Raw genomic sequence first — 72,089 nt, forward strand, 5'->3', positions numbered from 1 at the left:
GGACGATCTTCGGCGGCGTGCAGGAGAACGGTGTATGGCGGAGAAGGATGAACCACGAGCTCGCTGCACTTTACGGCGAACCCAACATCCAGAAAGTGGCCAAAGCCGGAAGGATACGATGGGCAGGGCATGTTGCAAGAATGCCGGACAACAACCCTGCAAAGTTGGTGTTTGCTAACCATCCGGTTGGTACAAGAAGGCGTGGAGCGCAGAGAGCACGATGGGCGGACCAGGTGGAGCGTGATCTGGCGAGTGTTGGGCGTGACCGACGTTGGAGAGCTGCAGCTGCAAATCGAGTATTATGGCGGCAAATTGTAGATTCAGTATTATCATGAATTTGATGTTAACTAAATAAATGAAAATGAATAGTCCTCAAAAGTAATTTATTATTATAAGACACATTAGTACATGTGGAATCCAAATTGACTAATACCTTGAAATAATTTTTGATGTTTTTTACTTACTATGATTTGAACTCGGGTTCTCCTCGTTGAATGCCGGCGCCTAACCACTATTCCATGTGTGTGTTGTTAGGCACTGTGGGATTTTACTCAATGTGCTAATATCATTTAGTAGAGCTCAATCAGGTTCGCGTGTGAACTTTTTCTGAACCTAAAGCCGCAGGTTCGAAAGAAGTTTACGTGGAACTTCTTGTAAACTTACACAGTTTGACATTTTCAGTTTGTTTTGGCTCGTGGTTCGTAATTGAAGCAAGTGCAAAGCAATAAATTAGGACCAGTGCCAATAATTAGAAAAAGTTTATAAGTTGCTTATCGATTACCTGGGGCGCGCTGGTGCGACTAGTGCGACGGGATTGAAAACATGGAAGACTTTTATCTGCAGCCGAAATTAACTCCGGCGGAATCCAGTTCCACCAGTTGCCCGCTGCGGGGCAGCATTTGAGCTACACAAAATGTATGTTTTGCGTTGTTTACAAGTAAGTACGATGAAATATTATAGTGAAACAAAGTGTACTTGTGAAATTAATACAAGCTGTGGCTGCTGCGTTCGATTTCCTAGTGATTTAATTGAATAAGAGCTTCTCCCCAGCTCCGCTGTCGACGAAGTTCAAGTGAAGTTTACTTTTGGTACGGTTAATATTTATCCGAACTTTGACTAGTAAAAGTTCAAAACAAGTTCAAAACAAGTTCGGAACGGAACATTTCAAGTTGTTGGAACATGTCCAAATAAACTATATTTGATCTTTAGAGGCACGCAAAAGTTCAATATGAGTTCGGTTAATATTTGATTGAACTCTGCTCTAAAGTTCAACTTTCTCTGTGGTTCTACGTAAGTTCTTTCTGAACCTGTATTCGACTTTAATGTCGTTTTCAAGAGAAGTCGAAAGCTTGTACATGTACTTCCAGGTTCATAAACAATACATGAGTAACTTTTTGGAGAATCAATTTCGACGAAGCCAGAATTCAACTAGATTTAAACTTCTGAGTTCGCGCTTCAAGTGAAATCCGAACTTTTGGTTGCTTGGGATTCCACGAGACTATTGTCCCGCATGATACCAAATATTCCGAATCATAAAGAGTGTTTTCTTCAGGTGCTGAAAAATTGTGGTGACCGGATACGCATTGGCATTTTCCCGGCATAAAACACCAGGAGACTCCCATCTAACTATTCACAACCGCCAAAAAAATGAAGGAGGCGCGTGGTAGTTAGTGAGTTGATGCCCATCATCACAGTCGTTGGAATTGCGTGCGCTTCAAATTCGATAATCTTCCAAAATGTGGAAAATCATCGTTTTACATGCTTTGCTTTCGACTATACCAGTAATTCATGGGGTTTTCCAGCTCAATTTTACATCTAGTTCGATCACATCTAAAAAAAACTTGGAACTTCATACAATTAAATAGCGTGACGACGTTATGTATAATACGTATATCAAGTGCGTTCTAATCATTGCGAAGTTACAGGCTCGTTTATGTGTACAGATTAAGTCTGATTTTTTTTAACTAAGTATAGAAATATGCAAATCTCAAGAAGCCGATCAAAATTGATTTCCCAAACATCATCGTGATATCTGATACTCCAATGAATGGGTTTGAAATATGTATTACGGCCCTGTCGAGTTATAATTAATGACCCTGCTGACTCGATGCCGCTTGAATCCAACGCATGAGTCATGATCCCGAGTGAAACCTAGGTGTCTGCCAAATGAGTGTCTTTGACTTGCACCTGCGCGCGCGTGTTAGGTATATCGCAGATGTCGCAGGAGACTTTCTGCCGACTGTCAATACTGCTCTGGGAAATAAGGTGTATCAGAGATGGAGTAAGATCAATAATAAATATATAAGAAAGTTCGCACATTAAAATATATACTGAAGTATTGTATTACTGTATTTTGGGATTCAAATTTGGCAGCAATAAAGTTAGAAACATCACGATATTCTACTGTTTCAACCTACCTTGGAGTACATTGCACACGATCGAAGCTAGGATTCCCCAGATGAATATTATCTCTTGTGTTCATCTATGTGGATGGCGATGTCGCTGCCCTGACGGCGTCGTCGAGTCCCCTCAATATCCAAGCGGATTCAGCCAGACAAACCAGCGTCAAAATAAAACTCGCAAACTAAGCAGTATGCTAATGAGCATCGTATACAGAGCGGAGAGTCCCATCAACCCACACGATACAGTCATATAGGAACATCGAGAAGCGAACGTCGAAGCAAACTCGCGGAGATCCATCGATTCTAAACGACCTTTAGAGAAAGAATACGACGACGAGCTGAAGGATATGCCTGTGGAGAGCCGTGATGTGGTGATGAGTAGTGCTATAAATTATTCAAACCAGGATGAAAGTTTGCAGCAGTGATCTTTCTACACGTCTGTTCTTGATGGACGACGGTTGAACAGGACATGACAGAAGAAGAATGAAAATGTGCTCACCCAAACATGCGTTCGCTAGCACGTGAAAGTAATCAATAAACTGAGCATTCTATTTAAAAAAGAGCATCAATAAATGTCATCAATAAATATGCAAATTTTATTGCATGCAGAACATCCTGTTGAGTCTTGTTTAGCGGCCGCATTGATGTGTTGGTTGAAGATCAAGATAAATTGATGCATCGTTGAGAGAAACAGTTCGTTAGGATTAGACGTTTGCCGAAGTAAGGTACGGGATCTGCGGGCATAACGCCCCCCGGGGGCAGAACGCCTTCACGTGATTTCATCATATTATGGAGGTTTTCGTTAGATGCAAGCAAACTAGAACTCAAACTGAGCAGGTTAAGCCCAAGAACGGCTGCTATTGTCGATTTTCCACATTTGGAAAGATTCCCTAATTTACAGCGCACAGAAATTAAGACATTGCGCGCTGATTATATGAAACTACCACGCGCCTCCTACTCCTTCATTTGCTGCTGGGAAGAGTTCGATGGAGCCCCTTGGTATTTCACAACAAGTCAAAGCGGGAAATGCCAGCGGGCGTTTTGCCTCACCCAAAAAGGCGTTTTGCCTCCAGCAGTTTTCCGGCACCTAAAAAGAAACACTTTTTTAATTGTTTATTTGAATGGGCAATTTTGTGGGCACGCGGGCCAAAAGTTGAAGTCTCTTAGATAAAGGAGTGAACTGCTCTCCAAGGCAGAATACGACCTTAAAATAAGCATCATTTGAGGTTTATGACCACATACGCTTAGCCGGGGCGTCATGCCCCTTTTTCCCCTACACCCAAACCAATACAATTTTGTCGTAGTGACGACGGATTTTCTGGTGGTTGCTCATCTTCATAAAAAACGGCGCAGCCAAGAAAGTGCAAGATTCTGTTACGCCCTGTTCAACAAACTGAGATCCCAAGGGGTCCTTCCAGACTGAGCTTCGGCATCAAAGAAACGAGGCATTTTCGTGCAGACTTATTCCGTCATCTTAACTCATTCATTTTTTCATTTATTTAGTATTACATCTAATTCAACATAAAACTGAATCAACAATATTTCTCCATAATACACGGTTCGTGGCTGCCGCTCTCCATCCTCGGTCGCGCCCGATGCTCACCAAGTCACACTCCACCTGGTCCGCCCATCGTGTTCTCTGCGCTCCATGCCTTCTTGTGCCAACCGGATCAGTTGCAAACACCAGCTTTGCAGGGTTGTTGTCCAGCATTCTTGCAACATGCCCTGCCCACCGTATCCTTCCGGCTTTGGCCACCTTCTGGATGCTGAGTTCGCCGTAAAGTGCAGCGAGCTCGTAGTTCATTCTTCTCCGCCACACACCGTTCTCCTGCACACCGCCGAAGATCGTCCTTAGCACGCGTCGCTCGAAAACTCCGAGTGCTTGCAGGTCCTCCTCGAGCATGGTCCATGTCTCGTGCCCGTAGAGGATCACCTGTCTTATTAGCGTTTTGTACATGGTGCATTTGGTGCGTGGGTGAATCTTTTTCGACCGCAGTTTCTTCTGGAGCCCGTAGTAGGCCCGACTTCCGCTGATGATGCGCCTCCGAATTTCACGGCTCACGTTGTTGTCAGCCGTCAGTAAGGATCCGAGGTAGACGAATTCCTCCACCACCTCGAAAGTATCCCCGTCTATCGTAACATTACTACCCAGACGGATCCGGTCGTGTTCGGTTCCGCCTACCAGCATGTACTTTGTTTGAGGCATTCACCACCAGTCCGACCTTTGCTGCTTCGCGTTTCAGGCGGGTGTACAGCTCTGCCACCGTTCCAAATGTTCTAGCGATATTGTCCATGTCGTCCGCAAAGCAAACAAATTGACCGGATTTTGTGAAAATCGTTCCCCGGCTGTTGAGCCCGGCTCGTCGCATCACACCTTCCAGAGCGATGTTGAAGAGTAGGCATGAGAGTCCATCACCTTATCGCAGTCCCCGGCGAGATTCGAATGAACTAGATAGTTCACCCGAAACCCTTACGCAGTTTTGCACACCGTCCATCGTTGCTTTTATCAGTCTAGTCAGCTTCCCAGGAAAGCCGTTTTCGTCCATGATTCTTCATAGCGCGGTCGATACTGTCGTATGCCGCTTTGAAGTCGATGAACAGGTGATGCGTTGGGACCTGATATTCACGGCATTTCTGGAGGATTTGCCGTACGGTAAAGATCTGGTCCGTTGTCGACCGGCCGTCGATGAAGCCGGCTTGATAGCTTCCCACGAACTCATTCGTTTTAGGTGACAGACGACGGAAGATGATATGGGATAGCACTTTGTAGGCAGCCTTTCTTGTGAATGGGGCAGATTACCCCTTCCTTCCACTCCTCCGGTAGCTGTTCGGTTTCCCAGATCCTGACTATCAGCCGATGTAGACAGTTGGCCAACTTTTCTGGGCCCATCTTGATGAGTTCAGCTGCGATACCATGCTTATCAGCTGCTTTGTTGGTTTTGAGCTGGTGAATGGCATCCTTAACTTCCCTCAGCGTGGGAGTTGGTTCATTTCCGTCCTCCGCTGCACTGGCGTCGTCGTTTCTTCCGTTGCCGTGGGCTCCCGTGCCTACGTTCTCCACGCCGTTCAGGTGCTGATCGAAGTGCTGCTTCCACCTTTCGATCACCTCACGTCCGTCCGTCAAAAGGCCTCCGTCTTTATCCCTGCATAATTCGGCTCGCGGCACGAAGCCGTTGCGGGATGCGTTGAGCTTCTGATAGAACTTCCGTGTTTCTTGGGAACGGCACAGCAGTTCCATTTCTTCACACTCCGCTTCTTCCAGGCGGCGCTTTTTCTCCCGAAAGAGGCGGGTCAGCTGTTTCCGCTTCTGTTTATAACGTTCCACGTTCTGTCGAGTCCCTTGCTGCAGCATTACGCAGCATTGACGTCGATAATGTCGGAGAAGTGTCGTCCGTCAATCTGAACGTGGTCGATTTGAGATTCCGTCTGCTGTGGTGATCTCCAGGTGTAACGATAAGGGAGGCTGTGTTGGAAAAAGGTGCTACGTATGGCCATATTTTTGGAGGCGGCGAAATCAATGAGTCGTAGGCCGTTTTCGTTCGTCTGCTGGTGGGCGCTGAGCTAACCAATCGTCGGTCTGAATTCCTCCTCCTGGCCTACCTGAGCGTTCAAATAACCTATGATGATCTTGACGTCGTGGCTTGGGCAGCGATCGTACTCGCGTTCGAGCTGCGCGTAAAATGCGTCCTTGTCATCATCAGTACTTCCGGAGTGTGGGCTGTGCACGTTTATTATGCTGAAGTTGAAGAATCGGCCTTTGATCCTCAACCTGCACATTCTTTCGTCGATCGGCCACCAACCGATCACGCGCCTCTGCATATCACCCATCACGATGAAAGCTGTTCCCAGCTCGCGTGTGTTGCCGCAGCTCTGGTAGATGGTATGATTACCTCTAAACGTTCGCACCATGGATCCTGTCCAACACACCTCCTGCAGCGCTACGATGCCGAACCCGCGGTCCTTCAGTAGATCGGCGAGTATGCGGGTGCTCCCAATGAAGTTGAGAGATCGGCAGTTCCACGTACCGAGTTTCCAATCGCAAGTCCTTTTTGTTCGCTTGGGTCGTTGCCGTTGGTCTCGGTTCGTATTATTCTGTTGCTGATTTTCCGTTACAATGTTTTTTTACGGTTGGCTCGTAGGGCCTGACACCAACCCCCTACTTTCCGGAGGACCATAGTGCACAGTTGAGCTTAGAGTCATTCCCTGGCACTGGGACGTAGATCAGCCGCCCCTAACATGGGGATCAGACGCTGTTGTGAGCCGCTCCTCCTGGAGAACAAACGCTCAGGTTTGCCGAAGCAAACCCCCCCCCCCCCTTCCCTGTCAGCCTACGACCAAAGTTCCCACCGGGGTTGGTTACCCGATCTTCCCTAAGGTTGCTCATAGTTTCCGGCCGGTACCGCGGTCATCTTAACTCAATTATGCCCGAATTCCAGTGCTTGAATTTGAGTGAATATGAATGGTACGATCAGTCATCAGCGCCAACCATCACTACGAACGAACACGCACAGGGAGCAAAGAGAAACCGAACCAACCGCGACCACTATTCCTCATCGGTCGGTTGGCTGGTGAAGCATACTGACTGGAAACCCAACTGTCCCATGATACTTAAAATGCGAATAAAATCGAAATTATGGTGTTTCGACGTGTTGGCCTGAGACCTGTGATATTTTGTACGCGAAAAATCTACTCATAAGTTATGGTCTCGTCCTGAAATATATTCAATAATTTATGATACTATTCTAAACATACAATGCTTACAAATACGATGCAATGCAATGAGAAATTACAAATAACTATTCATGTAACATTCAGGAAAAAAAACTACCTCTTCCTCTGAACAGTTAAGTAGATAATTAACGCTCATTTAGATTTAGATTTTGCACGGAAAACGATTGATTTTCATTGCTATTTACTTCAGGACTACAACGTAATTGTTTGACTTCAAACGTACTGAACATCAATGAGCTATTGCACAGCTCATTTGGAATCTCGATAACCTTAATTCTGAAATTGTGTATGTAGAATTATGAGTATTGAAATCTTATCTAGAGGTAACCTAGCAGTTTCTTATATTGCAGTTGAATTCAGTATTGCTCAAAATATTCAATTTCAATTAAATTAAATTAGTCCAAATATGGTGATGGTCGATTACATGCTTTCACTTTTTCTTGATTGATTTATGTGAATTAATATGAGCAATCCCACTGTTTTATGTGTTTAGATCCGGTCGATCAGGTGAATTTAATGACCTTGTTGGCACAAATAAGAGAAAATTGTGTATAACTTACTATGTATAATATATCTAACTTTCTTACCTACAATGCAAATAAATATTAAAACTAGGCTTATTAATTAGTATATCCTCATGATGGCCTTCTAGACATTTCTTATGTCTACTTACAAGAAACCTCTGTTTCGCAGTACTTTGGACATCTGTACGTATCTCTAGGAACACAAATTTCACCATTGAAAACATAGTTGCTAGAGCAGGAGAGGGTCGTCCTCTTGCCTTCAATGCAAAAGAAGTAACTCTCGCAATCATTATCGTAGTCATTCTGAAACCCGTTTCTAGAGCAAACTGAACTGCAAGGGCGGGGCAGGCAGTTCAGCAGCGGATCTGCACCTGAGTTATCCCGTGGACAGGCATATGTCTCCTGAGGAACGCAACTTTGTCCGTTGAAGATTTTGCTTCCACGGCAGGTAAGTGTTTGCAGCTTTTCTCCACTTTGACAGTAGAAGTAATTTCGACAATTGGACTGGTGGTCTTGATAGTAACCGTCCGATTTACCTGCACAGACTTCATCGTCCTGGCAGGACGTATCCTCGAGCCGCCCGACACAATGGCCGTTGCTAAAAATTTGACCTGCGCTGCAGAGGTAGGAAGTTTTGATCCCTTCTGAACAGTAGAAATATGAGCGACAGCCGCCGGTTGGGTCCCGGTAGTAGCCGTTGGATTTACCTATGCAGGAGTTAAAGTTTGTACTTGGACATGAATAAACAGAGGAGCTCACACAGTTCTCTCCATCGAAAACTAGACCAGGACCGCATCGAAGTGTGGTTTTATTTCCATTGTAACAGTAAAAGTACTGAGAGCATTTTGATTGCTCAGAGGTGTCCTGGTAGTATCCAGCGGATCTCTGAACGCATTCATTGGAGTAAGCAGTTTCTCGGCAGAATTCACTGTTGAGCTGTTCCATGCACAAATTTTCTGACGGGTTGTAATGGAGGCCGGACGGGCATGAATGATTTTCCACAGTTCTATGATTCTCACATCGAACATAATAAGAGCAACCTTTTCTCGGATCGATATAAAATCCATCATGTTTCTTTTCACAAATATCTCCTGGAAAAGCAGCTCGTGGGCAATGATATAAAACGTCGGGAACACATTGCACACCATTGAAGACGGTAGCTCGCGGACATTCATAATTAGAAAGAAGTCTACCATCCATGCATTCGATATATCTTTTGCAATCCCTAGTTGTTGGATCTAAGTGGGGACCATCTGGAATATTTGAACACGTATCGTCTCCTTCATCCATAAAATTGCTCATGCACCCTGCCGACCCGATGCCTCCAGTATAAGTGCATCTTCTAGTCACCTCATTATACACGTATCCAAATGGGCACTCAAGAACCTCCACCACAATGTTCTCATGACATATCATAAACTTTTTACATTGGTCATCATCGATAATATGATTTCCATTCTGTCTGCCGTAGCATCGATCATCTCCACTGAAGGGGAACGCAATAGCCGAAATTTTGGGACTCTCACAAGAGACCTCGTGTTGAGGGGCACATTTGCTTCCGTCAAATAGATGACCCAAAGGACAGTTCTCGATTGCTATCAGCTTGCCGCCTCGGCATTCATACGACCTACGGCAAGCCTGGGTCGTATCAGCGTATATTCCATTAGTTTTCCCCGTACAAATGGGTTCGTAGCAGGTGCCTAGAATAAAATAAAACCTACTGATTAATAATTCCGATTTCACTTCTCAAATGGGTTAAATACCTTCATTACGAATGCATTTCTGTTGATAGAAATCAAAAACTGACTTCTCATTACACCTGTAGCGAATTAGATCACCCTGATAACAGCGATAGTATGACGTGCACTTACTGGCCGGGCTTGCATACAAGAATTCGTCGTGATGGGTGCACTTGATTTGCAGTGCTGATGTTCCTGAAAGCAAACGAAAAACGTGATCATGTGATTAACGTATGCTACAGCACAATTTACGATTACATAAATAGTTTTTTAATCGGGTTTACCGTATGTTTTCGATAGCAAAATTTGTGAAGGCCAATTGGTAAAACAGTATTTATTTTTCTAATTTAGTAACAAAACTGATTGCCAAATTACTATTTTTTTAATTATTAACATGAAAAAGTGAGATGCGAAATGAGGAAATATGCGGTGCAGTTGCGTTAAAACATCTTGAAGGACACTCATTCCACACAACTCACCGGATTGGATGGATCCACCATGCAAAATCTTGAAAACTACTCGGCCAGGCATTTGTAGCTTCCGTTCTGCAAAATAAGGCAAACGATATCGTTTTTGAAGTTTTCATCAACCAGATAACCCACATCGCCGTAAATCTATATAATATATCTCAGTGGCAAATTTAACGGGGGCAGGGCCTCGGGACCTACATTTCAGAAGCCCCCACAAAATTTCACTTCACGAAAAAAAAAATAAGACGCAAGATATAAAAAATGCAAGAACTTTTCTTGATTTGATTTTTAACATAAGAACTTCAAATTGCTGTTTACTGACAAGATGTTGTATATGATATGTTGTGATCATTTAAAAAAAATATTGCGGTTACTTGTCCAGCTATTCATAAAATTTTAAAATTTACCTTCAAATTTTTGCCTTTCTCGTACACTAAGTGTACTGGAAAGGCTATATGTTCACTCCAAAAACGACTTTTTGATAGAAGGCTCGGAGAGTCAAGTCACATATACCAATCAACTCAGCTCGACGAATTAAGGTGATGTCTGTGTGTGTATGTGTGTGTGTGTGTATGTGTGTGTATGTGTATGTGTGTGTACAAATAAACTCACATCACTTTTTGGCAGTAAACCTCAACCGATTTTAATGACCGACGATTCATTCGACGCGGAATCTGGTCCCATTGTTTCCTATTGAAAATGGTTCGGATCGGTCCAGCCGTTCCGGAGTTATGGCCATTTACGTGTTCCGGACCAGTACCCTTGGAAGGGGCCATACATAAAACACATCCATGCGACACATCAAACTGCGGCATTTTGGATAACCTGATGAACAGTCAGCAAGAAAACAGTCTCAGACAATATCTGAACCGGTAGTGTTCCGGAACCGGTTCCGGGAGTCTCACCAGAAGTGGCCAAATATAAAAGTGAACCAAATCCATGCATGCGACACATCAAATTGCGGCATTTTGGATAACCTGATGAACAATCAGCAAGAAAATAGTCTCAGACCATATCTGAACCGGTAATGTTCCGGAACCGGTTCCGGGAGTCCCGCCGGAAGTGGCCAAATATAAAAGTGAACCAAATCCATGCATGCGATACCTCAAATTGCGGCATTTTAGATAACCTGATGAACAGTCAGCAAGAAAACAGTCTCAGACCATCTGAACCGGTAGTGTTCCGGAACCGATTCCGGGAGTCCCGCAGGAAGTGGCCAAATATAAAAGTGAACCAAATCCATGCATGCGATATATCAAAGCGCGACTTTTTTGATAACCCAATGAAAGATTGGCATAAAAAAAGACTCAGACCATATCTGAACCGGCAGTGTATCGGAACCGGTTCCGGATGTCCCGCTGGAAGTGGTCATATATAAAAGTGATCCAAACCCATGCACGCGGCACATCAAACTACGGCATTTTCGATAACCTGATGAGCAGTTAGCAAGAAAACAGTCTCAGACCTTATATGAACCGGTAGTGTTTTAGAACCGGTTCCGGGTGTTCCGCCGGAAGTGACCGTATATAAAAGTTGACGAAACTCTTGCATGCGGTAAATCAAATCACGGCTTTTTCGACAACTTGATGACCGGTTATTGAGGAAGTAGGCTAAGAACACATTATGGACTGCCAGTAGTGCCGAAACTAGTTCCCTCCGAAAGCGGCTAAATATAAATTTGAACCAAACCCATGGCTTTTTTGATAACCTAATATACTTTAGCAAGCAAATAGGCTCAGACTATTTAAGAGACTATCGGTAGTGTTTCGCAACCGGTTCCGGGCCGGAAGTGACACCAAACCCATGCATGCGATACCTTAAATCACGGCTTTTTAGGTAACATGATGAACAGTTGCAAGAAAATAGACACAAGCCCTATCAGTGTGTTACGGAACTGATTACGGGTGTCCCGCCAGAAATGATCAAATGTAAAAGAGAACCAATACATGCGACATATCGATGACTTATTCAGTAACAAGATAAACGGTTAACCAACAAATAATCTCAGATCATATTTGGGAGAACCGTAGTGTTCCAGAACTGGTGACAAGACGAGTAACGCGTCGGAAGTGGCAAAATATAGAAAGGTACTAAACCATAGCGGCGTTTTTGATAATCTGATGAACGGTCAACAAGAAAATAGTCTCAGGCCACAGTAGTTCGGAATCGGTTGCGGGTGTGATTTGATAGAAGTGAACCAAAACCATGCATGCGATACATAAAATCGCGGCATTTTCAAAAATTTGCCGAACGGTTAGCAAGAAAATAGCCTCAAATCACATCATTTTCCGGCTTTTCAGGTCACGTGATGAACAGTTGACAAAAACATAGTCTAAGACCATATTTGAGACAACCGGAATCCTGGAACTGTCCCGCCGGAAGTAGTCAAACGTAAAATTTAACCAAACCCATGCAAGCTGCACATCAAATAGCGGAATTATAAAGGTTAACAAAATAAATGTCAAAGCGATAAATCAAATTGTGGCTTTTTTGATAGCATGTTAACGTTGGGTAAGATTATAAATTAAGAAATGATCAAAGTCTTCATATATGCGAGAGAACGAAATCGTGACCAAAGCGATCTCTTCAAATCACACCATTTCAGATTCCTGCGGTGTAAATGTATAGTAGGATGGATCAACGTTTTATATAAAAATATAATTTAATCGCATCAACCTTATACAGTTTTTCAATCTCCAATCTCCTTATGCTTCTAAAATTACTGCTCACAATTTGGGTGCGGCTGGTTGAGCCCTCACTCTTCTCATTGCGATTGAAATTTTAATGGAAAATCTACATTTTCTGCATTTTCCTCGTAGGAAGGTCAAATTTTACATGAATCGTGTTACCAATGATAATAAAATATAGCCTAAAGTGTGCTGAAATAAACATTGGCGAAGATCACAAAGTGATCTGTGATTGTGAATAAAGTTAACCTTCTTCAAGCATTAGCTGACGCTCACCCCGCTGCCGTAGTGGATGGAATGGGGTCACAATGACCCCAATACACGACTCTGTCCATAAACTACGTAGACTCTAAGGGGGGGACGGGGAGGTCTGGCCAAAGTCTACGCTCCATACAAATTTCGAAAATTTTGTATGAACAAAAGTCTACGAGGGGGGAGGGGGGGTCTGAGATGGCCAAAAAAAAGTCTACGTAGTTTATGGACAGCGCCCTAGGGTTAAGGTGGTCAAGCAGTCAACTGAGAGGTCTGATCTTTTTCTGCTCTGTTTTGTTGTTGAACATAACATCGGAATATGTATCATCAATAAGTTTCGAAAATCGATGATGGCTTTGTTAAAATTGTTGCTAGTGTAAAGTGTTTTCAGGATTCAGGAACATTTTGGCTAACGTCGAAGAAAAGTTTATGAGTACATATTCGACGAGAAAGGCACTATCACCACTAGGTGGATTAATCTGGTTTTTTTTTTGTGCAATTGCTTTAGCCAAAACACCAGAAATCCTGAAAAAAATCTTTGACTGCATACTAGAGGAACTCCAAATACTATAAGATGCAGAGTCAAAAAAAATCCCGCAGAATTTGATTTTTTCTGCCTAGAGTTTTTGAAAACATTTTGAAGAATTATCTATAAAATTCTTGGAAGAACTAACGGATTTTTTTCAAAAAATTGGAAGTATTTTTAGAATTCTGGAGTTTGATTTTACTTAGATAGCTTACGTCTTATTAAAATATCGGAGAACGCAGAAACTGTTGAAACATTTTTAGAGGAAATCTAGCATGACTTTAAGGCAGATTATTTTGAAGAGTTTTAGCTTTTTAATTAAGAAATTTACTTACTGAAATAAGGCTGAATCCAAAGGCATAGATTCATTGGCAAAATTTCAGAAGAAATTTGTGGAGAAATCGGTCAAAACCATTTGTCCGGATTTGCCGCTGAACATGTTCAAAAATTTAATAGGAAATTCTATTGGAAATTAAGTCGGAAATTCCTTCAGGAACTTATCGTGGATTCCCAACAAAATTTCTTCATCATTTTCTATTTCACTTTCCTTTTTGATTTACGAGTTTTGTGGACCTCCCCTAGCAGTCGCGATAGAACAAAAGCAACTTTTCCAAAGATTGCAGAAGGGATCCACTAGAAGTTCTCTTTTTGGATTTCCTAAAAAAAAACGGCCCTGATATATATGTGTGTGGGTCTCCAGTTAGCCTAGTGTTTGAGGCTTAGGATCGCCAATCCGGAGACGGCGGGTTCGATTCCCGTCCCGGTCGGGAAAATTTTCTCGACTCCCTGGGCATAGTGTATCATTGTACTTGCCTCACAATATACAATTTCATGCAATGGCAGGCAAAGAAAGCCCTTCAATTAATAACTGTGGAAGTGCTCAAAGAACACTAATTTGAAGTGAGCCAGGCCAAGTCCCAGTGAGGACGTAGAGCCAAAAAAAGAAGAAGAAGATATATGTGCGACTCCATCACACAACATCTATTAATTTCTCGTCTTCTTGACTGTTGATGGTTATGCGTTGAATGAGAATTTCAATAATGATTAAATCCCGGATTCAACACGTCTTTATCTTTCAGATGTCTACTCTACTCCCCCTACGATGAAACGATTCGATGATCGTAGCTCAGCAATGTAAGGTAAACGATAAACTGGCACGACAGGCATATTAATGTTGCATCTTCATTTCGATTAGATAGATAGGCTTTGTTTGCTAAGAATTCAGCTTTGGGATGCATTATTTATCAACATGACACCTAGGTATCATCTAGGTCGCCTTAAGGTAATTGCTTTCCAGAAAACCGTTCTAGTTCATAGCTCAGTATAATCCACGCTGGCTTTCTGTCTTGAAGCTAATTACTTGAATACAGCAATTTCATAGAAAAAACGATATAGTGCAACTCCGATTATCGTGAAACTTGGTAAGTTTGTAGTTCATCGTAAAAAAATTAGAACCGTATTTTTTATTTCGTCATTAGGGTGTCTAATTTTCAGATACCAGTTAACCGATTTTAAACTTCTTTGTTTTTGTTTGAAAGTTATTGAATTCCAGTTTTTAGAAAAAATACGTAGTATGGGCGAAATTGTGTTTTTGTGCGAAAAATAAGCAAATATATTAGTTTTTTCACGTTTTTTAGGTTTCGGGACCAAAGAGCTACCCTGGATTTATATTTTTATCAAAAAATTCAGGAAATATGGCGTACCATATCAAAAAATTAAAGATGTATGTTTTTTTTTGTTTTTGAGATATGATTTTTTGAATATCGAGAGTCATATATTTTAAAACTAGCAGCTTTTAATTTGCCTGATATTGTAAATCTTCATAAAAGTATGCCTTTTTTTGAGTGATTCCTGGTCTTTTCCATAAATCAATCTTAACAGCTTTGATGACGACTGTTTGGTAGACTTTTAGGGTATTTTTGTGGCGTTTCAGTCTTTTCGGAGATCAAAAACAACTATATGTTTTCTAATTCCAACGTTTCGATCCTTATTGAATCTTCTTCAGGGAATAAGTTGTTTTTTCTTCGTCTAGTATAAAACGCGATCAAAGAGGTGAGTAAAGTAACCCAGCTAGCGCCCAACTGATATATACACGGCTTATAACAGCAGCACCACATACTATACAGTACTCAGTTGAAGCTGTCAGTTGATTGCAGGACTGCATTTGTGGTTTTTACAAAAAAAAAAGAATGCAGACAGGGTGTGTCGATTACGGTTCAGAGACAAAAGGTCGAATGGTAATAGGTCGAAACTTACTATCTTAAGATATTTTTTTTTTTTCAAAATAAGTTATCGAACTTCTGGAGCAGGCTGTTTGAAGCGAGTTTAAGTTGGAGAAGATATGTAAGAACTTCACAGAGTATAGGTCATTGGATCTACAAGCAAAGCATATCCATCCAGTTATATCTCGCTGTATTACCTGAAACTCCTGAAACTCTCCATAAACGCTCTGAAACCCTGAAATGCCTAATAATCTATTTTTGCTTTATGTTGTGAAACGTCAAGTTTTCACTGAGCAAAAGAGCGATAAAACGGCCTACTTTTTTTTAATGAGTGCCGAAGAATTCTACTTTTCGACACTTGTGCCGAAAAATTCTACTTTTCGACAATGGTGCTGAAAAGTAGCACTTTTCGGCACTTTTGCCAACATTTTTTATTATTCATTTTCGCGTGTGCAATCAATAGTAGGATGAACTTCATGGTTAATGAGCTAGATTGACCATGATACTCAGTCGTACTTCAATCTGCAGAATCTGCATGTAAGGATCTGCATGTCCTCTAGAAAAAATCCTATCCTAACCTCATTTTTTGTAATGACTTTTTGCAAAACTAGATTTTTTCAGCACTCATCATATTTATCCAACTCCGCAAGCTTCGTTGAATCAATGTGATGGCATTTTCCGGTTTGTCTTGTAATGAAATACCAGGGGTCTCCATCTAACTAACAAATTCACCGCAAAGATGGAAGGTGAAGGAGACGCGTGGTAGTTAATACCATAAAACCAGGTTTTAAAATCCCTAATCGTGGGTATTATGCCTTGGCTAGTTTGATGCTGTTTGAGAAGAACTTTAGCTAACTATATTATTGTATATCAATGTCTTGCAGCTTCAATAACATAGCTATAGCTACACCCAAAGTGTTGATCAAACAGCAACAAATAAGTCAAGAAATCATAATACCCACGCTGTTCGCGCCATTTCAATACAAAGAATAAGAGTTAATCATCTCACCATACAAAAACTCAGCTCATGACTACAAATCTAGTACTACACCAATCGTGTTCTATTACTTGAGTTGAATTTTTTGAACACGAAACCGTGGCTCCCTGTACACAAATTTCCATGTGAAATGGATCCATATTGACTGAATTATAACAAAAAATCGACCTGTGCGAAAAAGAATCGAGTAATGTATTTTGCAAGTGTCCTTAATGTTGAGTCTAGCATATATTGGAAGTAACATGAAACTGTTGTTTGTGAAAACATTGAAATAATCAAATTAGATACATGTTTTCCAATTATCGGAACTCGACTGTTATGATATATAGACTGTTTCAGAAATTATAAATACACTAACGATTAACTGCCATTTTAATTTGTGCATAATATCCAAAAAAGTTTCTTCTAGCTCTTATTGTAAACATAATAACGAAGCAAATAATACCAATTTTGTTGATGTTTCTGGTAAAATTTGAAAAATAGGGCTCTGTAAACTAGATGACTAAAATTTGAAGTACATTCCCAGTTGTGCATTTGGACGAGTCGGACGTGTGCTCCGTATCTCACCACGCGATAGACCTCGTATAAGTGGAGTTTTTTCCCCCGCATGTGCGGAAGGTTTTTTATATCGTACGTTTTCCTGCTTGTGCGAAGTGTAGTGTCGCAAGGTGGTATCCAGCGCAACCCGGGAAGCGAGGTGCTTGCATCATCGTACATCAAAGAAGAAGCATCGCATCCAAGAAAGTCATCTTTATCGCCATCTTCAGCCCCTCCGTCATCGAAAAGGACGGCGGCGACGGGTGCGAAGGCAGACGCGACGGACAGCTTTACCATCGACCTGCCTGTGATAAATATCTACCTGCTTCGGTCAGATAAGTATCACTCTTTCGATACACTCTTTTGTCCGCCCAATTTGTTTTGTTCGCATTTGTCTATTGTATCCCCAGTCCACATTCGACCACGTGCTTTTTTTGACATCCATAACAGTGGTTCCCAAACTACTGTATACGGGTAAGGGTGTACAAACTGTAAATAACAGAACATTTTTTTTTTTATTAGCTATTTTTTCTTTTTTTTTCAATACCGTTTTTTTTGCATCCTACAGGGTGCGCTAAAATAAACATAAGAATTGAATTCGTATATTATTGGTACAAGTTTTTTTTTTTGCTTTATTTTTTTTCTATATATTATTAACATTGTTTGGTTTACAAACCAAATAGTTGTCGTCCTAAGGAAGAAAGTGCACTGTAAATACTTTAAGGTTTTTCTCTTCCTCTTTTGCACTTTTGAGTTATTTTCCATAAATTTGTTTCCACATGGACGATTCGATTGGAGGCGAAACGCCTCCCAATGATATCATTGCTCGTACGCGGTTTTATCAGCCATCTTCGCCTGGACCTTGGGTTGTCTATTTCCGGCGCAAATGCAAACCATTGAATATGCTTTCGATTTCTCGAGAGCTGACGCGTAAGTATCCTGGGACCGTTATTCACCAAGTGAAAGCATCCAAGCTGCGTGTTACCGCACCTAGCTACAAAGCAGCAAATGAAATTGCTCAACACGAAGCGTTTACTGTTGAATACGCGGTCTATGTGCCAGCACGAGAAGTGGAGGTGGAGGGGAAGATCCTCGACGAAATGCTGACATGTGAGGACATCAAGACCGGCTTTGGTCGATTCAAAAATAGGTCAATTCCTGATGTGGCTATCCTAGACTGTAAACGCTTATCTAAGGTTTCCATGGAAGGAAATAAAAAGGTGTACTCGCCTTCAGCGTTTTTTCGAGTGACTTTTCCAGGTTCCGTCCTCCCGGAATTTGTTGTAATTGATGGTGGTTTTTACCCAGTGCATCTTTTTAGGCCGAAGGTTTTTAATTGTACCAAATGCAAGCAGTTTGGTCACAGTGATAGCTTTTGCGACAACAAGCCCCGTTGTGGCAAATGCAACCAAGCTCATTTGGAGGACTCTTGCACACAGGAAGCGGAAAAATGTAGCTACTGTGGCGGAGATCCACACGACTTGCAAGTTTGCCCGGCTTACAAAAGACGCATTCGAAATGAGAGTCGCTCTATCATAAAGCGCTCCAAACAGACATATGCGGAGATGGTGAAATCTTTTAAAACACCAGATTCTGTGTCTGAATCAGCTGTCCCAGTTGAAAATCCCTATCAGGAGTTGTCTTCCGATGATCAGGACCATGGCGAAACTGATGAGGGTAGATCTCTTTCGGAGGTACACGCACCTGGAAAAAGGAAATCATCTTCCCCGGGATTGCGCCGAAAGGTCTTTTTAAAGTCTTCCCTCAAAAGTTTGCCTAATGTTAAAGGAAACGGGGTAAACTTAAAAACTCCGAAGAATCAGGTTCCTTCAGCTTCAGATCCATGTTGTAGCAAGAACCTGTCACCCCCGTCTCCGCCTGTTAAATACACTTCAAAGAGAAATAATCGACAAGGTAGCAAGAAAAAAGCTACCAAAGTTCCTCGCAGTTCAAACAAGCCTCCTAGACCCAAGCGAGGACTGTTTACTTTTAGGGTTCTCGTGGATCGCTTATATGATGCCCTCAGCCTTCCAGAAACATTTAGAGGCATTATTGATATGTTTATACCTACAGTAGAAGAATATCTTCGGAATCTGACACAATCATGGCCCCTCCTTGCTGCGATCATATCTTTCGATGGATAATTCATCAAGTGAGGTACAAGATATGATCATTGTGCTACAGTGGAACTGTCATAGTCTAAAACCTAAATTAGACCTGTTTAAGTTTTTGATTCACAACTCTGATTGTGATATATTTGCCCTTTGTGAAACATGGCTTTCTTCTGAAGATGAACTCAACTTCCACGATTTTAACATTATACGCCAGGATAGAGATGACCATTATGGGGAGTTCTTTTGGGGATCAAAAAGACTTACTCATTTTATAGAATTCCAATCGCGACTCATCCTGGCGTAGAAATCGTCGCTTGCCAAATAAACGTAAAGGGTAAAGAACTTTGCGTAGCTTCCGTTTACATTCCTCCAAGAATTTCAATTAACCGCCGTCATCTTTGGAATGCGGTTTCTGCACTATCACATCCAGTTGTAATTCTGGGTGATATGAACGCGCATGGTACAGGGTGGGGCGAACCATATGACGATAATAGAGCGGCCGTTTTCTATGATTTGTGCGACGATTTAAATTTGAACATTTTAAATACAGGTGAAGTGACACGTATTGCATCTGACGGCAAAGAAAGTCGTCTCGACCTATCACTGGGGTCAAGTTCACTATCATTCGATTGCTTGTGGAAGGTAATCGAGGATCCTCATGGTAGTGATCACTTACCCATTATAACCACCATAAAGCATAATAGTGAAAGGTCAGACCATCCAATTCAGGTTCCTTTTGACCTCACAAGGAATATCGATTGGCAAAAGTATGCAGAAGCGGTATCTTTTGGCATCGAATCATTCAATCCCCTCCCACCTTTGGATGAGTATCGATTCCTGTCTGAACTGATATACAGGGTGTTAGGTTCCTGAGTGCAAACTTTTTAGAGGGTGATAGAGGACCATAAATGGAGAAGAAAATTGTTCTACGCATATGGTCAAATCTCAACCGTTACGTAGTTATTGAACTTCCCATGTTTATGACTCTTGCTGCCTTAACTGGCAATAACTTGAAAATGGTCAAACTTATCGAAGTTTTTTTACCCTTATTCGAAAGATTATTGAATTTTCTAACAAATGGCATCTTTGAATCGATTGGTTTAGTTAAATAACTAAGTTTTCTAGAGCAAAATAGCTAAAAATAGCGTATTTTTATTGGGTTTTGTCAATTATCTTTGAAACATGCGTAATAAATTAAAATTCTTTCTTTGGCAAAGTTGTGGCCCCTGTTACACTCTACAATTCGTTCTTTGACACCAAACTTCTATCTCTTATCGTTTTGTTGCAATTTTGATTTTAACATCGCATTTCAGATTACAAATTTGCAACTGTCATGGAAAGCACTTTTTTGCGCATTGTGCCGCACATTTAAATCAAAATTGCAAGAAAACGATAAGAGCTAGAAGTTTGGTGTCAAAGAACAAATTGTAAAGTGTAACAGGGGCCACATCTTTGCCAAAGAAAGAATTTTAATTTATTACGCATGTTTCAAAGATAATTGACAAAAACCAATAAAAATACACTATTTTTAGCTATTGTGCTCTAGAAAACTTAGTTATTTAACTAAACTAATCGATTCAAAGATGCCATTTGTTTGAAAATTCATTAATCTTTCGAACAAGGATAAAAAAAACTTCGATAAGTTTGACCATTTTCAAGTTATTTCCAGTTAAGGCAATAAGAGTCAAACACATGGGAAGTTCAATAACTACGTAACGGTTGAGATTTGACCATATGCGTAGAACAATTTTTTTCTCCATTTATGGTCCTCTATCACCCTTTAAAAAGTTTGCACTCAGGAACCTAACACCCTGTATAAGAGTGCATTAGAATCACAAAAACGACGTGTTCCAAGTGCAACCTTCAAAAGAAGACCAGCCACACTAGGCTGGGATGATGATTGCACCCAGTTGTATCTTAAAAAATCTGATGCTTTCAAAACTTTTCGTAGGCACGGTACCTCAGATCTTTATCAAGAGTACGCAAAGCTCGAAAGACAGCTGAGAAACCTGCTGAAAGCGAAGAAGCGTAGTTATTGGCGACACTTCATTGAGGGTCTCACAAGAGAAACTTCAATGACAACGCTTTGGAGAGTGGCTCGCAACATGCGAAACCGCTCTTCTTCTAATGAGAGTGACGAATACTCCAACCGTTGGATATTCAGCTTCGCGAAAAAGGTCTGCCCAGACTCAGTCCCAGCACAACCGATTTCTTGGGAAACATCCCCAAGAGACGGTTCTCTGGACAGGCCCTTCAGTATGCTGGAACTTTCTATGGCTCTTCTTTCATCAAACAATTCCCCTCCGGGACGTGATATGATCAAGTTCAATCTTCTAAAGAATCTCCCAGATATCGCGAAAAGACGATTACTGGACCTGTTCAACTCATTCATGGAGAACAACATCGTTCCGCATGAATGGAGACAGGTCAAAGTAATAGCTATTCAAAAGCCTGGTAAACCAGCGTCTGATCATAATTCATACCGCCCAATTGCTATGTTATCATGTTTAAGGAAATTGTTGGAAAAAATGATCCTAGCACGACTCGATCATTGGGTCGAATCAAATAACTTGCTTTCAAATACACAGTTCGGGTTTCGCAAGGGCAAAGGAACAAACGATTGTCTAGCGTTGCTTTCAACAGATATTCAACTGGCCTTTGCGGAAAAGGAGCAACTGGCTTCAGTTTTCTTGGATATTTAGGGCGCCTTTGATTCAGTTTCCATAGGAATATTGTCAGAAAAACTGCACAATAGTGGACTTCCAGGAATTTTAAATAATTTCTTGTATAATTTGTTGTCAGAAAAACATATGAGTTTCAATCTCGGACAACTGACAACTTCCAGAATTAGTTACATGGGCCTACCCCAAGGCTCATGTTTAAGTCCCTTGCTTTATAATTTTTACGTGAAAGACATTGATAGTTGCTTGGAAGGACAATGCACGCTAAGACAACTTGCAGATGATGCTGTGGTTTCTCTAAAAGGCCCACATGCAGAAATGTTGCAAAGACCATTGCAAAATTCTCTAAATAATCTGTCAATCTGGGCAAGAGATTTAGGGATCGAGTTTGCTCCGCAAAAAACTCAATTGGTTGTGTTTTCTAGAAAGCGGAACCCAGCCCAACTGAAACTCAGTCTTTTGGGAATAGAAATCGACCAGTCTTTGACTTCGAAATACCTTGGGGTCTGGTTTGATTCAAAAGGCACTTGGGGTACCCAAATCAAGTATTTGGTGCAAAAATGTCAACAAAGGATCAATTTTCTACGCACAATTACCGGAACATGGTGGGGTGCTCACCCGGAAGACCTCATAAAACTTTACAAAACGACTATTCTCTCTGTTATTGAGTATGGCTCTTTCTGCTTCCACTCAGCAGCAAACTGCCACCTAATAAAGTTGGAACGAATTCAATACCGTTGTTTGCGTATTGCTCTCGGCTGTATGCACTCAACGCATAATGCGAGCCTTGAGGTCCTGGCAGGGGTGAAACCTCTCCAGAACCGATTCTGGGAGCTCTCGCTAAGGTTACTTATCAAGTGTGGAGTGAGCAACACACTTGTCATTGAAAACTTCGAAGAAATGCTCAGTCTGAACACTCAATCAAAATTCATGAGAATTTATCTGTTCTACATGTCATCTGACATAAGCCTACCAAGTTATAATCCTCCCCGTGTACACTTCACTAATGACAGTACCTCTGTTAAATACGATCTATCCATGAAACAAGCTATTCATGGAATACCAGATCAACTTCGATGTATATCTATTCCTCGTATTTTTAACGAAAAGTACCAAAATGTCAATTCCTGTAAGAGATTCTTCACTGATGGGTCTCGCATAAATGGATCCACTGGTTTCGGTGTCTTCAATGAAAATTTCACCGCCTTCCGCAAACTTCAGGAACCTTGTTCGGTTTATGTTGCTGAGCTGGCAGCAATCAATTTCGCTTTGGGGATGATTTCAAACATGCCCGTAGACCATTTCTTCATCTTCTCGGATAGCCTTAGTTCTATTGAGGCACTCCGGTCGATGAAACCTGTAAAACATTCATCTTACTTTCTTACAAAAATAAGGGAGCAGATGGGTGCACTGGTCGAAAGATCATACAAGATTACCTTTGTATGGGTCCCCTCACATTGCTCAATTTATGGCAATGAGAAGGCGGACTCTCTCGCAAAGGTGGGCGCACAGGAAGGTGAGATCTATGATAGAAGAATTTCACATGATGAATTTTTCCATTTTGTTCGCCAGAGTTCTCTTCAAAGTTGGCAAAATGATTGGCGAGATGGCCAGCTGGGACGGTGGTTACATTCCATTATTCCTAACGTTTCTTTGCGAGTGTGGTGGTATGGTCTGGATGTAAGTCGCAATTTCATTCGCGTGATGTCAAGACCTATGTCCAACCATTACTCGCTAGACGCGCATTTACACAGGATTAACCTCGCGATGAGCAATGTTTGTACTAAGTGCGGTTCCGGTTATGATGACATCGACCACGTAGTTTGGCAATGCCCGGATAATGACGCCTCCAGAGCGCTACTATTGGATACCCTTGAGGCCTGAGGTAGACAACCTTTTGTTCTTGTGAGAGATGTGTTGGGGACCCGCGATGTCACATATATGGGATGTATTTTCGACTTTCTTCGCTCTGCTGGTATAAAAGTTTAATTCGCTTGTGTTTTCTTCTCCAGTTTTTTTTTCTCTGTTTTGTCCTCTTTGTGTTACCAAGCTACTCCTGGCCATCCGGAAGACCAAGTCCCACAACAAGTTGGTACCAACACCACAAGGCACCGAATTCGCTAGCAAGATGCGATTCACCCCCGGATGAGCAGCAGTGAAACCTTTGGCCCAATCCTTACCCTGTCCATCCCTCAAAATGTGACCTTCTAACCTCGAGCTGCCACGAGTACCCTGGCTTCCACCCATTACTAACAGATATCATTAAAAAGTTATTACTCTGTATAATGTATACTATTAAGTACAAAGAAAGATCCTCGGCTCCGTAAAGCGTTATACGCGATTGAGCCCCAAATAAATGAACTAGATAAAAAAAAAAAAATTTGAAGTTGCACAAAGTGGTCAAAAAGTGTAGCATAGTAGAAAAGAAAAAAATTTCACAGATAAAATATTTAATTTCCAAACACAATAAAAATGGCTGTATCGACAATAAAAGATATTTCTCGATTGGTAAGAGTAATTTTTACTGGAATATTTGATCAAGAACCACCATTACGGGCCTTCTCAATACATTTTTTTTTTGTTTAAATTTCTCAACAACACCAGTAGCAACAAACGTTAAGCAAACGAATGTCTTAATTACTGCTAACTGCATTCGTTTTTGTGGTATGACAAGCTTTACCATCTGAAGGATCGAATGAGCTGAAAAAATTAGTTTGTTTAGATTAAATGCGTTCAGGAAAGCTAAGAAACTGTGTGGTAGTTCTTATGTTCCGTAGAAAACCTTAAAAGATAAGAAACTTGATCTCCGAAAAAATGTTGTGGGAATGCCTTTATCGATTTTTCCCAAATTTTGATCAAGGCATTACTCAGACAACTTGCTAAGAAAGCGAATGTGATAAAAATTTAGATAATTTTTGGTATTTAGTGATAAATAATGTTGAAATCATTAAAAACACCTTTGTGCAGATGCAAATTTGAAAAATTAAGTTATTTGTTAGAGAACTCGACTGTTCTTTAAAACATCAAGACAATTGAAAAGAAATATAAAAATATGGAGTACAATATGCTATACTCTGAAACAAGTTGGTAAAAATCATTAGAACAGTGCATTTAATTGAATAAACAAAGTGTGTTTATATTTTCTGAAACAGTCTATAGAACTTTGGGAGATCGCTTAGCAGTCTTGGTGGAAAAACAAACTCGTTTTTAATTTCCACAAAGACTGCTAAGCAATCTCCCAAAATACATGTTTTCCTCCTATTAAAAAAATGTAAAGTAAATTAAAATATCAATTAATCTTTTGAGGGTTGAGAACCTCATTAATAAAAACAATAATAATAATTAACAAATAATCTTATTTTTATTCTTACCTGAAGCCAACACCGTCAACGCGGTCGCAACGGTAGCCGTGAACAGTATAAGAAGATTTCCTCCATAGCAGCGCACTATCCCCGTTCGCCAATGCTGGGTTCGATGCCTCGGTGATCCCCCGCTACAACCTCGTCCTAGTCCTACTAGGGTGCTTGACCGGCTCCCACTGCTCCAGTGACAGCCATTTCCACCGTCGCCAACAGACTGATTGTGTTGTTTACTTTGCTGATCTGCTGTTGTTGTCGACAGTGGCAATGTTGCCTTACGATGCGGCATTTTTCTCATAATCATTTAATTATACACCAGCGGTTGCTATAAATTCTTTCGGGTTCTATAATTAGGCATTCACTATCGCCAAAGGGGGCTGCTGCCAGACATGCAACTAGATCAAACTCCTCCGATAGCGGGGCACTCTTTTGTAATCAGTTCACGGCGTAATTACTTGTTGGACATGATTTACTACGCAGAGGGATGCATCTATTTTTGTTGGGGAATGTTTTGGTTTCACCACATGTGCTTCCGCTCTGGGGTTGGGTCTAGTATGAGCCTGTGAGGAGAAGAATGATACATTGCAATTAGCACGCGCCCGTTGTGAGAAACTTCACGCACTCGGACTAACGAAGTGCCCGATAGAGCTGTGTTCATCGACACGTGCGCAGCGTAGAATGTGATTGCTCGCGCGAGTAATTTACTTCGCAAATGATTGATTTGTTCCGAGGGGATCAAAACAAAATTAGCACCAACGAAGGGGTTGTTTTTGTATTAGGTAGGTATCCAAACTGTGCGCGCCTCGTCGTCTGTCGGTTGGAAATGGGAAGCAATAAGCTGCTTTGCGGAACTGTCGTTATAATATGTCAAGGCTGTGTGACCGACGACCGTTGAGAAGAGACAAGATAGCGGCTCTCCTTAGTTTGCACGTAAGCTCCCCTAGGATGAAGGCGGGAGACTCACGACGACACGGTAGAGAAGTCCGCTTCGCCACATCGAACGGTACGGTAACGGTCACGTTTTTTGTTTACATGTTTGTTTGTTGTTCCATCGGAACTTGTTCAGGCAGCGCGGCATTTGTAGGTACGAGCGATTGAATGATTGTGTTTGAACTCTTAAGAAGCGCCAGCTAAGGACGTCAGCAAGGCGGTTTTTTGCCGGTCGGTTTGCTCAGTGCGCCGCTAAATGATTGCCGGTAAGGTCATCGTTTGAGTGAGATGGCAATTCAGGATGATGATGACTTTTATCGACTTGTTGTTAAATGAGACTGATCAGCTGTGCGTGTTTTTGATTCGCAAATTCCGAGCTTCTGAGAAGCTTGGATAAAATTAGCTACAGGTAATTTTGGACACGAGCTGGTATTTTCCAACACGTCAAGTGTGAGTCACATATTTATTTAACCAAGAAATCTGGTTCTTCTGATATTTTTTAACTACTAAAGTTGGACCTGAGAAATGGTGAAGTGAAATAAGGATCTTTGACTTTGTGCAAAACTAGTTTTAATCCACATTTGGTATTGTACGAATAAACGAATCAATAAGAAATTCGTTGGGAAGTTTTGGAATTTTTTGGGAATGATAGAATCATTCGACGAGTACCTATGCAAAAAAAAAACAATTCTAGTGCCTGGGACCATTTTTCCAGAGAGGCATATTAAGGACTCTATTGCTCAGTCATTATCATACCAATTGACCTGAACTTGTGTACGTAACTCTTTTTTTTATTAGATCACCATCTGCAGTGAATACCAAAAACTTTTCCTTTATTTTCATGGGAAGTACAAACGATTCCAAGCAATTCACTTGCACGCTAAAAACACCCAGCACCTAAAATGTGTAAGACCTACTCATGAGTGAATAATTTCCAGACCACACCAAAAATGTGTAACTGCTAGAAATTCACAAAAACAGCTCGTACACTATTCTAGATGCGAAATGTCGATATTTTTTTGTTTACTAAGGTCACTTGTAGAATGCCGTACAAATTGTTTGCGAATTTCACGATTTTGCGGACGCAGGAGCTGTTTTTATGTATGTGTAAGTGTTACACATTTTTGCTGTAGTCTGGAAATGATGCCCTTAAGTGCTGAGCGGTCTTATGTGGTATAAAAACGATTAGTTTTGTTCTGTCCGACGTTTCGGCCTTTTGTATGTGACCTTTTTCAATGGTGGAACGGTCTACCGTTCTTCGTATTCTTGTCCCTGACTCTACCATTTGGTCAGTGGATAGACAAAGTTGGGCATGCTGGTATAAAGGGATCCAAAGCTTCCAGAGTTTGGAAATGAGAAGAAAAATAAGATTGTTTAAGAAGAAAGTCGCTGCAGAAAAATTTCACGAATTTCATTAAACAGAATGGAAACGTTCGTGTCTTGCTTCTCATTGAAGTCACTTTGATTGGTAGAAGGAAAAGACAACATATCAAGCTGTAGGTTTGTTCGTAAAACCGTAATGCGCTCAACCGTGTCTCGCCTCACTTTCAACATTTCAACATATTGGCATTCCCAAAATGAAACTGCTAGAATCCTGTTGCCATTATACAATCACCACATTCACATTACAAGTATACAAACTATCTACAGATCTACTATCTCTTATAAACATCTTATTTATTTCCGTCATAACCCAGCCCAACATATTATTATTCAATTCGCTCTTGGTCCGTCGATCGCAACAGTGAGCCATAAAACTGTTCTAAAACTGTTATTAATCACAACATCCGCATTTGCCGCTGCATGCCATGCCGTGCGATTCCACACTGCCCGCGGTTGGCGCGTTTTCACCACTCACTGACCGGCCAATTCGTGCACCGAAACACGACAAAACTTTTCTCATTCCGCGCTCAACGCAGTAGCACACTATTCAACTGGCGCCTGTTTCAACTTTTCCTACAGCACCCACATCCAGAACACGACTCCCCAACCCCACAGTATGCCTTCAGGGCAATGCACGCGAGAGCAATCACATTCCAGCGTGGACGTAGCACAATCACCTTACGGATTACGTCCAGTCTTAATCAGTGTTGTATACACATTATCTAATGCACTGCACGATGGTGTCAATCCGGTGTTAAACTGATCGCGACCGGATACGTCTTAACTCGGTCTATTCGACGACCGGCTGTCTGGAACTAACGACCGAATGATCAAACTTCGCAAAGGGTACCCGAACCGATGTTGGTTTATCTAAAGTTGCCCGATGAATGGCGTAGAGTGAGCAAAAAAGCTTCCCATATATAAGGGATGCCCGCGAAGCGATTTCTGGTTGAGCGAGTGTACGCGCTTGCTGTTCATCGAGATTGTTGGATGCTGCGAGAGACGCCGCCGTCGTTTGGTTCATTTCGAAAAGCTCCTGTGTGATTTAGCTGAGAGGTATAATGAAGAGTAAAGAGAAATTGATGCAAACATATGTTTAACCATGTTAACAACTGAATCCTGGATCGTGTTTCACAGTATCGCTGATAAGTTTATAGTAATGGAATTAAGGTACAAGAAATGAAGCATGGTTACAGAAACTAAATGGTTTGTCAGTATTTTCCCGTTAGCAGAGTAAATCATCTTGTAAATCACCTTTTTGTGGAACGTTTTTATGGAGTAAGATCTACCATACTGTATAATTTCCATTCAACATGACCATGTAACCTTTTCCCAACATAGCCTTATACATTGGAACCTGATAAAAATAGGTTGGCTGAGGGTGCATAAATTTGAAAGTGCATAAAAAGAGAGAATTTTGTGCATAAATTACATCAGGGCTTTAGTCGTGAGTACAGGTCTTGCTCCTGGGCATTTGACATGGGTCCAAGGGGTTTCCAGGCGGTTCCAAGAGGCTTCAGGGGCGTTTCAGTGGATTTCAGTAACCTTTCCAAGGCTTTACGTCAGGTTTCGCTGACATTTTAATGGAGTTACGGAAATCTCAAGGACATTTCAATACAGTCGAACCTCCATGAGTGGATGTTCCTTGACTCGATCTCGATATCGACTCATGGAGGTAAATTTTTCCATACTGAAAAATAATTTCTGGGTTACTATGATGGTCCCCTCAAAAGCTTCCCAAAGGATTTTTGTTCTACTACTCGATATTTCCTTGAGTCCAAATGGAAGAAACCATATACCAGTTTTATGTTTTACTACTGAAAAATTTAAATTTGAAAAAAAGATTGATTTTCAGAATTTTAGTTTTAATGCGCGCCACTCGCCACAGCTAACGCCATGATGCCAAATTGTGTACATATACTTGCGCGCCTGGTTTATTATCAACTGTTATTGTTCGTGAATGGTAAACAGTCATTACATAATTATGGGTCACCTGTAATTATGGGTCAATTCCATGTAAACGTCATAGTGAGCTGTTTTATCAATAATTACTACAAAATGACGCATGGCTGTGTGATTAGTAAACATATTTATAGTAAAAATGTACTGTTGCTTGGTTCCAACTTGTTTTCTACATAATTTGTGCCAGAATTTGGATCTAAATTGCTATTTTAATGAAAATAATTAGGGGCGGGCATTTTACCCCACACATGCCTTAGAAGTTTTTCAACTGTTCACATTCGCCGTCGTACCAGTCGTTTCTGTGATTCGGAGTCGCGAAGCCTAGTGCTGTAGCCGAGGTACTACTTATGGCGGATCGGATGTCCCTCCAGCCATCTTCAAGTGTAGCTGCGCCAAGCTGCTCTTCCGTTGGTAGGGCCACTGCTAACTGCTGCGCGTAGTCTTGAGCCACCTCTACGTTACGAAGTTGCTCGATGTTGAGCCGCGGCGTTCGACTTCGACGCGTGGTGATAAATATCGAAAGTTTTGAGCGCATGCATACAGCGACTAAGTAGTGATCCGAATCTATATTCGCACTGCGGTATGTGCGGACATTGGTTATATCCGAGAAGAATTTACCGTTGATTAGAACGTGGTCGATTTGGTTTTCTGTTTGATGGTCGAGTGATCTCCAGGTGGCTTTGTGGATATCTTTGCGGGGGAAGAAGGTGCTTCGGACTACCATACCACCGGAGGCTGCAAAGTTTACGCATCGCTGGCCGTTATCATTCGATACGGCGTGCAGGCTGTCTCGCCCGATTACCGGTCTGTACATTTCCTCCCTTCCTACCTGCGCGTTCATGTCGTCGACAACGATTTTCACGTCACGCGGCGAGCAACCATCGTATGTTTGCTCTAACTGCGCGTAGAACGCTTCTTTCTCGTCCTCAGGTCTTCCTTCGTGTGGGCAGTGCACGTTGATGATGCTGTAGTTGAAGAAACGGCCTTTAAGTCTTAACATGCACATCCTTGCGTTGATCGGCTGCCACCCGATCACACGTTGTCGCATCTTGCCCAACACTATAAATCCTGTTCCCAGTTCATTGGTGGTGTCACAGCTTTGGTAGAAGGTAGCCGCTCGATGCCCGTTTTTCCACACTTTCTGTCCAGTCCAACAAAGTTCCTGCAACGCCACGATGTCGAAGTTGCGGGGATGTAATTCGTCGTAGATTATCCTGTCACATCCTGCGAAACCTAGTGACTTGCAATTCCATGTTCCAAGTTTCCAATCGTAGTCCTTATTTCGTCGCGTGGGTCTTTGCCGATTGTATCGAGTCGTATTTTCTCCTATGTTATTCGCAATGGGGATTTTTACGGGTGGCTTATTGGGCCTACGCCAACACTCCTGTCTCGCCGGAGGGCCATCGTGCCAGTTCTGTTTAACGTCCCAACCAACACTGGGACGACCACGCTGATGGGGCTACCACCTTGGATCTAGCTGGGCGTGGTGCAGCGTTTCTTACTCAGCCGCTGGATGCCAGAACAGACGCTGTTTGAGCCGCACCTCCTTGGTGAACAGACGCTCGGATCGTACCTCCTTAATCTAGCTGAAGTCAGAAGGACAACAGTGCCCAGGCTGCACTACCAGCTAAGCACACAACTCTTAGCTGGCGGTCTTTGTCATCGCTTGACCCGTGGAAGCATGAGGTAGGAACTTGTGAGGACCAGAGCTATATTGGACGCTCTCCTTATCGACTCACCGTTTTTCAGCCTCAAATCGGCGTATGATACAATCGATCGAGAACAGCTATGGCAGATTATGCACGAATACGGATTCCCGGATAAACTGATACGATTGATCAAGGCGACGATGACTCGAGTGATGTGCGTAGTTCGAGTATCAGGGACACTCTCGAGTCCCTTCAAATTTCGCAGAGGGTTACGGCAAGGTGATGGTCTTTCGTGCTTGCTGTTCAACATTGCTTTAGAGGGTGTAATTAACAAGAGTGGGGCGATTTTCACGAAGTCCGTTCAGCTGCTTGGTTTCGGGAGGGGGGGGAGAGGTGGGTCAGTTCAGAAACACCACTATCACGTCGATTCGTCGGGCCTTTAACCTTCCTAATTCATCACGTTGGAAACAGCTCGCTTACGCAGTGTACGGTTTGGGTTAAAAATGACCCTAACGAACAAGGAGGGTTAACCTTCCGTAACTCGTGCGGTTGACTACCTGCGTCAGCACCACACTAATGCTGAGTACAAAAAGCGAGATTTTTTCATCGTGTTGTACAAAATACAACAGCGCGATCGCTCGAGGGTTAAGGGCGATTCAGAGGAATCTAAGGAGCCTATAAAGGGCGTTACAAGGGGTTTCATGGAGCGTTTCAAAGCCATTCAGAGAGATTCAGGGAGTTCCAATTATGCTTTAAGGGTGTTCCTAAGTGTTTTAGGAACATTTGATAGCATTTCATGGTCGTTTCAAGGGGTTTTCAGGTGCACTTTAGGGGTTTTTTGAAGGAGATTTAGGGGCCCATTTCGAGGCCCATGAAGGGGTTTTTAGGAACACCCTTAAATCAAAGGGGTTCTGCATTTCAAGGAATTATGGAGCTTTAGGGGGCGTTTAGAGGTGTTTCAAGGGTTTTCGTAAAGGGCTCTCTAAAGATCCACTGAAGCTTCCTGAAATGCTTCTGAAATCTCCCTAGATCCCCCTCAAATCCCTTGTAACGCACGTGAGACCCTCCGTAATCCCCGAAAACACCCCTGCAACCCTCTTTGCTCCATTTCGAATGTGAGAACTTCAGAGCGATATCATTTCGAATGTCGCCAAAAAAGTGCTATTCCATATCATCTTTTGTCGTCTGTCACCAAAAACGAAGAGGTTCGTGTGGAGTTATCAAACCGGCTTCATCGACGGCCTGTCGACAACGGAACAGATCTTCACCGTACGGCAAATCCTCCAGAAATGCCATGAACACCAGGTTCCAACGCAACATCTATACATCGATTTAAAGTGGCATACGACAGTATCGACTGCACAGGAATTCATGGACGGGAACGGTTATACTGGAAAGCTGACTATATTGATCAAAACAACGATAAAATTTTATGTGAACCATCCAGTTCATTCAGATCTCGCCAGGGATTGCAGTGGCAGACTCTCATGTGTACACTGCAACATTGCTCTCGAAGGAAGAATACGATGGAAGCCCATCTCACAGCCTGGGTACGATTTTCACGAAATCCGGTCAAAATGTGTGCTTTGCTGACGACATGTAAGGGAGCAGAGTCCAAAATGCCAAGGTGGGGTAAAATGGCCCAACTCATAACATCATTACTGAATCTGATTTGATTATTACTATAGGTGACTGGTGGCAAGATATAAAGACGGAAAAGCTTTGATTTGCCAATGAAAAATGGCAACTTCTTGTTTTTCTTGCTTGTACCGTCGTTGGGGGTGAGAATGGGTCAAAAAAGGATACTCAAAGATTGTTTGTTAAATAAAAAATTCAGTTGAAGTCGGAATACTTAACTTTTTATCTGGTATGTATACTCTTCTCTATGGTAATGATAATTTAGCAAGAAAGTATCACATTATATGAATTGTCTACTAAACTACAAACGATTGAAAATTGACCCAATCTCACCCCTTAGAGGGGGTGAGAATGGGTCAAAGTATTCGAAGCCGCCTATCTAAGAGTACAAGTTAATTTTATTGATCATATCTAGTAAACCTACTCAAAATACAATGTAACCATGACGAATAAAACCTTAGGTAATTTTAAAAGATGATTAATCCACCTAAAAGGGCTAATACAATCGAAAAAATGGTTGAAATTTGATAAAATAAAGTTTGTATGTTGTATCGCCATTTTTAGCCACCATAATCATCCTCATTTAAAGTTGAAACCTCCATAAGAGAAGGGGGGATTACAATGAGGGGAGGCGCATTGAAAGATTTATTGAAAAAAAACCCAGATTAATCCACCTAGTGGTGATAGTGCCTTTCTCGTCGAACATGTACTCATGATCTTTCCTTGGTTGGGATACGACTGGGATGATTTTGCTTCAGAATGTTGGCTTCAGCCTTTTGAGGGACTCGAAAACACTAGTTTATGATTTTTTACGACGTTTCGATCTGTATGGCGCCTTTTCAAGGGTTCAATCGGTCAAGGTTTCCTAGTCAAGATGGCCTAGCCTAACTTAAAAATGTCATACGGAAGTTTTGGTATTTATTGAGTCCGTTCGGTTTGAAACCGTCGAGATGTGGACAATCTCCTACCTATCGGGCGGTTTAGAATTCGGTCCTGTTTTTGGAATCTTCTACTATTGTTTGTTAAGCTAGTTTCTGTGCTAGGGCCATCATTCCGAAGCATGATCTTTCTGTCGACGTTATGCGAACTGTTCCTGAATCCTGAGAATACCTTATTTAGAAAAGCAATAATTTTAATAAAATTGGGAAATTTAATAATTGAACATATTCCGACGTTACGTTAAACGTATAGACTGGGCTGAAAAATATCAGAATTTTCAGTTGACTGCTTGAGCACCTTCACCATCACTGAAGACCGATCAACATCAAGACGATAATTACAAGCTAGGATATAACGTCTTTCACAATCACAGATGACTTTACGGCAGGCCTGCCCAACCTTTCGTGGCCGCGGGCCACAAGTGATACTCCATACCAGTCGACGGGCCAGACATTAAATTTCGACATCAAATTTCAAAAGCGCGAATGCAACAGTGAAATTTTGAACATCCGATTACCCGTTCTCACGGCAAATCACAACACTGACATCATTTGGGTCATAAAAATGTGAGCAAGAATTCTTGATTTTTTGCAAAAAATCACCCTGAATACTTTTTTTCTGAATTTTGCCGAACTGCAGGTTGCAGCATACAATTTGCTGAAATTCAGCAAACTCCCCTGATTCGTTCAGTAAACTCTGCTGTTCAGCAGTAACGTTTTTCTGAAATTCAGTAAATTTTGCTGAAATTCTGCTTCAAATTTGGCTGTACCTTTCAAGTTTAAAATTTTTAAATTTATGTATTTAAATTTTTTAATCTTTGAAAATGTTTAACAAAACACTCTACCTATTTCGAGTTTATTTTTAATATTAAATTTTATTTAAATATGAAATATCTTCAAATATTTCAATCCTTGGGCCAAGTTTCATTCATCGATTCCGCGGGCCGTATGTTGGACAGCCCTGCTTTACGGTCTTCGACATAGTTTTTTCTTCACACGTTAGGCTATATTTTATTATCATAGGTTACAAAATTCATGTAAAATTTGACAAAAAATGCAAGCAAGTGAAATTGCCCATACTAAATCCCATAAAAAAATTCCCAGTAGTTTTAGACGGAAAAGAGGATTGAAAAAACTTTCTCCGGGGTTAATGCGATAATTTTCTCATATAACGTTGACCTATCCTACTGTATATGTTTACACCTCAGTGATTTGATGAGATTGCTTTAGTACAGACAAACAGACATATCATTCGTAACATATTGCTATTATATTCATCGTTACGAAAAAAATAACCGCCAAATGCTAATCAGGTTGCGTTTCACTGCGGCTTGATGTTGGTAGTGAGTAGACTTCAAACACGCAACAACGATTAATACATATTTGTTTCAACCGTTGAAAACAAGGACGATGGAGAGTGAGTAGAGTAAGACGTCTGTATGTATGTGGCCTTAGTTCAATCAAGATTTTGTTTTCTTACACATATTTATCGCTTGCATTGACTTTGTTCATTTTTGAAGTTCCTGCGAAGCACCCTAGGAAGCACCCAATGCTGGTTTTGCATCACTATCGGTAGCCTCTATTGTGGTCTGCGCCTATTTTCTTGCTATTCGTTCCTCATGGTTTAAAAAAAGACCGCGGTTCGATGTGTCGCATGCATAGGTTTGGTTCTTTTTGGCATTTGGCCACTTCCGGCTGGACACCCTAGATCGGTCCTGGAACACTATTGGTAGCCTTTATAAAGATCTTCGTTGTGGTCTGAGCCTATTTTCTGACTAATCGTTCATCACGTTATTTAAAAAGCCGCTGTTTAATGTGCCGCAGGCATGAGTTTTGATATCTACTACATTTGACCACTTCCAGCGGGACACCGGAACCGGTTCCGGAACTCTATCGGTTGATCCAAATATGATCTGAAACTATTCTCTTTTATTAACCGTTTATCAGGTTGCCTCAAGAGCTTGCGATTTGATGCGTCGCATGTAAGGGGTTGGTTAACTTTTATACTTGGCTACTTCCGTCGTGACATCTGGAAACGGTTCAGTAACACTACCGGTTCCGATATGGTCTGAGAATGTTTCCCTGCCCACTGTTCATCAGGCTATCGAAAAAGCCGCTGTTTGTTGTAACGCATGCATGGGTTAGGTTCACTTTCATATTTATCCACTTCTGGCGGAACATCCAGAACCAGTTCCGGAATACTACCGGTTCAGATATGGTCTGAGAATGTTTTCCTGCCTACTGTTTATCAGGTTATCGAAAAATCCGCTGTTTGATGTGTCGCATGTATGGCTTTGATTCACATTCATATTTGGCCACATCCGGCGGATCACCCGGAACCGGTTCCGGAACACTACCGGTTCAGATATGATCCGAGAATATTTTCCTGCCTACTGTTCATCAGGCTATCGAAAAAGCCGCTGTTTGATGTATCGCATGCATGGATATGGTTCACTTTCATATTTAGCCACTTCCGGCGGAACACCCAGAACCGGTTCCGGAATACTACCGGTTCAGATATGGTCTGAGAATGTTTTCCTGCCTACTGTTTATCAGGTTATCGAAAAATCCGCTGTTTGATGTGTCGCATGAAGGGTTTGGTTCACTTTCATATTTGGCCACTTCCGGCGGGTCACCCGGAACCGATTCCGGAACACTACCGGTTCAGATATGGCCCGAGACTATTTTCCTGTTTACCGTTCATCATGTTTTCGAAAGTGCCGTGGTTTGATGTGTCGCATGAATGGGTTTGTAGCGTTTTCATATGTGGCCCCTTCCTGGGGTACCGATCCGGAACACCTAAATGGCCATAACTCCGGAACGGCTGGACCGATCCGAACCATTTTCAATAGGAAACAGTGGGACCAGATTCCGCGTCGAATGAACCGTTGGTCATTAAAATCGGTTGAGGTTTACTGCCAAAAAGTGATGTGAGTTTTTTTGTACATACACATACAGACACACATTCATACACACACACACACACATACATACACACACACAGACATCACCTCAATTCGTCGAGCTGAGTTGATTGATATATGTGACTCGACCCTCCGGGCCTTCTATCAAAAAGTCATTTTTGGAGTGAACATATAGCCTTTCCAGTACACTTAGTGTACGAGAAAGGCAAAAAGCCGTGGTTTGATGTGTCACATGGTACATTTGGTGAGGTACCCAGAACTGGTTCCGGAGCACTACCGGGTCTCCCAAATATAGTCTGAGACTATTTCATTGCTAATGTTCATTAGGTTACCTAATAACTACATTTGATCACTTCCGGCGGAGCACACAAGTTCAACAGGTTATCGAAGAAAAAAACAGATTTGATGTGTCGCATACACGAGTTTGATTTACTTTTATATTTGGCCACTTCCGGCGGGACACCAGGAACCGGTTCCGAATCACTACCGGTTCAGATATATGCTGAAAATATTTTCCTACTTACTGTTCATAAGGTTATCGAAAAAGCCGCTACATATTTGATTTGTCGCATGCATGAGTGTAGTTCACTTTTATATTTGGCCACTTCCGGCAGGATATCTGGAACCGGTTCCAGATCACTACCGGTTCAGCTATGATATGAGAATATTTTCCTGCTTACTGTTCATCAGGATATCAAAAATGCCATTATTTGATGCATGCATGGCTTTGGTTAACTTTTATACATAGCCACCTCCGGCGGGACATCTGGAACCGATTTCGGAATACTACCGGTTCCGATATGGTCTGAGAATGTTTTTCTGCTTACTGTTCGTCAGGTTATCGAAAAAGCCGCGGTTTGATATGTCGCATGCATGGGTTTAGTTCACATTTATGTTTGGCCACTTCCGGTGGGACACTCGGAACCGGTTCCGGAACATAACCGGTTCAGATATGCTCCGAGACCATTTTCCTGCTTACCGTTCATCAGGTTATAAAAAAAGCCACGGTTTGATGTGTCGCATGTATGGGTTTAGTTCACTTTTATATTTGGCCACTTCCGGCGGGACACCCGGAACCGGTTCCGGGACACTAACGGTTCAGATATGGTCTGACACCATTTTCATGGTAACTATTCTTCAAGTTATCGAAAATGCCGTTGTTTGATGTGTCACATGGACGGGTTTGTAGCGTTTTCATATCTGGCCCCTGCCTGGGGTACCGGTCCGGAACACCTAAATGGCCATAACTCCGGAACGGCTGGACCGATCCGAACCATTTTCAATAGGAAACAATGGGAACAGATTCCGCGTCGAATGAACCGTCGGTCATTAATATCGGTTGAGATTTACTGGCAAAAAATGATGTGAGTTTATTTTGTACACACACATACTCACACACACACATACACACACACACACACATACATACACACACACAGACATCACCTCAATTCGTCGAACTGAGTTGATTGGTATATGTGACTCGACCCTCCGGGCCTTCTATCAAAAAGTCATTTTTGGAGTGAACATATAGCCTTTCCAGTACACTTAGTGTACGAGAAAGGCAAAAACATGATATTTTTCGACGTTCGTTCGTTTTTCGAAATTTTGTCATGTTGTCGGTTGTATGGCCCCGGTATTTCCTGGAGACCACTACCATCTGGTAGTATCACGATATTTCCTTAAAATTTAAAAAAAAATAGTGGAGAAGAAAAACGCTATCAAATCTATTTTTGTGAGCTTACGATATTGCAGTGCACTAAAGATTAGCTGATGATCAGAGGAGCTGTAAAAACGCATGGGTTTATTGTTATAAATGATTTTAGGCACTAAACGTATGAACACACTCGCTTGACACTCCCTCGACATATTTTCGAAAAAATCGTGCTTTTATGAAGATACAGTAAACATGGCACCACTCTAACGTCAAATGGGGACTGGATAACAAGTTGAATTTTTAGTTAAGGTTGTGTGCACTCGATAACTTGCTTGACCCAATCTCACCCCCATTCTTAATATTTAGACAAAGGGTCGAAAATATTGAATTTTTGAATGAAAAGTGCATTGTCAGCCCGCTTTTTTCGTTGCATCAACCAGGTAATACCTACAGCTAACCACTTTTAAGAAAATTTATGGTTGGGTACTTGTGTGAAACATTACGAAGGAGACATTTTTTCAGAGTGATTTACTAGTAGTTTCATCATATAAGTTTAGCCACAAATTTAACAAAGAAACGATTATTGCCAAACATCTTATTCTGCATCAGGGCGTGTAAAAACATATTCTCTTTGGAATAATATAAAGTTATCAATTTAAATTAGCGATAGTTGATGAGCTATTTCCGATTTAATGTTTCTCCGTTTTGACCCAATGGTGATTTTGTTATCAGCTAAATGTTTCCAAGGAGATTGAGAAACACATGGAGGTGCATGGTTGTTGGTTGATGCTTACGCTATCCATTAGTGGTCATTCAAATATGATGACCATCATTGAGGAGGCAGGGGGTCTATAGAAGTGCGATATTCCATGTATTGAGTATACAAAAAAGCGTGACAGAGGGAGGAAAGGGGTTTGAAATGTCCGAAAAATGAAAGACGTATTTTTTTATGTAGTGATTAAGTGGCATCTTACACCATGGCAGAAGGCCACTTTTAAAATCTCTATAAATCGATAAAAATGTATTAGCTTCCAGAATATGTCTGCTGAAGTATTAAGCAAACATTGTTTAGTTGCTGCTACCACTTTGGATGCATAACAAGTTAATCTATTTATCAATGAAAACGATAAAAGTGTAAAATATGGCATCTTACGCCACGTTATCCTACATCATTATTCTCCGTGCAGTTGAAACCCGGAATTTTCGACTAGCGAAGTTGGATTTTTCTCCAAATCCGTGCGTCGGACCTAACTTCGGAAGTGGTGCGCTGTATAGCGGACCAGGTTTACTATACAGCGTACCACTTCCGAAGTTAGGTCCGACGCATGGATTTGGAGAAAAATCCAACTTCGCTAGTCGAAAACTCCGATTTAAAAAAAAATTGAGAATACCAGAAAAAAACCCGATTTAATCCACCTATGGTGAGCAGAACCCTTCTTACACTCATTAAAATTATTGTTGTATCATTTGTATTTAACATATTTATTTTGTGTGATTGACCAAATTTCTAGAAAATATTGTGAATTTGGCATCTAGTGGATTGGTTTCCAAAATAGCATCATGGATCATGGACTAAACTACCAGAAATGCCAGACACCTTCTACAATCTTGTATGGAATGTTTAAAAAATAGCTTACATATTATGGAATATTGTATCTTTTGTTAACTGCCAAAAGATCTTGAATCGATTAACAAATGGGTAAGAAAATCAGCGAGATTCACTTTGTCTAATATCTCTTAATCAGTCGATTAAATTAGCGCCGAAGTATTTGGTATTCATCGTTATGGTGTAGAAAGGACAAAAATGATATATCTACTAAGTTAATTAGTTTTGGCATTAGCTAGTTATTTTGGCTGTCCGGTTCTTGCATTTTTCCCACAATATATAAATTCAAAGCTTTCATTTAACATATTGTTAGTTTTCATAGAATTCCTGTGAATTTGTAATTTGTTATTTATAAATTTGTTGAAAACAATAACCTGCTAGTATACACTTTGTATGAGGTCAGCATTATTTATTGAAAAAATATTTCCCATAGACTGATCAAAAACTCATGCAAGATAACAAGTTAATATAATAATAAAAAAAAAGAATTTATTGAAATACTCTTCGTAAGATATTTCAGTAATCAAATGTCCAATCCTAATGAAATTGTATAGGGTTCTACTAGAATGTTGTAGATTTTATTTGGTGCCAGGAGAACCGAAATTGGTTGACAGACGGCTGAGATATTTATTATGATACACTTGGTCAAAAATCTCTAAAGGTTTAGTTGTATAAATCCTACGTACTCTTCGAAAGATATCTCTGTAACCAAATGTCCAATCGAAATAAAATTTCTGGCGATCTATTAGGATGCTGTAGCTTTCATTTGGTGCCAAGAGAACTCAAATCGATTGACAAACGGCCGAAATATTTATTATGATACACTTGGTCAAAAATCTTAAAAAGTATAGATGTATGACTCATAAGTACTCTTCGAGAGATATCTCGGTAACTAATCAAATTCTCAATGTAAAAAGCTGTTACGTTTGTTAGGTGCTAAAAACCTGTTGGCAGCAAAACGCACCTTGGGGAGGGGCAAAGCAACCTCAGGTTTTCTCGCTTTGAATTCTGACGAAATACCAGGGGGCTCCATCTTACTATTTACGGTAGTACGGAAGGTGTAGGAGGAAAATCGTTGTTTCAGCTGTTTAGTATCAATTAACCCTCCTAAGATGTTTGGATTATCACACCACGATAGCGTAGTGCACGTTCAGCGTATGTCTGTCTGGGTCATATTGACCCCAACGTCCTACTAGGGTTAACAGAGAAAGTATTTTTACTTTCAATGCAAGCCATTGTAAAATCAGGAGTTGAATTTACTCGTCGAAGTATTTCTTGTCTATAAATAAACATTTGAATCACATGAATCTATTCACAAACTTGTTAGAACCCAACATCATCTGTTTGTGACCTGAATAAAACGAAGACATGTATTGTAATGGTGTTTTAGGATATGACTAAAATACATTCAACATTATCAGATGGTTACATATTTTAGCCCTCCTGACATATAGGGTGTCCCATAAAGTATGGGCACAACTTTGTATAGCGAAAGTACAAGCATTTTCTTAACAAACGACAATTTTTATATTTTTGTATTTTTATTCAAAGTATTGTCATTGATACCTGTAAAGAGTTTATACATTAAAAAGGGTTTTTATATGCAGAATAAATAAAATGAAAAAACAACATTTTAAACTTCTGCACAAACTACTTTTTTACGGTTTTGTCAAAAACCCTAATTCGAAACATTTTTTAAATTTTTTTCGCATGATATATTCGAAAACATGTTTCCACAGATGGTCGATTTGAATTTTTCTTAAAAATAAGCTTTGCCTGTGCGTAAGGGTACTTTGAAATTTTGAGAAAATTGAAAAATCTGCCTTTTCTATTTTTGGATAAGACCTGCGCCAGAAATTCGAGTTTTAAAACATGCTTTAGCAAGAATAAAAATAATTTATACCACACTTTATAAAGCTAGAGCATTTATTTTACTTCTAGTGAAAGGAAATTGTAATTTTCTGCATGCTGTGATACATATTCAAAAGCTTGTTTTCAACTATTAGAAAAACGAGTTTTCATAAATATCGATTTTGGTGTTGACATTCATTTTTCAGATTCAAAAATATATGTTTTCAATTCGAACTAAGGGTTTTTTTTTTCTATTATAGACGTTTTAACCACAGGAGTCATTCGCGTTTGGCTTTATTTAATCATACTTATAATATCTACATGTTTTACATAGTGTCACAATGTTTTATATAGGTCTATTTCTTTTACAAACTTTATAACTTTGTTTTCTTTTTCTTTACTATTTTGTAAGATGCTTTCTAGCGTTCCGGAAATGCCAATTGTTTTTCTGATTCTTTTGAATTTAGTACAATCAATTAGTAAGTGTTCGATGGTTAGTTTGCATTTACAGCTTGAACATGCAGGGAAGTCCGCATAAGGAGTTAACAGAAAATCATGGGTTAAACGTGTATGTCCGAACCTGATTCTGCTTAATACTTTTTGCTCGTAGCAATCCTTACGATCTATCCATTTAAAAACATCCCTCTTTACATAATTCAACTGTGTTCCTGGATTTGATGAGTTCCAATCTAGTTGCCAAGCTTTCCAAATCATTTTTCTGATCATTTTTTTCGCATCGTTTGCAGGAAGATCCACATTAGCTAGATCACTGTTTTTACCCTCTTTTGCTATTTTATCAGCATATTCATTGCCCTGTATCCCAGCGTGACCAGGGACCCATACCAACCTAACATCTTTGGATTTTAAACTTTCTTCGCACTGTTGAACCCAAGGATGTTTTGAACAACCCCCTTCCAATGCTCTTATAGAACTTGCACTATCCGTAAATATAACGTTTTCAGTAGCCGAAGGAGCTTTCTCTATGGCTGACCATATCGCTCTTATTTCTGCAGAGAATACTGAACATTCATCATGAATTCGACCCTTATCTGTAAATGTTGCGGAATATACTCCATATCCTGTTTTACCATCACCTTTCGATCCATCTGTGTAAATTTTAAGGTACGTTCTGTATTTCGTGTTGGAGATTTCGTTGAAACAAGCCTGAGCTTCAGTCGCGCTGCAACCAGCCCTAATTTTATTAGCCAAGGACCAGTCTACTCTTGGAGTTTCAAAGTCCCATTTTTGACTACTCCATCTGAATAACGGAATAACTTTAGGAAATATTTGTCCTGTTATGGCCTCATAAGAGGCACTAGCTCTTTGTATTAGCACTAGATCATGATCTGTGCGTCCCAATTCCATCATTTTTATTGCCAGATTGGATTCGAACAGTGAAGCAAGGTATTCAAAAGGCAATTGACCTGATTCGCAGCAAATAGCCGCAGTAGGACTTGTACAAAACGCTCCGGAAGCTATACGGATAGCTTTATTATAAATAGGTTTTAATATTGGTAGGACCAAGTCCTTCCTTCTGCTGGCAATAGCATATCCGTAAAATAACCGAGGTACAATAAGTGCTTTGGCAATTCTTATCAAGGTATCTCGAGAACTTCTGACCTTCCCTCCTAAAATTTTGAGAAGATTCAAAGTTCCTACTGCCGATTTTTTTCTGTCTTTTGCGTGTTTCACGAAATTGAACTTGTTGTCGATAGTCAGTCCCAATATTTGCATTTCTTTTACGCAGGGTATTGTCGTATCATCCAAACAAACATTTGGTATTGACCCTCGATGTCTGCGATTTGTACAAGTATGGAGTAGTTTACATTTTGAAATTTCAATTTTGAAACCGGTTGAGGAGAGCCAATGCATCGCTTCTTCCGCTGCCTGCTGTAATTTTGATCTTAGCCGTTTTCTTTGCTTGCCATATGCTACGATAACTATATCGTCTGCATAAATTAAAATTTGTACGTTCGAAGGTATGGACGAAAATAGTGGATCTATTGCTATTAAAAACAATGTTACCGACAAGGTAGAGCCTTGAGGTATTCCGCGATTCATGGGCCTTACGGTTGAAAATGTGGAACCTATACGAACTTTGAAAGTACGATCACTCAGGAATTTTTTTATATATTCAAACATTCGTCCTGAAAAATTCATTTTCGAAAGGGTGTTGAGAACTGCCGTCCGGTTCACCGTATCATAGGCCTTCGAAATATCAATTGATAACAACTCACAATGCTGGTTTTGATTGATTGTATCGTTCAAAAACTCTTCCAATTCTGAGAAATAAGTAAACATCGGTTCCGAGGCCCGCTCTAAACGCGTATTGTCGTGGGTCTATCAAGTTCTTGTCTTCAATATACTCTATCAATCGTCTGTTGATGATTCTTTCTAAAACCTTTGCCATGCAATTAATTAGCGATATGGGACGATAATCGTCGGGACCACCTTCTTTTCTACTTTTCTTAGGTATGGGGACTATGATTGCTTCTTTCCAGTTATCTGGAATCATTCCTGAATGCCAGACGTTATTGTAAGTATGCAATAGTGCCAACTTACCAATTACCGGCAGGTTTTTCAACAAATGGTATCCTATACCATCTGAGCCTATGCCTTTGCTAGTGCATTTCTTAAGAGCCCAATCCAATTCTTTGTAGAGAAGGTCTTGGTTGTAGCTAACATTTTCTAGTCGTTCAGTAGCTTGAACAGGAATATTTGATTGAATTGATTCCGTGAACAACGAATCTTGACGTGAAACCATTTCGTAATGTTCGGCGAAAAGCTCGGAAACAACGGATGGTTCATCAGAAAAGTTCCCATCAGTTTTAATGAAAAGCTTGGGTCTTTGCAGTCGTCCTTGCAAAATATTTACTCTTTTCCACATTTCTGCGGTGGATGAATGTATACTGATGTTCTCTACAAAGTTTCGCCAGCTGTTACCTTTAGCGTCTTTGATAATTTTGCGGGCGTTATTGCGTTCTTGTCGGAATTTCAAAAGGGCTTCTTGATAATTTGGATCAGACTTATCTAGTCGTCGGAGCAATCTTAATGATTTGCGGCGGCTTTTGATCGATTGTGCTACAACACTGTTCCACCATGGTACCTGTTTATGACGATTTTTCCCAGAGGATCGGGGAATACAGGATACAGCTGTGTCCAATATCAAGTTGGACAAAGCTTCTGGAGTATAGGTCATGTCTGGGTCGACAATAAGCTCAATTCTATTTTTATATTCGCTCCAATCAGCATTTTGAAAAAGCCATTTTGGGGTTCCAGTATTGGAAAAATTTGCGTTGAAAGGCGCCAAAAAGATAGGATAATGATCACTGCCGTGTAAATCATTGTCCACACTCCAATGTAGATTAGTCAAAGGATCTGACGACAACGTCAGGTCAACGGCTGATTGATTTCCGTTTGCCGGACAAAAGAAGGTCATAGAATCATCATTCCATATTGTTAATCCAAAATTTCCTATTATATCAATCAGAACTTGTCCACGCAGATCAGTGGAGCGTCCACCCCAAATGTCTGAATGTGCATTCAAATCGCCCATTTTTACAAATGGTTTGGGTATTTGTAAAATAAGTTCATTGAGCTCATCTTTTAAAATGTTGTTGTCGTGGGACGGAGGGATGTACAAAGAAACGTAAGTGCGCTCAGTAGGTAATTTAACTTGCACAGCTAGCGCTTGCAAACTGGTGTTAATTGGTATTTTTGAATGTGGGATATTTTTGCACACTGCGACTGCAACTCCGCCCCAACCGGTAGTTGGTGTTGGGTGCAGACAGTAAAAATCATAATCAGTTGAGAAGGATGGGCATTTTGGTTGACAAAGGGTTTCCTGGAGACAGATTACGTCGGGCTGGCGGGTTCTTGCTAGTAATTGAAGTTCGGCGCGCCTTGCGCGATAACCTCGTAAGTTCCACTGTAACGCGGTGACTTTTTGAAGCAGTGAATTAGGGTTACTATTAGTGTTTTGGCTGCCTGTGTTAGAACTATTTGGATGGTTATTTGCTGCGAGGTGAATGGGACTTGCAAGATTACTTTGACAGTTGAATGTTAGTTGATTGGATTAGCAACAGGCAGACTTACAAAGAGTCTCTTTAGAGAGTGGGGTCTATCCATTCCGATTCGGTTGAATCATGAGTCGGAGAGATGCAAAATTCGGATACGTTGATGTCCTGTGTACGATGTGCTTTGATGTTTGACGGGTTCTTAGCTGTCGTTTCCTTTTTCGATGTCAGTCGTTCATTTTCTTCGGGAGAGCTTCCGGATTGTTTCTTCGGGGAATGAGAGGTCTTTCGATGGTCGTGTGGAGTGTTTGGTGATTTATCATTGCTTCGCTGTGATTTTCCTGCAGCCGACTCTCCGGAAGTTTTTTTCAGGGGAGGCGAGCTTCTTCCTTGATCTAGCGTGGTGGTAGGCGAAATGTCCTTGCTTCGCTGACGCTTGGCACTTTTGTGTTCTTCGCTGGTGTCCATTTTGTCTTCTGTTTCAGTTGGTTTTTCTGCGACTCGCTGGTTGTTTTTCTTCAGGTCAGCAACCTCTTTGATGAGATTTTGTAGCAATGTTCTCAACTTTGTTATTTCCTGGTCCTTCGCTTCCAGTTTCGTCATCAAGTCCCTAACTGTCGGGGTAGGTGTTGATCCTTGTTGCTTCGCGGCTTCGTGTCTCTTTCTAGCTTCGGCATAGGAAACATCCTGATCGACTTTGATTTTCACGATGTTGACCTCGTCAATTTTTACCGGGCAGTCCCTTGATCTCGAGCTGTGTTGCCCACTACAGTTAATGCAGAGGGGGTCAGCTTCGCAAGGTGTAGATTCAGCATGCTCCGAGGAGCATACTTTTTGGTGTGTCTGAACCTATGACACCTCGTACACTGTAATGGTGAAGGATAATAGGGACGAGGTTGCACTCTTACGTACCCGAAGTAGATGACATCAGGAATGGTCGTTCCTTGGAACGTCAACACCAAAGTGTTTGTTGGTATGACATTTTTCCTGTTTTTAGGGTCCCTTTTGGTGAAACGCCGTACTTCAATAACCCGCTGGGCGCTGAGATGAGAAACCATTTCGGTGTCCGAGATTTGTCGTCCATACTTGTAGGTCACGATACATTTCCTCACGTTTAGAGTTTCATGGAAATCAATGTTGATAGCGGTGCCATCAATCAATTCGCGTAGCTTCATCAATTTTTCAATTTGCCGCTTCTGTCGAACTTTCAGCACGTATCGGGATCCTCCCGTTTCTGGCCGAGCGTCCTCGATAACACCCACTGCTTGCTCAATCGATTTTTGAATAATAAACGGATCGTCTGGAAGCGCGTCTTTATCAGTTGCCGGTTTCAACAGTAGAATTGAAAGCTCCCCGTTGATCGGATCCATCCATTCCGGTTGTCTCTGACCAGCGAAACTGCCATCGACTGTGTTTGAAACATTGTCATTTCCATTCGCCCACGCTTTTTTCCCTGGGATATCAGGTGGGAACGGGTTCCCCGTGATTGCCCGAGATGGCCCTGAGGCCATCGTCAGGCCGCTATCGCTGGATGGATAATGTGGCTGCTACACGTGTTGCCGTTGATGGCGGCTGATGAACAACAATACAGAGAAAACGAGAGGCTTACGAACACGAGATGGTTGCTCACTATTGTTCCGGGAAACAATAACCGTATGGTGCTTAAAAGTGTTTCTGATGTCGATTCAATTCACTTTATAATAAGTTTCAGTCCAAATAAAAACACTTTTGTTTGTCGATTAATCTGAGAACACTTCAACCTTTCACTGACCAACCAAATTTAGTCCGCTCCACAGAATTAATACAACGCACGAAAAGCAAAAATAGTCCAGATCTCTGTCTCCAGATAAAGAGTATCGACTGTCCTCTTCCACGTCACAGAGCGAACTGAACTAAGGGTTGTATAATAGATACGCATGTAGAAATATACGGATATATTTTTTGAAATTTTTATCGAGCTTAATTTCATGCGTAGAAAATAATTTGTTTAGCGATGTTATTGAAAAAATATAGCAATTTCTGCAGAAGATTTAAAAGGTCTTTTAAGAAATGCTCCACCGCATCCGAACGAAGAGTAAAATGAAAATTTTAATGATTGGCATTTGATGTTAGTATATTAAGGCAGGATATGTGTGAAAATAAAGTTGGTTTATGCAACCATTCCCAAATGGCATAGCTGCAAAGTTGTGCCCATACTTTCTGGGACACCCTATATTCATCTCTACAGTTCTTGCTGAAAGGTTACATCATTCATGATAACCTAAAATATTTAGAAAATAAAGAAAAGGGAAACGTTAAGTCCTTCCATGACCTTGATTCTTATATCGACAATGATTTTCATGAGAGCCTAACTGACTAATACAAATACATAACTTGATAAAAACAAACTAAACCCTTACCCTATTGTAATGTTGTGCAAATAAATAATGTATTTAAAGTTCCTCTCTTACTCATCATAACGATTGTGTCTGGTTAGATTAGAGTTCAACAATCGGGAAACTCCCGAGGTGACTCATTTTGATATTACTATGGGAAATTTGATCTTGAAAATAGTTAAATATTCACAAACAGAAAAATACGTCAAAAATTTATCCATCGGAACCTTCGGCAATCAATTTTATTATTTGCTACCTTCTTGCCGACCACGACAAACGGCTTTCTTCGTGCCGGACTTCGTACATCTGAGCACAGGTGTGGACATGATCTATAGCAGAAAATACATCATTTTTTTTCTTCGATCACATCAAAACGGTGACCGAATCGTGTTTATTGCCGAATCATAGGTAGCTTCGTCATTCATGTTACCTTCCGCGTCTTCTGGCTGATGGTACTGGAGCTTCACGGCCTGTGGCAGGGGATAGGATTTCAAACGATCTGTTCGGCACACGAGACATCCATTTACGATGCCATTGGCATAATGAAGTGCGATGCGGTAGCTAATTGTGCTGCGGATTTATGTCTATGATCTCACGGGAGAAAATACGACGGTTTGTTTAGTAGCCGGACGATCAAAGTGGTGATGTTCAGTTGGCGAGGGATATCGGTTACCATTAATCGTACGAAACCAGGTGTGACTTTTGTCACAGTATGTTGCTCTAGGCTGTACTATTTTACAAAATGTTTGTTGTGTTTCAAATCATGATCCCCAGATTCTCAAGAAAGTTCGTGTGTTCAGCAAAGTTGTTCAGAAGGCTGAAGTTATGAATTGATTTTAAATTTGGTTCGCAATATCACCGCGTCTTGGCGCTAGTATACATTTTAAATACAATATTTTTGATCTCATAATCCTAACGTCCTAGAAAGTTCAGTTCTTCAGCGAAGTTGTTGAGAAGTCAAATTACTCTCTACTGCAGTGTACTGGTGGAAAGTTTGATGTGTCATTAAAACACAACGTGGCGCTAGAATGCATTTAAAATACACTATTCTGCACAGGGATTGCTCCTGGAGTTTTTCAATGTATTTCTCTTTTAGCTCTCCTAAGAATTTCTCTTGGAATTCATGTATTTCTCCAAAAGTTCCAAAAGAGTTTTCACCTAGATGTTAGACCTTTTATAAATTGCATTTGGAATTTTCCCAGAGAATCGTTTAGCTGTTCCTCCAATATTTTTTTAGAAATCTTGCCTCAGAAAATCCTCCAAGGGTTAAGGATAGTTCTTCAGAAAGGCTTCCGAAGATTCCAACTTAAAATGCTCCAGGAATTTCTTCAACGATTCCTTTGAAAATTCTTTCAGAAACTTTTCAAATGATTCTTTCATCAATTTCTACAAGGATTGTGTCAGGAATTTCTGTTAAAATGCCTTCAAAAATTCCGCCTCATATTTTTCCGGGTAATCCTCCAAGAAACACTTCGAGAATTCCTCCAAGAGGTACTTCACGAATTTCTCCCAAAATTCCTTCAGAAATTTCTCTGCGAAATTGTTTATTGATTCCACAAGATTTTTTTAGACGAGTGGTATGAATGCCCCCAAGGATATGTTCGTAAGTCATTCCAAGAAGTATTTATGAAGTATTTTAAGGAACCGTACAGGGTTTCCTACCTTACCTTCTACCAAAGCTGTGGCACCACCAATGAACTGGGAACAGGATTTATAGTGTTGGGCAAGATGCGACAACGTGTGATCGGGTGGCAGCCGATCAACGCAAGGATGTGCATGTTGAGAGTTAAGGGCCGTTTCTTCAACTACAGCATCATCAACGTCCACTGCCCACACGAAGGGAGACCCGATGACGAGAAAGAAGCGTTCTACGCGCAATTAGAGCAAACATACGATGGTTGCTCGCCGCGTGACGTGAAAATCGTTATCGGCGACATGAACGCGCAGGTAGGAAGGGAGGAAATGTACAGACCGGTAATCGGGCGAAACAGCCTGCACGCCGTATCGAATGATAACGGCCAGCGATGCGTAAACTTTGCAGCCTCCCGTGGTATGGTAGTCCGAAGCACCTTCTTCCCCCGCAAAGATATCCACAAAGCCACCTGGAGATCACCCGACCATCAAACAGAAAACCAAATCGACCACGTTCTAATCGACGGTAAATTCTTCTCAGATATAACCAACGTCCGCACATATCGCAGTGCGAATATAGATTCGGATCACTACTTAGTCGCTGTATGCATGCGCTCAAAACTTTCGACAGTTATCACCACGCGTCGAAGTCGAACGCCGCGGCTCAACATCGAGCAACTTCGTAACGTAGAAGTGGCTCAAGACTACGCGCAGCAGTTAGCAGTGGCCCTACCAACGGAAGAGCAGCTTGGCGCAGCTACACTTGAAGATGGCTGGAGGGACATCCGATCCGCCATAGGTAGTACCTCGGCTACAGCACTAGGTTTCGCGGCTCCGAATCACAGAAACGACTGGTACGACGGCGAATGTGAACAGTTGAAAAACGAGAAGAATGCAGCATGGGCGAGAATGCTGCAACACCGTACGAGAGCGAATGAGGCACGTTACAAACAGGCGCGGAACAGGCAGAACTCAGTCTTCCGGATGAAGAAGCGCCAGCAGGAAGAACGAGATCGCGAAGCGATGGAAGAGCTGTACCGCGCTAAGGACACACGAAAGTTCTACGAGAAGCTGAACCGCTCGCGCAGAGGCTTTGTGCCACAAGCCGACATGTGCCGAGATAATCACGGGAATATTCTCACGAGCGAGCGTGAGGTGGTCGAGAGGTGGCGGCAGCATTACGATGAGCACCTCAATGGCGACGTTGCAAGTAGCGAAGGTGGCGTGGTAACAGATCTAGGAGTATGTGCACAGGACGAAAGACTTCCGGCCCCTGACCTTCAAGAGATTGAGGAGGAGGTTGGCCGGTTGAAAAACAACAAAGCCGCTGGAGCAGATCAACTACCAAGCGAGCTTCTAAAATAGAAGAAGCACTGGTGAGAGCACTACACTGGGTCATTACCAAGATTTGGGAGGAGGAAGTATTACCGGAGGAATGGATGGAAGGTATCGTGTGTCCCATCTACAAAAAGGGCGACAAGTTGGATTGCGGGAACTATCGCGCGATCACACTACTGAGCGCTGCCTACAAGATACTCTCTCAAATTTTATGCCGCCGTTTATCACCGATTGCAAGAGAGTTCGTGGGGCAATATCAGGCTGGATTTATGGGTGAACGCGCTACAACGGACCAGATGTTCGCCATCCGCCAGGTGTTGCAGAAATGCCGCGAATACAACGTGCCCACACATCACTTGTTCATCGATTTCAAATCGGCGTATGATACAATCGATCGAGAACAGCTATGGCAGATTATGCACGAATACGGATTCCCGGATAAACTGATACGGTTGATCAAGGCGACGATGGATCGAGTGATGTGCGTAGTTCGAGTATCAGGGACACTCTCGAGTCCCTTCGAATCTCGCAGAGGGTTACGGCAAGGTGATGGTCTTTCGTGCTTGCTGTTCAACATTGCTTTGGAGGGTGTAATAAGAAGAGCGGGGATAAACACGAGTGGGACGATTTTCACGAAGTCCGTTCAGCTGCTTGGTTTCGCCGATGATATTGATATTATTGCTCGTAAATTTGAGACGATGGCGGAAACGTACATCCGACTAAAGAGTGAAGCCAGGCGAATCGGATTAGTCATTAATGTGTCGAAAACAAAGTACATGATGGCAAAGGGCTCCAGGGAGGAATCACCGCGCCCGCCACCCCGAATTCATATCGACGGTGATGATATCGAGGCGGTTGAAGAATTCGTGTACTTGGGCTCACTGGTGACCGCCGACAACGACACCAGCAGAGAAATTCAGAGGCGCATTGTGGCAGGAAATCGTTCTTACTTTGGACTCCGCAGAACTCTACGATCGAATAAAATTCGCCGTAACACGAAGTTAACCATCTACAAAACGCTGATTAGACCGGTCGTCCTCTATGGGCACGAAACATGGACCCTACGTGCAGAGGACCAACGCGCCCTTGGAGTTTTCGAACGGAAGGTGTTGCGTACCATCTACGGCGGATTGCAGATGGAAGACGGGACTTGGAGAAGGCGAATAAACCACGAGCTGCATCAGCTGCTGAGAGAACCAACCATCGTCCATACCGCGAAACTCGGGAGGCTACGGTGGGCGGGTCACGTCATCAGGATGTCGGATAGCAACCCGACTAAAATGGTTCTCGAGAGTCATCCGACCGGTACAAGAAGACGTGGAGCGCAGCGAGCTAGGTGGGTCGACCAAGTGGAGGACGATCTGCGGACCCTACGCAGAGTGCGGAACTGGAGACAAACAGCCATGGACCGAGTGGAATGGAGGCGGCTACTATGTACAGCAGAGGCCACCCCGGCCTTAGCCTGACCGGTAAGGTAAGTAACAGGGTTTCCTCCAAGATTTCCATCACAAACTACTCAAAAATACCACAGGAGTTTCTCCATTATGTTTTTGGCAATTCCACCGATCATTTTTTTTGTAATTTCTCTAAGCATTCTTTCAAGAACTCACCGAAAGATTCTTCCAAAGAATTTAGCAGAAATTCCCCACGAAATTCTTCGAGAAGTCGTCGAAAGATTCCACCGGGGATTTCTCTGGGAAAATCTCCGAAAATTCCTCCGAAGAATCAAGCGTATCAGGAACTCCTCCAAGTGTTCTCCCAAGAGTTCTTCCAGGTGAAATTGCAAATATTCCTTTAAGAATATCAACAATTTTTTTCTCCAAGGATTCCTTTAGCATTCACTCGAGGATACTTTAAAAATATCTACCTACAGCAATTTCTCTGAAATATTTCCTCAAGTACCGTAATACAGGGTCAAATTGATCACATTAAAAAAAACTTTTGCGGATAACGTTAGTAGCAATTCAAATGTTGCCAAAATAGTTAAAATCAGTAACCAGTGGATCTTTACGAAACCATGTGACAGAATTTTGTTCAAGAAAATTAAACTTCAATTTAAATAACTCCAAAAATTATAAAATTGAAAATGTTATTTGGTGCGAAATTTATTAGCATAAAATTTGGCATCGGTTAGAAAGGAAAATTGCCTTCTTCGCTTAATTTTGATCTTGTAACCCTGAATAACGCGTTAAAACTTTTACAACTAGTGAATTTGACACTTAAAATGCAACATTAATTTTTGAAATTTTCCTCTAAGCGCCTAAAGGTAGGCAATTTCCTTTGAAATAACTGATTTGTATCTTCGAATGAGTGTAATTAGTTTCTTACCTTTTAATTCCGCCCTACTTGCTTATCCTTTGACAGATACGCGTATTTCGACTACCACTTGTAATCTTCGTCAGTGTCAGTTGCTCTTGCATCACAATAAATGACTATTTCTTCTAAAAATGAACATTTTTTTAACTTATTCATGTTCAGGATAGCTTCATAACTTTCCAACCAAGGCTCCACAAAATTGTAGTGGTAATTGATTGTTTAGTAGCAATGATTACAGTTAAGTGAGAAATAAATTGCAAATACCTAACAAAAAATAAGACAAAGCTAACTTTTTTTTTCTAAAAAAAAAAAAAACTACGCTCAGCTCTCACAAACCCCGCTGATCAATTTGACCCCGGTTTACGGTTTATCCAAAAATTCCTTCATAAAATTCTTCAAGAATTCATCTGGGAATGCTTTCAAGAATTCCAACGGAAATTTATTAGAGATTTTCTACATATTTTTTTAAGAATTCGTTTATTCGTTTATCGACCGTGAGTAGATCATCTTGGAATGGTGTGTTAGGAGGTAAGATCTGCCATATTAAATTTCGTTTATGATCTTGTACCGACTTTTCGAACCCTCTAAGCAGAATACCCTCTTCGAATGAGTGTATACAGTTTCGTACCTTTTAACTCCGCCCTATGTTGCTTATCCTTTGACAGATACGCGTATTTCGATTACCACCGAGTGGATAACTGACACTGAGGAAGATTACAAGTGGTAGTCGAAATACGCGTATCTGTCAAAGGATAAACAACATAGGGCGGAATTAAAACGTACGAAACTGATAACACTCATTCGAACAGGGTATTCTGCTTAGAAGGTTCGAAAAGTCGGTACAAGATTTAAATATGAACTACTTGAAAAAATATTAAGGTGGATGCAGGTAAATTTATCATAACGGACAGAAAGAAGGCAACCCTCATAACAGTGATATATAGGCCTGCACTACCAACGAATTTGTGAGTGTTAGCGCGCAAATGCAGCTGGCTACCCTATACACACTGATTGAGTAGAATAGGTCTTTGAAAAGAAGGGCAAACTAGAAGATTGCGAATAGTATAGTCGAGTGCAAAGAAATAGTGCTAGAAGCAAAACATAGGTTCTTTAAATTCACAAATTGTAGAAGGTTTCGAGTACGGATGAATCACTGAAGATTGTGAGTTGTAATGTAATTACCAAACTGTGAATTATTCTAAATAAAACATTTCTAGTTTAAGCTGATTATTACAAACAAACCAGCGAGTTTTCGATCTGCTCTAAAAACCAGTGCCGGCACCGCAACAGTGAGACTTGCTCATTTCTAAAGCTAATGTTGAAATTATTCCAAGGATTAAATCAGGAGTTTCTCCAAACATTTTATGAAAATTCTTCTAGGATTCCTTCAAGAATTCCACCAAGAATAACTTCATGAATTTATAAAATTTATCAAAAAAGAAACGCTCAAAAGATTCATTCCGGAATACCATCAAAGGTTTTAACAGGAATTCCTTTTACTAACCTTTCGGAACTTTTTTCGAAGATTTCTTCAGGAAATTCTCCAAATATTTAATATAGAATTTCTCTGAGTTTTCCTGCGTAAATTTTCTTCTAGGATTCTGATTTTTCTGTCAAGCGTTTTTCGTCTCCGCGTTGTTTTTAATTGACCGGTAGAATCGGTAATGATGGCGCTTTGACTTCCGGATCTTAATCTGGATAGTTTTTCGTTGAAAAGTGCTTTCAAAGTGATAGGAGTATGATTCGCGGTGGTGATGCCTGTCAGTATCGGAATGCCGTATTTTTCGTGCCAGTTTAGTGCCTCGTCGCTACCCGTGTGTAGCCAAGCAGTTTTAGTGTGAAAGTGTGTGGAAAGGTGCTTTTGAGTTTAGTCCTCGCTGGTAAAATGATGAAAAGTGCGACTTCTTATTGATAAAATAATAGTTTATTGGAGATATCTAAGATAATCTGTGTTTCCTTGCGTTTGGATGGCGCTTCTGAATCGTGGATCTCGAGCTGTATCAATTTTGGCTGATTAAAATCAATTTCCATTTGCGGTGATGCTGCAGAGTTTGTTTTCCCATTGGCTATTTACACTGCGCCAAGGCTTGTGTCATTCGGGATGTGATCCAGATGAAAAATTCGCAGTGTTTTTATAAAGATAAACTTGTGATCAAATTAAGGAAGCTTGGAAGAAGGTATACGCATCCGTCACGTGGTCAAACGATGACCAATTGATGTTACCCTTTGGATGTTTCCATAATGATAGTAGTGTCGCAGTCAATGCCACAGCGGATTCCTGATTCAAAGAATTGCACGAAACCGGAGGATCGACGTAGTACTACAAACGATACTAAATAAATGGGTGAGACCTTTCCAATATACATCATGATATACATTATATAACGTTTAAAAAGATACATTTATATATATTTCAACCACATTAACTACAATCTGGAGCGTTTGGTACGGTATGTCAACGCATCCTTCCTCCCCTGTAGATTCGAGAATTACTTCGACGAAAGAACAATCGTTCAAAACTCGAAGAATCATCTTTGCGGTAAATACAACGCAGTAGGCCTGGCCGGTTTGACGCTTGTGTCATATCTTCGATATGCTGCAAGTTTCAATATTGACAAGAAAAGTAATTGGGCATAATCTAACCTAATTACTTTCCAGGATGCTTTCTCGTACTGGCTGCGTTTGTATTAGATTAGATTAGATTAGATTAGATTAGATTAGATTAGATTAGATTAAATTTTCTTCTAGGATTCTATAAATTACACAGCGCAACATTTTTTTTTGTCTCAAGAGCTAACTTATATGTCTCCGGAGGATTTTGGGCCGCTGAATCCGAATCCGGGCTCAGATTTGCTCCAACACGTCACAATTTCGAGCTATACCTCAATTTATAGGGCAAAATATGCGATTTTGGGCTTTTTTGACTGCAAGCCATTAAGCTTGGAAATATTTTTTTCAAGCAATCAAAAGGTTAATTGGTCAATTAACATCTAAATTAACGAGTCTTGCAAAATATTTCGTTTTACCTAATCAAATTTAATAGATTTAAGCATTTTATGTTAGTATGGAAACTTGCATGCAACTTTTGGAGGATGACTTGTATGGGAAATATCGTACCTAACATAAATCGCTTAAAACTATCAAATTCGATTTGGTCAAACGAAATATTTTGCATGAGTCGTTAATTTAGATGTTAATTGACCAAAAATTTTTCCAAGCTTAATGACTTGCAGTAAAAAAAGGCCAAAATCGCATATTTTACCCTATAAATTGAGGTATAGCTCAAAATTGTGACGTGTTAGAGCAAATCTGAGCCCGGATTCGGATTCAGCGGCCCAAATCCTTCGGAGACACATAAGTTTGCTCTTGAGACAGGCAAAAAGTTAATTTTTGTTACGCTGTGTTATCATTTCAGGGATTCATTCAGTAATATCCTCATAGATTCTCTTCAAAACTTCTTTTTGAATCACAAATGTTTAAATATTAACTCATTCTCACCACTTCGAGGACGTTAGATTGGACAATCCAATTTGTAATATTCGTTGTCAATTTTCTACTAATTACAAACTACATTATATTATGGTAGTCAATATGAGTTTTACATTTAACCCAGGAGCGGTCGCGTCATGTACTGAGTACATGGTGATGTAGGTGGTGATTATGAGCAGTGGACTACACCATTAAAAATGCACGCTTTTGGTACACAGCGTGAGCGTGGCGTCGTTGGAGGTAGTCAAAGATGCGACTGCTCGAGGGTTAAAACGATCAATTCAATTCAAGTGTGATCTTGCATTGAGATCGAACTATATTTTAAAACACACAATATGCTTGAAAGATTCGAAGACTCGTCAAACATAAACTACATGCTTTGGACAAAAACTATTGACAATCACAAATAATGCATAGAAAAACTGCATTCGTAAGTATTTTCTCAACGTACATTGAACTTAAGACAGGTTTTGTTTATTAGATAGAGTGGAAGAATAATGGCAAAAAAAAATTATGGATAATTTTTTTTATTGGTGCATAGGAGTCACTGTTACGTACTTCTAACACAATACACTAAAACCTCTTTTTATGCATGTTATTTTTATGCACTTTTAATTTATGCACCTTTTTTTATGCCCTGCATAAAAAGAGGGAAAGCTGCTGAGAACCAATATTGTGCATAAGAATATTTTATAGTGACGGGAACTATTGCAACGGCGGCCAAGGGCTGTTTACAGAGGAGAGCAAAGGAAGGTTACAGGTTCGTTTATGGGTGTTTCCGAAGGTCTCATGTGCGTTACATGGGGTCCGCGTGGGTCTTAAGGGGGTTTCGGAGTCATTTCAGGAAGTCTCAGAGCATTTTAAGCTGGTTTCAGAGGCATTACGGAGGCATTTTTAGAGGATTTTGGTTTAGGAGGATTTTTGAGGCATTTCAGGATGTTTCAGACTATTTTCGGCGTGATTCAGAGGCGTTACGGAAGCGTTACGGAGGGGTTTTCGGGGTGTTCGGAGCATCCCAGGTGCGTTACATGGGGCCCGAGGGGGTTTAAGGGGGATTTTTGAGGCATTTTAAGACGTTTCAGAGCATTTTCGGCGGGATGAAGAGGCGTTACGAAAGCGTTACGAGGAGTATTAGTGGGGTTCGGAGCCTCTCAAGTGCGTCACATGGGGTCCGAGGGGATTTAAGGGGGATTTTGAAGGCATTTCAGGACGTTTCAGAGCATTTTTTGCGGAATTAGGAGGCGTTACGAAAGCGTTACGGAGGAGTTTTCGGGGGGTTTGGGGCTTCTCAAGTGCGTTACATGTGGTCCGAGGGGGTTTAAGGGGGATTTTTGTGGCATTTTAAGACGTTTCAGAGCATTTTTTGCGGGATTGAAAGGCGTTACGGAAGCGTTACGGAGGAGTTTCGGGAGGTTTGGAGCCTCTCAGGTGCGTTAGATGGGGTCCGAGGAGTCTAAGGGGGATTTTGTAATAAATTTCCCATAAATTTTTAATTTATGCACATTTTTAATTTATGCAGTCCCAGCCATGTGCATAAAAAGAGGTTCCAGTGTACTAGAAGTAAGCTGCATCAGTAAGGTGGTGATTATGAGCAGTGGACTAATTTTAAAAATATACAAAAATGCTTCACCTGAAACATATGTCCCTAAACTTGACATGATTTATTTAAAAAAAGCAGATTTTGATTACAAACCTCAAATCAGGGGCGATTTATTCCACAAAGGGAGCGCGTTCGGTTCCAACAGTTCTAAACCGGCTTTGCCATTGTGGTTTCCGAGAGCCGTAATAACTTCTTTCATTTGACTGATCCACCATCATCCAATTCTTATTCTGCTGCGCACCACACGGAACAATCGTCCGCTACAACTATCTTCACTAAACGCTCTGATTACATAACACGTTTATTTTGTGACGTCACATCATCAAAGGGGTTTCTACTTGCGGTTTTGTTGTGGTTTTCTGAATGGTGGTACTGGGGAACCTCTGGTTCCTCTGCAGGTGAATCGTCCAGTGGATACCGAACTTCAGTGCCGCAGTAGGAGGTGTTCTAATCGCAAAGATGGCGACTTCCGATGGTTGTTGTGGTGTGGGATGTGAAACGCTTCAGCTACTATCTATTGGCTAGACCATTTGTGATTCGAACCGATGAAGAAGCGAACAAGTACGTGAAAAAATGTGAGACATGCACTCTTTTGGCAAAGCGAAATCCTCCTGTTACGTTGACATCCAGAGAGCTTCCTGAAGGCCTGTGGGAAATCCTGGAAATTGATTTCTTGTCAGTACCCAACTTTGGATCAGGAGAGTTCTTAGTCGTTATTGATACGTACTCACAATACTTGTCTGTTGTCGAAATAAATTCAATTGATGCTGACAGTACTAACGCTGCTCTTAATGAAGTGATTAATATTTGTCTGAACTATGAGTGAAAAGTTCGAAGAAGTTCAGAACAGGGAATTACAAGGTGTTTTTAAATGTCCAACTGAACAATATTTGAATAAAGTTAATAAGGCACGCAAGAGTTCAATATGGGTTCGATTAAAATTTGATTGAACTCTGCTCTTAAGTTCAAATTAGGTTCTTTCTGAACCAGTTCTGAACATCAGGGTCGTTTTGAAGGAAAGACAAAAGCTTGCATTATACTTCTAACTTCAAAGGCAATGTACATGTAACTTTTTGAAAAATCAAGTTCAACGAAACCAGAATTGAACCAAATTTGAGTTCCCTCTTAAAGTGAAAACTGAACTTTTTGTTGTTTGGGATAATGCTTACTGATAATAAACATTTTATTTCAGGAGGATGCTAATAAATTTATCTTAACAGATGCAAAGGAGGCAGCCCTCGACAACTTAAAAATCCTCCAAAAAATCATTCAAGGATTTCACTGAGTTTTCCTACGCAATTTTTTTCTAATATTTCTTCAAATGATAATAATAAAATAATAATTCTTGAAATAATACTTCCAAGGTTGAATCAGATATATTCTCATAGATTATCTTCAAAACTTCTAATTAAACCATGATTGGATCCCGATAACCCAATTACTTACGCATTGCGATTGAAGCAACTATTTTTGGTAAGTTTGCTACTAATTATCAACAACATACTGTATCATCTTTTTTCCGAACCCTCTAAGCAGAATATAGAGTGTAATCAGTTTTGTACCATTCATTATATTGTTATTGTATTTTGTGACTCTAAGTTTAAAAAAAGATCAATAAACCAGAAAGTGTGATTTTGCATTGAGCTCGAGTATCGAAGATTCATCAAGCATAAACTACTTGCTGTAGAGACCTGAGACTTTGACAAAAACTATTGACAATCGCAAAGAATGCATCGAAAAACTATATTGATATTTTCAGTATTATCAGAACAGCATTTTTTTTAACCCTCGAACGATCGCGCTGTTGTATTTTGTACAACACGTTAAAAAAATCTCGCTTTTTGTACTCAGCATTAGCGTGGTGCTGACGCAGGTAGTCAACCGCGCGAGTTACGGAAGGTTAAATAGAAAAATTTTCAAAAATAATGAATCTCAATCTAATCTCAATAATAAAAATATACCGTGAAAGGGGGTTTTAAAGAACGGAAATTTTTTTTCGTCACCATTAATACATGGGTTCTACTTCTCAAAACTTCCAGGATAAGCAGTCTGATCATTGTCTTGCTGCCTGCTACGCATATAGATAACAAAATTTGATGATTTTGGAGCAATTGAAAATATTTAACAAAATGTTTTATCATCGACTTTTTTGAAAACATGGAAAATTGGGAGTTAAGGAACCTAAGGAAATAAATTTAAAAGTTCTTATATTTCAAAGAAGGATAAAAATTGATTAATTGTAAACAGTGACTGTAATATTTCTTGAACATCGCCGAAAAAGATTATCACAGTCCTAAAGGTGCAGGGACAGTTTCATTGTCATCTAACTTTGTATGATTTTTTTTTTGTTGAAGCCTCGAAATCTGAAAAAAATACCGTCATGTGTACCTGAGGGGCTTCAATTATTAACAAACACATTATTCACAGTTACTATTTAGAGTAACCAAATTGAATAGTTCAGAATGACCAACAGGTTGTGAACTAAAGATGTGTATTGACAGATTCACCTAAAAACTCATTTATATTGAAATGTTTTATACGCAAGCATCATTAGATGGCCCAGCGTGTAATCTGTGTATTCAATGCTGATATTCCTACTCTGGAACATCGCTGATAGGTCGTTGAGATTTTAGCAGCAATGTTTGATGAGCAAAAACACCTAGAGAGCACAAACTTCTGTAAAGAGGGGACTACTGCGGCATGGAGTATAAACATTTGGCCAATTTTCTGATTATATATATCAATTTAACACATGTTTTCAAAATTATATATTGTACTAGCTGTACCCGGCAAAGTTTGTCTTGCCTACTGCGTTTTTTGACGTTTCAAGTTTCTATCCAAGACCAAGTCCCCGGTCACAAAATGTATGGAAGATCGATTTTCAAAAACTCTCAATATTTCTCAATATTTTTTGCCTCATAAACCTTCCTTGGGTGAAAACTTAAGAACAAAACTAAGACGATCAAAATCGGACCTTCCGTTCGCAAGTTATGCGCGGTCCCACGTATGCCACTACATTTTTATATATAGATAGATTAGTTGAATTTATCATCCATCGCACTTGTTGGGATGCTTATGACCAAAAATGAAACCCGTAATACGTCATTCAGAATAGTTTCTGTTATACAATGAATTAATCGCTTCAAAACTTCATGATACAAATAGAAAAGTTATGTGAGAAATTTCATTCCTTAACATCCCACCAGTTTATGAAACAAGTTTATTTTTCACAAAAATTATCGATGTTCGAAAACCACCTGAGTAATATCAAATATTTTATCCTAGTTTCGTGAAATGAGTTGTAGAACACCTTACGATTACTCACATATTTTTCCTAATAATATTTCTGACCTTACAAATAAATGTTACAATGGTAGCGAAATTGAGAAAAAAAAAAGCAATGCCGTTCTATGTTTGGTATCTAGTGTGCAGTTAAAAACGTATTTTCATGAGTGGTAATCCTTATAGTATGCCTTTATGTATTTTCAACACACATTTGAAGCGAAATTGGAATTAGTAAATCAATTTTTATACGATTTGGCGATTTTTCAAAGTAGTATGTGAAGATGAATCCCTTAACAACTCATGAGTTCTTAACACCCCATTTTACGGTAATTCAACATTTCTTTCTCATCGTACATTAATTGTAATATAATATTTGAACTCAGGGTATTGTTCTACACTAAAATGATCACCAGTTTATCGAGTTCAAAAATGCTATAAACTAGTGTTATAAGCGGTGAAATAATATCACAAATATACAAAGAAATTTCACCTGAATTGAACCACTGCACTACACTGCACTGGGATACATGGCTCTAAACATGAGCTGATTTATAAAACAACAGCTTTTGATTACTAAACTGTACAAAAAAGCTTCCCAAAAGTGTAGAGATTCAGCCACTTCGCGTTTAGTATCATAAGGGACAGTAATCGATTTTCTCTTCCGTTGATAACATGTCATGAAATCATCCGCACACTTACTGAATTGCCCGAAATAATCCGTAGAGAAACTTGATGAAGAGAAAGCAATCATTGCAGTTAAGCCCTTATGATACTAAACTCGAGATATACGATTTTCATTCAGAATAACATGTCGACCAAGCTTTCATTCGACCTTGTACCCATTCATCCTGTTGGGTTAATCCTATCCGTGGTAGGTAAAAACCTTTCGTGTGACAAATCTACCCGATTCTAACGATGATTGGTCCTGAGCGTAGGTAAATATTTAGACATTTAACGGTATTGGGTTCAATCAAATCTACCTTGGCTCAGTATTTGAGAAAAATTTGGAGGGTACGTACACGTCTCGAATCACTCTAGAGTAAAAATCAAGTGCTTGGAGCCGGTAGAATATAACAATAGCTATGTGGACCAGACTGCTGCTAGTGGGATGCTTAATTCTGAATGTTTATGGAGCCACTGTGGACACTGGAAAAGGTAAGTGAATTTTAACAACGATACTGTACATCAACGATGTTTTACATGTTAAGGGCATGTTAATGGACAGATGAGTGAAGTAGTTGAAATAAAATTATCAGAAAGCTAATCATTGTTCGTTGTTTTCATTTCAGATGATCCAAAAACCAAACCTGCTCCTAAAGAATTGGGCTTCGTTGAATCATTAATCGCTAGTTTCCAAAATTCAAATTCTATTGTGGAAAACAGTATCAAGCAGACGCGGCAATCTAAATGGTATCCAGGACACTCTTCTACTGATGAGGAAAATACACCACAGCCAGGTCAAGAGAACAGGCAGAATTATGAAACTACAACCCATAATTTCCACGACTACTTCACGACGCCGACGACGACAACCACCACAGCTGCACCGCCAGGAAGTGGAACGGCGCGTACCGCCGCCCTGCTACTTTACTATCTGCATGCACTGCGAGCAAGTGGAATCCTAAGGTCTGAGCTCGACTTACCTGGAGACTTACCGCTTGACTCACGTAGTGCTCCCAATAGTATCTGCGGTTGCGACGAAGAAATTCAGCAGCTTCAGCACTCCATCCTATTGCTGCAGGAAAGTGTTCGACAGCTGCGAAATGTTGTCCATGCAGATGAAGTAGCTCAGTTTCATGGAGACATCAAGCCATCGAAGTGAGAAAAACTTTGAGTGAACCAGAGAAAAGACTAGGAGAGAACGAAATTCCCGACTGATGAAGTAAATAAACTATTTAAACACTGATAATAATTTGTTTTTAAAACGAAAGAATTTATCATATATTCATTGATATCTTATTTTACTCATAACAATATATTTTTGTTAATATACATGCAAGTACGTTGTCTTATGAAAATTTTGACGTTATTTTACACTTTGCGGAGTTGGTCCACTGGCATAGTAACGCACCCACAACGAAGTAACGCTGCGCTACTATGTCTTCAGCCATTGAGTTCCGGTCAATTAATTTTCCTTAAATTTGTTCGATATTCGATCTCTCCATATGTACCGTCACTGTCAAATACGTCACTCCCCTACGATGAACATTAAAAGCACCAATTACACCTCTAAACCTCGACTTTCTATAACACTGTAGTATGCGAGTATTCCATTACTAGACGACGGTAGATATCTCTCGGAACAAATGAAAATGAAACCTTTTTCCCTTTCCGGCTAGGCAAAACATAAAAACAAGCAATAAAGGTGGAGATATATTTATTAATATGCAAACACTGAGTGGAACAACCAAATTTCTCAAGGAATCAACGCAAACAAACTTAAGCTTCTATATAATCTAAACCGAAAAAAGTATTCGCAGAAGAATCAATTTAACAATTTGAATTTAGTACTTTTCAATGAATAATCTAACATATGTTACATTAGTTATTCAAGTCTTATTGGCTACTATCGTTACAATGTTACTGTTACAGTTTACAGTTAAATTACACTAAACAACGGACTGACTTCGCACTAATTTTGGTATAATTAATGGAACTTCCCACGTACCCCCTTTTTTGCTCTCATTGTACTTACAAAAGAGGTTCATTTTCATTAGTCGAATGACCATTTTGCATATCGTACTTATTCATTGTTATCATTTCAATATAAAAGGTCTCTGTTCAGTTTCAAACGAAATTCAAGCCAAGCGTCAAACTATGCAATGGTTGGTAAGTGTGTCAGCATAACAATACTTGTGTAACATTTCTCCCTTTTTTCTTCAAAACTAAAAATGCGATATCCGATCCGTTCAGTGGTGTTACAATGAGTAACGTGGGCTATGTTATATGTATAACTGTATGTACGGTACGTGCAAAGCTGCTGGCCAAGGCAAAATCAAATCGAGCTGGCGGCGTTCATACTGGGTCGGTTCTAAGGCCAGATCGAGGAAAGGTCCCAGATTTTGATGATGCGGTCCTGTCCAACGGTGAGCAGTCTTTTCCTCGGCTCGTCCAAATCCATCGCCACGATGCTGTGCTTGGCGTCGTGGAACGTCGCCAACGATGGCCGCCTGTGGGAGGAAAAAAAGCAGGTAAAGAATACGGTCTTGTAGTATGAATGCAGTAGGGGAACCCGGCCCAATATGCACTAATGATGTAAAATGGCCCAACTCATAAAATCATTCCTGAATGTGATTTGATCATTACTATATGTTGATGGTGCCAAAATATGTTTGCATTACACATCCTTCTAGAAGCCTGGCAGGCAAACGCACGAAAAATCTTTGGATTTCCCAATGAATTGACATCTAAGCCGAAAGAGAGATGGTTCTTGAAAAAAAGGAATGTTCATGGTGAGGGCCTGTTCTGTGGCTTAGTTGGTTAAAGCACCGGTCAAGCGAGTCGTGGATTCGAATCCCACCAGAATGCGATTTCATTCAAAAATTCATCTCTCAATTTGTCAATAAGCAACATTTTGTGCCTTCTAACTACAAGTTTTTCTGTATGTTTATGACATACCAGTAAATCTGGTAAATGCCAGTGAAGGGCAACATATATCAGTGAAAATTGGCAACTTCCGGTTTTTCTTTCTTGCTCCGGTTTTAAGTCCCTTCGAATCTCGCAGAGGAACGCAGGAGACGCTCTCACTTAATAACTGTGAAAGTGCTCATAGAACTGTTGAAAAGCAAGCTTTGTCGCTTTGAACGATGTGCCAAGAAGTAGAAGTGCCAAAGATATTGGAAGAATTTCACCCTGGAGATTCCAGTATTATAAAGGTCTCTCAGAGTCAATAATACTTAAAAAATCTACTAAAAATAATAGGTATAATGAAAGCAATCATATACCACAATGCTACTCACTCTTCGCTCTTCAGTCGCTGGAAGCACTGCTCGCACACACGCACGTCGAACTCAAATCCCATGATCGGAATGTTGATCCGATAGTTGGAGCACTTGTCGCACACGGCCTTGCCACAGTAGCGACAGTGATGCTGCCGAATGCCGATCTGCTTCTGGTCGATCATGGCCCGCAGATTCCAGAAGAAGGCCCGCGTACACAGCTGGCACGTGTCCGACTCGACCCACTCCGGAGCCACCTTCCGCATGGCGTTCATCTCCCAGAACACGATCACCGAGTCCTCGCCGGCCGATATCAGCTGCTGCGTGTTACTGGCGTAGGTTAAGGCCGAGACCTTATTGCTGAAAAGAGAGATCAGAGAAGCATTTTATCCGGATTCGTTATAACGTCCATCCGCAGTAGACTCACTTGTGGCCATGCAGTTCGTAAGTGGTGCCACGTTTGCCTCCTACATCCCAAACGATCACGGTCTGATCGTACGATCCGCTGAACAGCAGCTGTGGCCCTTCAGCCCAGTACAGTGCTCGAACCGAGCCTGCGTGTCCCTTCATTGTGGTAATGACCGATGCTCCAGTTGCACTAAGCTTCAGCATGGTTATTTGGCCACTGTAGTCACCTACGAATGCATACTTGGAAAGGGAATCGTATCTAATTGCGGAAAATGATGGGTCAAGGAAAATCAAAAGATTTTGCGAGATTTGAGTTTCTCTAGAACATTCATTCAATATTAGAAATTATTCTCAAGAATCAAAATTGATATTGTTATAAAAGGATACTGCATAGCTGTACATATAGCCTCGAACGTGTAGCAACCGAGCCGTTCCCCAGTCTCGGTGCTGTGAAAGGCAAAGAACTTGTCCCTTCCCGCGGACAGAATCCATCCGGTGTGTTTGGCAAAGATCACATTGGTGATCCGGGCCTGATGGGCCAAATATTCCCGAATCGGTGTCAGCCGGTTGCAGTCGTCCGACAGGGTGAACTGTGAAATGGTTCCATTCTCCTGGCCGATAAACAGCGTTCTGGTTTCCGGTGTGTAGAACAGCGAGGTACATCCCGATGGCATATACTGGCAAATCGAGGGCCAATACTGGCCCGAATCGCGTCGCAACCACACTCGAATGGTTCTGCAATGGAAGAGAAAACATTGTCGTCGGTCAGTATTAAATTGAACCAACTTGCTGTTGACGGTCAGTCAGTGTTGAATGGCATATACACATAAGCCGATTAGATGTGATGAGTCATATTTGTTGCTGCCTTGTCGCAATGTCGCGACCTCGAATCGATAGAATGAAGGCGAGTGTGATAACCAACAGCACGCTTCAGTGGAAGAAGGTGGAATCCATTTTAAACAAACAGGAGCAGAAAGAGACATCAACAAATTTGCACCTTGTCATTTTGGATTCATCAATTAGATTCATATATGTATGTATGGGTTAATATATACAGTAACTGCATTATGTTTGTAGCAATAATGTCAAACGTACAATCAAGATTTTTTTCAAATTCTTTCTCGCATACGTCTGAAACAAAACTTTCTTCTCAGCAAATCCGGGTAACATATTTTATTGTCATGATTAAGTTCGACTTTCATGAGTTCTTATGAAGAGCTTTAAATAGTACCGTAAACTAGGGTGTAGTTGAACAGTGGGGTGTACCTGATCACTCAATTACCCACGGATATTGACTTTCAAGGAAGTAACCATTCCATTTTAATGTTACGTCATTGGATTGCGAATGGCTAAAATATAACTGTTGCTTCCTGGAAAGTCGATATCTGTGGGTAATTGAGTGATCAGGTTCACCCCACTGATCAACTACACCCCAGTTTACGGTACGTCAAAAGCATAAAGAATGTGCTTCCCAAACTGTGCGCCACAGTACAAAAATGTAATCTGCTAGACGCCGCTCTCCCTCATTTATAGATTAGGATTCGAAGCACAAAACAAAACATACGAATCCTGGTCAAAATCTCCGTAGAAAATTCTGAAAGAATCTTTAGAGAAATCCCTGGCAAAATCACCAAGAGAAATATCTGGAGGAGTCCAAGAAATAATTCTCGGAAGAGTTCAATCAAACCTTCAGTCGGGTCTCCTATTAGACGCTGCCACCCACTTTACGCCCACCGCGTTTTCCAGGCAGTTTTCTAACCAATTTAGTTCATTTTTTTTGTATGTGTTGAGTCTATAGTAAGCACTAACTGCACCAAGAAAATCAGCTAGATTGGATACAAGACAGCTGAGAAATATAGCGGTGGGCATAAAGTGGGTGGCAGTGTCTAATAGGAGACTCGACTGTATTTAGTAGAAATTTCTGGAGAAATATGTACAAGTAGAAATTTCTGGAGATTTCCCAGTAGAGGCGGAAGAATATATTTGACGTCTAGCAGGAAGAACATGAAAAATCCCATTTGGATTTATGAAAAATCACTAAAGGAGTACTACTTAGAAAAAAAAATCTGGAGAAATATTGGAGCAATTACAGCTGGCATTCCTGGAAAAATCTTTACATAAACAACATGAACAAGGATGGAAGAAAATCACTTCTAGTGATAAATAATACAGGATACGAACAATCCAAGATTGCCTTTGCCCTTGCTGTAGCATGATGCCAACACCCTCGCCCCGTGCTTGTATCATGGGATCACAGGCAACACTAGTTTACAAAATAAAACGAAAGTCATGAACTTGTGTCAACGATCAAAATTTTTGAAGTACAATTTAGCACTGATTTCGAAACCGTGCTTCAAAAAATTTTAAGTAGAGCAGTTTTTGAGTTTTAGCTCAATATCGAGTTTTACAACTTTTAAAAATTTAGAATTTACTAAAATTCAAATATCTTGCATTTTGTACAACCAATTTCAAATCTTTTTCCATAAATTGAAAGCTGAATACAATACCATTCGATCATCTGAATGCAGGTTTTGCGTCAGATTGATGAAATTCAAGATATTGACGAGTTTTATGGACGATCTCCTTAAATTTTAGCTAAATTTCCAAAAATATATGAAGAAATGTATTTTTTTCAATAAGAAAATAACAATTAAAAAGTTCTTTCTAAACATTTATTTGACATATCATATGTAGGCGAGTTACAGTAAAAAATTCAGCTCAATCGGAGCATTGATTACGGAGAATTAAATGTGTGAAGTGAACGACGTTGCTTAAAAATAGAACAAAAATCGATTTTAAATCATCAACCTTGTATGGAAAGTCGAAAAAATTTCCGCTCTACTGTAATTTTTTTCCTTCGCGTTTTTGAACTCAGGGCATGATTCTACACCAAAAATGATTATCAGCTTACCGAGTTCAAAAATGCTGTAAACTAGTGCAATCAAAGCATCTGATGCACGCTTTATCATGGGATCACACGTTATCGGATCATGTTACAAGTCGCGATAAATTTTATTCATCACGATTCAAACCATTTATGGACCAAAAACGGAATTCATGTTGGGAAACAATACATTCATTGGCATATCTTGATATTTAAGCAACAAGAATGCACAAAAAGTGAATGATTTTCAGCATTTATCATTTCGGCTTCATGATAACGATCACATCATGGCCGCACATGCCTCGCGATTCAATTTTCGTGGAGCGTGGTTTGTTATAGTGCTTGACGACAAGGTTCTATCGTTGTTGCTATGATCGCGCGATGCGCTTCAACCGCGACACATTCAAGATCTTATCATGATCACTAGATTTCCATCCTTGAACATGAAGAATCCCAGTACGAATTTCTGGAGAAATCAAATCAAAGAGAGAATCCATGGAAAAAATCACAGCAATCCTTGGAGAAACCCTTGGCGAAAACTCCTGGATGAATCTCCGCAGGAATTTATGCAATGCTTCCTAGACTGTGCGCTGCAGCACAAAAATGTTTAACGATGATTAGTAAAATAAATCGGGGAAAATTGGGTTGATTTTGAAACTTTGTAAATTTTGCTGCAGGTGAAAAACTTTAAGCCTCATTTACTCGAAATCGGGATATTTGTCACTTACACCCCTCAAGACTACGCTGGACAAAAGCATTGGGAAACGTTCGTGTACAATGTGTTACAATATTTCCTTACTTCTAAGATTCTATTATGTGATTCTGGACATTATTTGAGAACTTTGTTATGAATTGCGTATAAAAATAGAGACATAATTAATAGGAAATTCACAAGTCAATTACAGCACAGCAAATTAATAAAAAAAAATACTCCAAAATGATAACAAGGCCTGAAATTCTAGATTTAGAATCATATCAAATCGAAAAACTTGACACAATCTTGAGTAGTGTTGCACAAAAGTTTAGTAGTCAGCATTGAAGTAGCCAGACATTGGGTCTCTATCAGTTAGCCTAGTGCTTAAAACTATGGATCGCCAATCCGGAGACGGTGGGTCCGATTACCGTTCCAGTCCGGAAAATTTTCTCGCCTCCCTGGGCATAGTGTATCGTTGTCCTTTTTATATCTGTGATTCATATTTTCAAAATGAATGCATGTATTGAAGGGCCACATAATACTGATTAACCCTCTAATGGATACCTGGGGTCCATTGGACCCCAGAGCCACTTTGAAGTGGTCGCAAAAAAGTTTGGATTGATATATCGGCCCCATTTTTACAGTACCTCTAAACTACACCGCGATGAGTTATTTGTGCAAAAATACCGTTAGTTTCATGGCGTACTATGGATTATTTTGGATACCAAAGTTGAACCGGGCGATTTTGTACCCCTGGGGTCCATTGGACCCCACGGTACGAATGATTGTATCTTTTGATCGTGACTTGCTAGAATAATGCTGTCTTCGACAAAATTGTTCAATAGACCAAGGGCAGCCTTATGATAAATAAATTGAATCGAATTATCTCAGTAGATGGCGCTAGTGTGTATTAAAATTACAGATTAAAAGTTATATTTAGTTCGAATATTTTTATATTCTGATTGTATAGAATATTCGTGTCTTCGGCAAAAATGTTTAATACATCAAGGACTATTGGTATTGACAGTTTATCTGCAAGCTGGCGCTAATAAATACATGTCCGCCCAGCATCCTAGGTACCCCGGTCGACAAATGTCCTCAAAAAAGGAAACTTCTTTTGAGGTGAATGTCTTGATACAATATATTAACAAACTGTTAACAATACCAATATTTCCTATTTGGTGGGTAATTTACATCAGAATTGCCTCACCAGGTGGCGCAAATATAGCTGCAAAGATCACACATAGATGAGACTTTTGAACCATATTCCAAAAATGTAATATACTTTTGTTACGTTGATGTATCGATCGAGAGAAAATATTCGGAGTTTATGTCTTCGACGGAATTATTCATATGAATGTAAGTTTTCAATTTCAATTAACTCTGATTTGAAATTAATACAGGGAATCCTTCAATGATTCTCAAAAGGTTCCTCCAGGGCTTCATCTAGAAACTAGAAAATGCACTTGGAATCCGCATTTTTTTTTTTTCAGAAATTCCTCCCGGGATTCATTTAAGAATTTGTACCAGTAGTGCTCCCGGGATTCCTCTAAGAAATCCTTCGGGGTTCTTCCAGGAACCTCCCGCGTTCCCTACAGGAATTCCTGCTGAGATTCGTCTTGGAATTTCTCCTGGGATTCTTCTAAGATTTTCTCCTAACATTCCCCCAGGTATTCTTACAGGAATTCCATCTGGGATTGCTCTAGGAATGCCTCTCGGGATTCTTCTAGGAATTTCTCCCGAGATTCTTCTAAAATATAAACTGTACATAACAATTTCATCACTCAATTATGTATCCGTAAGCCTGTCAATTCTATAGTGTCTATATATTTTAGCCCCATGCCTACCAAAAACTTTGCCGTAGACACCATCTCTGTAAATAATAAGTATTCCGATGTACAACAGATATAAAATGTAAAAAATTGTTCATTAGCACCAGCCTATGTCAAAGTTCCGAATCAATTAAATATTTGGCCTCCCGAACAACACTAACTTTCTAAGTAATCAGAATCCTGAGATATATGGGATACAAAATTTGTATACTCACTAGCGCCCCTTCACCAATCAAACAACTTTGCCGAAGACACTAACTTTATAAGTAATCAGGATCTTGCAATATATGAGATGTTATTTTATCAATGATATGTCTGTTTGTCTGTGATGTCTCTTTGGGTTCATTCAAATAATACGTAACGCAAAATTTGACAATTTCAGAACTCCTCCCTACTCCACAACAACTTTTGTGTGGTAAATTATGTTTTTTTTTTTTATAAAGCGTAACACAGCGCTAGACACTCTCGCTACCCCTAGCGTTACGTAATATTTGAACGAACCC

The 72,089-nt window shown here is 40.6% G+C and overlaps 3 protein-coding genes across 5 annotated transcripts in view; 1 reads left to right on the forward strand and 2 right to left on the reverse strand.

Annotated features, from left to right (window-relative positions):
* Window positions 1-3,863: 3,863 nt before the first annotated feature.
* On the reverse strand, window positions 3,864-28,551 carry LOC109407331 (uncharacterized). Of its 2 annotated transcripts, XM_029871291.2 has the most exons (5): window positions 28,232-28,551; window positions 25,254-25,801; window positions 9,876-9,941; window positions 9,421-9,591; window positions 3,864-9,357 (listed from the first exon to the last, which is right to left on the reverse strand). In XM_029871291.2, the coding sequence occupies exons 2-5, from the start codon at window positions 25,543-25,545 to the stop codon at window positions 7,799-7,801; spliced, it is 2,088 nt and encodes a 695-aa protein (XP_029727151.2). In that variant the 5' UTR covers window positions 25,546-25,801; window positions 28,232-28,551; the 3' UTR covers window positions 3,864-7,798. The 2 variants fall into 2 exon arrangements, with proteins under 2 accessions (XP_029727151.2, XP_019535872.3); XM_019680327.3 differs by lacking the exon at window positions 9,876-9,941.
* Window positions 28,552-60,891: 32,340 nt separating this feature from the next.
* LOC109421600 (uncharacterized) lies at window positions 60,892-64,026 on the forward strand. The gene is made up of 2 exons (XM_019696107.3): window positions 60,892-62,985; window positions 63,120-64,026. Exons 1-2 carry the CDS (start codon window positions 62,913-62,915, stop codon window positions 63,650-63,652), a joined length of 606 nt encoding a protein of 201 aa, XP_019551652.3. The 5' UTR covers window positions 60,892-62,912; the 3' UTR covers window positions 63,653-64,026.
* A 164-nt stretch (window positions 64,027-64,190) lies between these two features.
* Window positions 64,191-72,089, reverse strand: part of LOC109421652 (WD repeat and FYVE domain-containing protein 2) — an 11,691-nt gene continuing 3,792 nt past the window's right edge. For both annotated transcript variants that reach the window (XM_019696172.3, XM_062849733.1), the window contains 4 exons: window positions 66,564-66,911; window positions 66,196-66,435; window positions 65,790-66,128; window positions 64,191-65,000 (listed from right to left, as the gene is read on the reverse strand). In XM_019696172.3, coding sequence (XP_019551717.3) covers window positions 64,862-65,000; window positions 65,790-66,128; window positions 66,196-66,435; window positions 66,564-66,911 — 1,066 coding nt within the window. In that variant the 3' untranslated portion in view covers window positions 64,191-64,861. The remainder of the gene's footprint in view (window positions 65,001-65,789; window positions 66,129-66,195; window positions 66,436-66,563; window positions 66,912-72,089) is intronic.

Source organism: Aedes albopictus, chromosome 2 (genome assembly GCF_035046485.1).
Source record: "Aedes albopictus strain Foshan chromosome 2, AalbF5, whole genome shotgun sequence".
NCBI lineage: Eukaryota > Metazoa > Arthropoda > Insecta > Diptera > Culicidae > Aedes > Aedes albopictus.

Coding starts and splice junctions, on each gene's coding strand:
- LOC109407331 (XM_029871291.2), bottom strand. CDS start 25,545: ATGATTATGAGAAAAATGCCGCATCGTAAGGCAACATTGCCACTGTCG. Junction 9,942..25,253: donor GTTGACGGTGTTGGCTTCAG/GTAAGAATAAAA, acceptor CTTATTTTGCAG/AACGGAAGCTACAAATGCCT. Junction 9,592..9,875: donor TGGTGGATCCATCCAATCCG/GTGAGTTGTGTG, acceptor GTTTGCTTTCAG/GAACATCAGCACTGCAAATC.
- LOC109421600 (XM_019696107.3), top strand. CDS start 62,913: ATGTGGACCAGACTGCTGCTAGTGGGATGCTTAATTCTGAATGTTTAT. Junction 62,986..63,119: donor CACTGTGGACACTGGAAAAG/GTAAGTGAATTT, acceptor TTTTCATTTCAG/ATGATCCAAAAACCAAACCT.